Source organism: Aquarana catesbeiana, linkage group LG06 (genome assembly GCF_042186555.1).
Source record: "Aquarana catesbeiana isolate 2022-GZ linkage group LG06, ASM4218655v1, whole genome shotgun sequence".
In the NCBI taxonomy this organism is placed as follows: Eukaryota; Metazoa; Chordata; class Amphibia; order Anura; family Ranidae; genus Aquarana; species Aquarana catesbeiana.
In genome coordinates, this window is record NC_133329.1 from 105,056,720 (window position 1) to 105,116,336 (window position 59,617).

Genomic DNA, 59,617 nt, shown 5'->3' on the forward strand with positions numbered 1-59,617 from the left:
CACACTATTTGGAGTGAGTTTAGGTGGGGGGGGGGTGGGGGGGTTGTGAAATCTAGATAATTGCTCATTAGCAGCACACTATTTGGAGTGAGTTTAGGTGGGGGGGGGGGGTTGTGAAATCTAGATAATTGCTCATTAGCAGCACACTATTTGGAGTGAGTTTAGGTGGGGGGGGGGTGGGGGGGTTGTGAAATCTAGATAATTGCTCATTAGCAGCACACTATTTGGAGTGAGTTTAGGTGGGGGGGGGGTGGGGGGGTTGTGAAATCTAGATAATTGCTCATTAGCAGCACACTATTTGGAGTGAGTTTAGGTGGGGGGGGTGGGGGGGTTGTGAAATCTAGATAATTGCTCATTAGCAGCACACTATTTGGAGTGAGTTTAGGTGGGGGGGGGTGGGGGGGTTGTGAAATCTAGATAATTGCTCATTAGCAGCACACTATTTGGAGTGAGTTTAGGTGGGGGGGGTGGGGGGGTTGTGAAATCTAGATAATTGCTCATTAGCAACACACTATTTGGAGTGAGTTTAGGTGGGGGGGGGGTGGGGGGGTTGTGAAATCTAGATAATTGCTCATTAGCAGCACACTATTTGGAGTGAGTTTAGGTGGGGGGGGGTGGGGGGGTTGTGAAATCTAGATAATTGCTCATTAGCAGCACACTATTTGGAGTGAGTTTAGGTGGGGGGGGTGGGGGGGTTGTGAAATCTAGATAATTGCTCATTAGCAGCACACTATTTGGAGTGAGTTTAGGTGGGGGGGGTGGGGGGGTTGTGAAATCTAGATAATTGCTCATTAGCAGCACACTAAATACACTCAAACAAAATACATTCCAAATGAGTAGACTAGGTGGATATGTTCCCATCACTTCATGCTGGGAAGGTTATTGAAGGAAAATATACATGCATGACAAAAAATAACAGGAAAAAATTCCAGCATGTGTGAGGATAAAAAGGGGACATTCACACTATATTGCAATGATGGTAAGTAGTGTTTGAAGCAAGAAATACATCACATTATCAAAGATTACATAAAAGAACATGTGATGCTAATAAAAGAAAAATATCTTACCTTAATATAGTCCTTCTGCAGGACCTGTATGATGGCAGAACAGGTCTCTGGGATAATGATCCCCAGAGCCTGGGGGGAGATGCCTGTCGAGAACTTAAGGTCCTGCAGGCTTCTCCCTGTGGCCAAATACCGCAAGGTAGCGACCAGCCTCTGCTCCGGAGTGATGGCTTGCCTCATGCAGGTATCCTGCCTGCTGATATAGGGGGTCAGCAAAGCCAACAAACGGTCAAAAACGGGGTCCGTCATCCGGAGAAAGTTCCTGAAATCCTCAGGATTATTCTCACGGATCTCACGGAGCAAAGGCATGTGACAGAACTGGTCACGCTGAAGCAACCAATTCTTGGTCCATGAACTCCTCCTCGCCCTGTTCATGGACTGGTCTTGGGCTGAAGAATAAACTACAGCACCAAGCACATACAATGCACGAGCTCTACGACGAGTACGTACAGGTAACATGGCTTCAAAACGGTCGGCTGGTCAGAACGCACTAAACAGAACGCACTGAAGAACAGCAAGGCCTGTGAAGAACGACCTGAAAATCAGGAACGAGCGGCCAATAAAACAAAGATTTCTCAATGCCAACTGACCAAACGCACTGAAAAGCAGATACAAACCTCACAGGCACAGACTGAACAACAGTTAAAACGAACTGAAAAATACGAGTCTCACAAGCGCGAATCGTCTCTCACCAAACTTCTACTAACACGAGATAAACACGAGATTAGCAGAAGGAGCCCAAAGGGTGTCGTACGGGCTATTGAACTTCCGTTTTATAGTCTCGTCGGACTTGGTGTACGTCACCGCGTACTAGGCTGTCGTACTTTTGTGTGGTCGTGTGTGTGTAAGTCCGTTCGTAAGAAAGTCTGCCGCAAGTCCGCCGAAGGTACGTCGGAAGTATGTCGGACAGGCTGTCGGACTTTTGTAGACGAAAAGTCCGACCGTGTGTACGCGGCATTAAAGTTCTCGTTCCCATCATTGCAGCCAGAAGCAATGATCAAGTAGAAAATATCTTTAGGATCACAGTGTTACATTCCAGTGGCATTTATGTGGGCTGTAGGTGTTATTAATAGTGAGTAGATGTCATTAAGGGTGCAAGTTGTATTTTGAACCAGGATCTAGAGTATTGCCATGTCCAAAAAGCTGCATTCACATAGAAGTGTTGCGTGAACCTGTTTTTTTTTTTTTTGTGCACACTTTGGCACTACACCCATAGGGCAGCCCATAACTTTGAATAAGTAGCCATACATGCAGGGCCAGTGCCAGCACAAGGCACCCTAGGCAGCCACCTTAGGGTGCCAGGATGGGAGATGCAGTAAAATACGAATTCCCAGCTACTTGCTGGGGATTCAGATTTTTAAAATACCTGTCTTGGGAGGGTTGCATTGTGGAGGGGAGGAAGTGGTGGGAGGAGGAGGACGAGGAGTGGAGCCGGTGCTCCTGCTGCCCGGAGATGGTGCTCCTGCTGCCCGGAGATGGTGCTCCTGCTGCCCAGAGCTGAGCCTGGAGCTGAATGCCATCTTCCTGGAGGCCGGATAACTGGAGGAGGAAGACATGGACAGATTACCTGTTCCCAGCTGGAGGAGGACCCAGTCCAGCACCTCGGGGCCTTGCTATGGTATTGGCACTGAGCAGGGCCAGAGGAGGTCTGCTGGTTCTACAAAGAGGACTGGAAGACCTGCAAACCATTCATAGGCTATGACTTCCTACCGACAAAATGTACCTTCACCTGTTTAGACAAAAATCCTTGTACCGGCCCTGCCTAGATGCTACAAACGCATGTACCTTTTTGGGCGTTAAGCTTCTCGTGTTTTTTACTGAGCGTTTTGACATGCGCAAAATTGCGTGTCTGCTGGCCATTACCAATGAATGGCACCGCAAGCACGATGCTAGGTTTAAACGAGGCCTAAACTTTCCAAGAATGAATATTGAAATATCATTGTTAATACATTCTTTGCCCAGATCCACCCCCTCCAGGGTAAAGTGCCTCGCCATTGGCCCATTGCTGCTTAAGGTGTCTTTACCAACCAATAGCAAGGTGTGGGAGGTGTAAAGGGGATCATTCATAACCTATGACCATAGACTATGGTCTCTATTTGCACATCCCCAAATGTTAAAGTGACACTAAATAATATACTTATTCTCCAAAAATAATCCCTACACATCCACTACGTAATGGCCCAGTAATCTATTTTTCATAAAATTGTTTATTACTATGTTTTTCTGCTTCCTTGTAATGTCCCCTGTAAGCTCCCAAATCTCTTATTTTCCCCCTCACTTCTGTTTTTTTGGAACCAGCAGTGCACGTAGTTGTGGTCACACTACAAATTCCATAGTCATTAGTCCATTTCGGACGTAATTCTACATACAGAGGGACCATGAAGAACAAACTTTGCCACCCTCTAACAGAAAGTCAGATCACACCAACAATAAAAATTAATAGTGAGATTTGGAAAAGGCTGGGAGCAATATAAGGTACCTTTTTGAATTAAGAAGACCTACTTGAATCACTTTTTTTACCCAGAGTTTAGTGTCTCTCTATAGCTTTTGAATGGTATGCCTATGCAGTACAGGTAGCCGTTTACTATTTTTGATGCCTGAAAGATTGCTTTAATTTGCTTTGTTGTCAAATAAATATAAATATATATATTTTTTTGTTGAAAATAATTTATTGAGTTTTCGTGTTAAAAAAAGGGTTACATAATAAAGCTTCTAGGCATACCCCGGCTTAAACAACATACATTGTAACAGTCCTTTAAGTTCTAATATATTCTATTGAAACAACTACAACCTTAAACTACTCGTGTCATCAAATTGGAGGGACACGGGGAAGGATAATGGATCTTATACTTCTGGTGACCACTGCAAGGGGAGAAGCTGAGGTTGAGGATAATGCATCTAGAGGTACCTTCATATAACAGCAAAATTAGGTCTTCACAGCTACAAGACATTTAGTTAAAGTAAACAAACAAAGGGATCCGGATCCTATTGTGTTGCGTTCATGATGTCTGACTCTAGAGGCGGGGGGTGTTGTGATTATGGATTACAGCGACTATAGGGATGGCATGCTTTTCATGTTGGCTGACTCTACCAGCTATATGACATTGAAGAGGGACCCTTCACTGGGCACCAAAGACGGTCTGTCGGACCTAATCGGCATGGGGCAGTTGAATGGGTGGTTGACCGATGAAGTTGCCAATTTTCTACGCAATGACTATCCGCGTATGCCAGTCATCTATGGGCTACCAAAAATCCATAAAGGCACTACACCACTCAAGTTCTGGTACAGGAGCCATCACTAAACCAATGGCTCAGTATATTGATTTCCACTTACAACCTCTTGTGAAGAACTTATCTGCCTACATTTGTGACACAAGTGACTTTCTAGAGAAACTGGGGCCCTTCTCGATATTTCAAGATGAGTGGAAACTTGCTACAATGGACATTTCTTCTCTATACACTTGTATACCAAATGCTGCCGGCTTACAGGCCGTTGAACATTTTCTTGCCAAACAGGACTCTCCTGGGTTACCGAGTGGCTATATACTTGAATGTCTTGGGTTTATTCTTACTAACAACCATTTTATGTTCGAGGGGAGTGCATACACACAGATTCGGGGTACAGCCATGGGGAGCTCAGCAGCACCCTCATTCGCTAACTTGTTTGTTGGTTACCTTGAAGAGCACCATGTCTACCCATCCCTTCTATTCACCATGCATGTAAAGAAATAGATGAGGTATATTGATGATATTTTTCTCATTTGGTCAGGTAGTGAGAACAACTTCACTGCATTCGTTGACTTCCTGAATAGTATTTTCCCAGGAATAGTGTTCAATTCTGAGTTTTCGCACAATCAGAGTTCATTTCTTGACGCCACTGACAGAAACACATTGCTTAATTTCCATAGTGCATATCCTGCACATCTACATAAGAACTTGCCCATTTCTCAATTTGTAAGGGTTTTACGCATCTGTTCAGATGAAAATGACAAAAGGAAGCAACTTGAGATAATGTATCACATGTTTTTGGAACATGGGTACCCCACTTTGGTACTTGATCAGGTCCTTGACAAAGCTTTGTCTGGGCGCACCAGGACCCCTACCCCTGTTGCTTGTCCATTGTTCATTCACACATACAATCAGGAATCAGATGCGATTAAATGAGCAGCAGAAAGTAACCCATGATAGCGTATTAACGTGGAAGGACACCGTGTGACCATTTGGTACAGGCAGATCCCAGGCATAAATATGCCAAAATTCCACATAAGACAAATAAGTGAAGTGCAATTTACTTATTTGCGGCAAGCATTTTTCACATCCACATAGGGGTAACCAGTATCTGATACAGGAGTATTTTAATTGCAACACAAATTTTTGTGTGTACATTCTGAAATGCCCCTGCACATTGACATATGTGGGAAAAACTGTTGGCCCATTTAAAAAACGATTTCAGAAGCACAGAAGCGACATTAGGATAGCCTTAGCCAAAATTGACAAGGGCTACCCTAACAAACCTGTAGCAATGCACTTTGTGACATCTAAGCACCAAATCCATGAGCTATGTGGGATGGTGATCAAACATGTCAAGCTACCAAATGGGGGGGTGATCGAAACCGATTACTCCTCCACCGCGAGGCTTACTGGGTACACACATTAGGCACGGTGCAGCCTGGTGGTCTCAACACTAATCTATCTCTCACATGTTTAATTGACGACAGATAATAATCTCTTCTTCATTTTGATTTTTTTTTATTCCTTGGTATATTTGACCATGATATACACGATGATGTGACATCTGTATAATTCCGATTGATGTCTAGTCTGGGCAGTGCTGTATCGGGTATGGTTCATACCTATTCTTTTTTATTTTCTTGTTCGTACTCTTTTTCTTTTCTGTTTCATACACCCTATGCTCACCTGTGATATTCGCTTAGGGGAGCCGATAGATTAAGAATATCTACGTTTTTTTCTGATATATTCTGATATCCCATATAAGAGCTGAATGTGACAATTTGTCTACCATTGGCTTGCAAATTAAATCATTTTGAATTTAATACAACCTTAAGCTTACGCCATGGTATGAGCGTAGAGTGCTTCACATAGGAGCTAGTCGCTTGGGTTTACTTTTTTCGGCCGTATGTTTATTTATTTTTATTTTTATATTTATACTTATTTTTAGTTTTTTTTTTTAATATTTATTCATTTTTATTTTTATTTTTGTTATATTTATTTATTTTTATTTTTGTTTTTATTATTTCTATTTATATGTGTTTATTTTCATGTTTATTTTCATTTATATTCATTTATTTTTTATTTTTATATTTATTTATATTTATTTTTTATATATATTTTTTTAATTTTTATTTATTTTATATTATAATTATTTTTGTTTATTTCCATTTAATTTCATATTTACTTTCATTTCTTTCTATTCATTTTCTTTATTTTTCTTGGTTTTTCTTGTCATTTTTTCCGGCCCCACCTTTATCTTGTTTCTGTTGTCCTTTTCTCCTCTTCTTATCTTTCCCTTTTTTTTTTCCTTACTCCTTTTTTGCTGTTTTTTTCCCCCTTTCTTTCCTTATACCGTTTGTCCTTCTTTCCCTTTTTTCTAAATTTCCTTCTTCTTTTTTTCCCACTATTTCTGTCTGTTGTGCTTTATTTCTTTTCTTTTTTCCCTTGGTGCTTTTTTTCTTTCTTTTTTCTCCTTTAGTTTTCTCCCCCTTTTCCCTTCCTTTTCCCTTCCTTTTCCCATTTTTCTGTTCATCATTTCTTCTATTTTTGTTTTACTTATCTCCTCTTTATCTCATGCCCTCCTATCTTTGCCCTGCTCTTGTATCACTCTTCCCTTACTTTGCGCGCTCTTCCCTAGCCTCGCTCCTACTCACTTGCACTTTCTCTTCACACTGTGGTATACCTAATGCGGTGCCGGCCGTACATCACAGGTTTCCGTGATGACGGTGGCTCCGCAGTTAGGCATCCTCCCGTCATCCTGTTGCCATGGGTGCCATGCGCATGCGCGGCATGCGTGACACCCCGTGATTGGCAGCCGGGACTCCTTAATAGTAGCGTGACCGCTGGATCCTAGTGGCTGCTTGCTTTGATCGGGCACATCTGGCTGGTGTGCTCAATCTAGTGCATATACACTGATGGCAGACATGCGGGCTGTATTCCGCAATATTAAAGTTTTATTGCCCCTGCCTGCTTTAAGTCACTTTGATGCCTGTTAGTTTTTAACGCTTTCTGGCTGGGAAGGGGTTAACATCTGGGGCAATGAAAGGATTAAATGGGTGCTTACCTATGTTTACAGTGTGTGCAGTGTGGTGCTACCAAGGGATGTGCTGGTTTTTATTCCCTACTTTGCAGGAAAACAAAAAACTGGCACATCGCTGCTGTCAGAAGAGAGCTTTGTGTTACACACACAAAGCTCTCACCTATCACTCGCTCCGATAATCGGCGGTTCCCGGACATAAATCATTGGCCCAAAACCGGTGATCAGCATGTGCTAGAGCCAGTGACAGCACAGCCAGGCACGAGCGCCTCTTACCCGGAAATGCAGAATCAAGTATATATATGGGCGTGCTTGTCAGAGAGTAGGGGAGCGTGAGATACACGCCCCCACCCTCTGCCAAGCACGCCAATACACAGCGGCGCCGCTACAGAAAGCCAGCCGCCGTGGGCTGCAAGAGTGCGGGAGGCGGCAGCGGGAGCTGGGAATCAGACAGACGGGTGGGGGGGCTTTCTCTCATGCGGGGGGGCGGCCTATTTTGCCACCCCCCGCAAAGTGCCACCCTAGGCCTAGGCCGACAAAACACAGCCCTGGTACCACCTGAATAATCATTGGTATCACATGAAAAGTAGTTAGTCACAGATGACATTCAAATTTAAAAAATAGTTATGTAAATTTTGAGAGTAAGTAAGCAAGAATGCTATCACCTAACTATCTATCTAATATATACAGTCATAGCAGTTGTAGTACATAGTTGCCAACATTGTAAAAAAAAAATGTGGGACACTTTTGTGGCTGTAGGCGGAGCTGTCCAATAATTAGGGGGCGGGGCATTCGTCAGCAGGCGTGGCCTGGGAAAAACAGACAAGTGCGGCGCGCGAAGCGCGCCGCGCCGACAAATGGGCGTGGTTTACGTGAAATTGTGGGCGTGGCTTAAATGGGCGTGGCTCTAGAGGGTGTGGTTAGAGTCTGAAATGAATGAGGGATGGAGAGGGGGAGAGAGGGATGGAGAGGGGGAGAGAGGGGGAGAGAGAGGGAAATGACGGGACAGCAGCCCCAGATCCTACATAATAGAAATATGTGTATTCTAGAAAGTTTAACAATCAGCAGATAAAGATACTCCAAACACCTGGTGTTAATGCTTCAATCATCCCGGCACCATGGTTGTTATGGTGTCAGGATGATTGAAGCGCATTATTTCTATTATTATATTGTAATATAAAATGAAATCATTCAACTCACCATAATGCAGAATCAGTGGGATCCCTGAGCGTGTCACCAGCCACGTCGCCTGCCACCAGCCGTCCGTCCTTGCTTCAGATGTCCGAGCAGAGTCCGTCCTTGCATCAGGTGCCCCCAGCGGAGCCCCCCTCACATCAGGAGTCCCCGGCGGAGCCCCCCCTCACATCAGGTGCCCCCAGCGGAGCCCCCCTCACATCAGGAGTCCCCGGCGGAGCCCCCCCTCACATCAGGTGTCCCCGGCGGAGCCCCCCCTCACACCAGGAGTCCCCGGCGGAGCCCCCCCTCACATCAGGTGCTCCCAGCGGAGCCCCCCCTCACATCAGGAGTCCCCGGCGGAGCTCCCCCTCACATCAGGTGTCCCTGGCGGAGCTCCCCCTCACATCAGGAGTCCCCAAGGGAGCCCCCCTCACACCAGGAGTCCCCGGCGGAGCCCCCCCTCACATCAGGTGTCCCCGGCGGAGCCCCCCCTCACACCAGGAGTCCCCAAGGGAGCCCCCCTCACACCAGGAGTCCCCGGCGGAGCTCCCCCTCACATCAGGTGTCCCCGGCGGAGCCCCCCCTCACACCAGGAGTCCCCAAGGGAGCCCCCCTCACACCAGGAGTCCCCGGCGGAGCTCCCCCTCACATCAGGTGTCCCTGGCGGAGCCCCCCCTCACATCAGGTGTCCCCGGCGGAGCCCCCCCTCACATCAGGAGTCCCCAAGGGAGCCCCCCTCACACCAGGAGTCCCCGGCGGAGCTCCCCCTCACATCAGGTGTCCCCGGCGGAGCCCCCCCTCACATCAGGAGTCCCCAAGGGAGCCCCCCTCACACCAGGAGTCCCCGGCGGAGCCCCCCCTCACATCAGGTGTCCCCAGTGCCCCCCCTTCACATCAGGTGTCCCCAGTGTCCCCCCCACTCACATCAGGTGTCCCCAGTGCCCCCCCCACTCACATCAGGTGTCCCCAGTGCCCCCCCCACTCACATCAGGTGTCCCCAGTGCCCCCCCACTCACATCAGGTGTCCCCAGTGCCCCCCCACTCACATCAGGTGTCCCCAGTGCCCCCCCCACTCACATCAGGTGTCCCCAGTGCCCCCCCACTCACATCAGGTGTCCCCAGTGCCCCCCCCACTCACATCAGGTGTCCCCAGTGCCCCCCCCTCACATCAGGTGTCCCCAGTGCCCCCCCCACTCACATCAGGTGTCCCCAGTGCCCCCCCACACTCACATCAGGTGTCCCCAGTGCCCCCCCCACACTCACATCAGGTGTCCCCAGTGCCCCCCCACACTCACATCAGGTGTCCCACAGCGGTGCGCGCGCTCACCCCCCACCTAGAACCCCCGCCCCTTTCCATATCAGACTGGCAGCGGGGCGGAGGGTAGGCGGGCCGAGGCGGAGCGGGGCGAGGCGGAGCGGAAGCTTCGTCTAGCCTCCCCCCAGCCGTCTTCCTGAACTTCAACAAAATGGCGGCCGGCGGAGACAATGTCTCCGCCGGCCGCCGACCTCTAGCGGCGGCGGCGGCGGCGGCGGCGGCGGCGGTTTCAAAAACCGGAACCGAATTTTTCGGGACATTTCCCGGGACACCACAAATCCGGGAATGAAGTCCACGTCCCGGGAATGTCCCGGGAAATTCGGGACAGTTGGCAGCTATGGTAGTAGTGTTGTTATCCGGCTAGATCCCTGTCTCTTTTCAGCCAAGGAAGATGCACTGACCCAACAACACCTGAAAGAGAGAAATCAAACAATGCAAAAGCATCCTACCCTATAAGAATATAGTGCAATATGTACACAGTGATTTGAACTGATCCTCAGCCGAGGGCAGCATGAAAATGTAAAAACATCCTATACATGTCTACTTTATTTACATCTTGAAAGCAGGCCCCATTCTCATTGAGAATTCACCCCCCTTTCTGATGAGCGTGGAACTATAAACTTCAGCAACGCTTTAACCACTTCAGCCCCAGAAGAATTGACCCCCTTCCTGCCCAGGACATTTTTTTGCGATATACTGCACTGTGCCGCTTTAACTGACAAGTGTGCAGTCGTGGGACGTTGTACCCAAACAAAATTGACGTCCTTTTTTTCCCACAAATAGAGCTTTCTTTTGGTGGTATTTAAATAACCTCTGGTGGTTTTTATTTTCTGCGCTATAAACAAAAAAAGAGCAACAATTTGGGAGCGGGGCGTTTTGGGAACCGCCCCAAAGATGCTCCCTGCAGGACTTTTCCGAACGTCCCGCAAGCGCAAAGCCCCAGTGTGAAAAGTCACGCTGAAATGAATGGGAGGCGGTTTTCAGATGCTATTTAGAGGCTAGAAAAGAAAAAACTGCACTAGAAACCTATATAATAAAGCAGCAGCTATCAGTGGGGTAAACACTAAAAACAAATACAAAATAGAAATGCCGCGCTTAAAATATGATAAATAAATAGATTCTGTGAGAGAAATAAACTCTTGGTGATGTGAAACTAATTAAAGTCCAAAAAAAGAAGAAAAAGAAAAATTCAGCACAATTCAACTGTCCAATTAATAACACTCTGTGATTGGATCAAGCAAAAGGTATTCCCAACTGATGAATGGCATGCTTACCGGATAGCAAGCCAAATCGAGCAGGTGGCTTAAACCCAGCCTAGGCCTTTTAGAACTGGTCACAGTGGGGTATAGCAATTTTCACTCACGTTGAATTAGCGTTGAATCCACGGAAAATTAACCCAAATAATAAAGTGACAACATAGCGTAATACTGACATATAAATGAGTGGATAAAAATAAAAAGCGTGACACTCACATAGTGAGAGAAATATAAATTTCATGTATTAAACACCCAGTTTAGAGGCTATTTCTAGCGCTAAAACGTCTGAAAACCGCCTCTGTGTGAAAGGGGTCTTAAGGCCCGTACACACGATACGAAAATCAGATGGAAAAATTCGTACAACGAGCTGTCTGTGGATTTTTGGATTGTTAGTACGGTGCTTTCGACAGACGATTTCACTTTTTTGTCAGACAAAAGCTGAATGTGCAGACTATAAAATTTTTGTTGGATGTGAACTCAACGTCTGATTTTCGTTTAAAAAAATTGCAAGAGCAAGACTACGCATGCTTAGAAACGAAAGAATATATACAAAACTATTCAACACATTACGTCACTTCTGACGTTGTATTCTGTCGTACGAAAATTTTCGTGTTGTGAGTAACCTCTTCACTTTCGACATGAGACTAGCATAGCTCCCAACTGTCCCTGATTTGGTGCAATGGCCTTCTGTCCCTCATTCCTCCTCATATGTCCCTCATTTTGGTCTGATCCATATAGCTGTATTTAAAATGCAATTTTTATCTTTTAAAAAGTGTTTCCCAGTGCTAAACTTTTCATCCAAATTCTAAATTGCTGCATTAGTAGTAGTAAAAAAAGCCCTTGTGGATTTAATTACATTTTTTGGGGGTTAATTCTCCTTTAAGGGGGTGTGGCAGGGGGGCGTGTCCCATGCCTACATACATTTGCTGGTAGGTGTCCCTCATTCCCATCTCAAAATGTCGGGGGGGCATGCCACAAAAATCGGACGTTCGGTCATCCGAAAATCAAAGCGTGTGTACGAAGGTTTTAGAGTAGATGGGGGAATTGATTGGATTTCTCTAGTCCAACCTGTGAGCTGAAAAAGAAAACTGAGCTGACAATGTCAGCTTTATTTATGTGAATAAAGGAGGAGTTATCACTAGACTAAGGTCTGCTAGTGAACATTTTATTTTAATCAGTGCAAAAAAAAAAAAAAAATAGTAGACAGATTTCCTAATCCAACATTAGAGCCTCATGTACTTCGGTTGCAGCATCATTGGATGAAAACCTGAAAAGTGTCCGGACAGCAGAGTACCATTGCCCCGCTTTGCGTATAAATAAAGTTTTTCAATTTTCCGAGTGATAAAAAATAAAGTCACCGTCGATTGGCGGAACCACATCGAGGCTTGGTTAGACGCCCCGCCTCCTCAGGCTACGGTGGCCAGGTGGGGATGAATTGGGCCTCGTTGTAATTGGTGTGCTTCCCCTGAGTGGGAACATTCGCGGCAGAAGGGAGCGAGGCCGGGGACACAAGGTGACGGGTTGGTGAGGGAGGAATAATGATAATGGCGGGCAGTAGATGGTCAGGGCAGCTCGGGGTAACTCTTTCCTGTTCGGCATGCAGCAGCTCTTAGTCCTTTCATTGATCATATTCACTTCCTGTACAGACTCTAATGTGACCCCATTCTGGTTTTCTTTCCAGCTAATGTGGATCCAAAAGCAAACTTTTTTTATTTATATATAGAGTAGGGAATGTATAAAACCCCTGCCAGTGTATTTGTGTCTCCTTGGAGAGATTTCCCTTCACTTCCTGTCTTGTTGAAACAACAGGAAGTTAGAGGGAAATCTTTCCACTGGTCTTTTAGATAGTTGTCACCCCCCACAGGTGTCTGCATTGGAGGATTTTACTTCTGTTTATGTTACAGGGACGATGGTGGCCAGGAGAGGGTGAATCTTCCCAGCGGGGACACAGGCAGCAGTAAGAACCTGACCGATGTCCCACCATTCATGGCTGTGGAGACCCTCTAAAGCCCAACTCTGTCCTCCCTCCTTCTTTCCCCTTCTTCCATCCCCACTTTTTTTTTTTTTTTCAGGTTTGGATGGAGCAGGGGATGTTAGAATCTTAATCACTTCAGCTCTGGAAGATTTACCCCCCTTCATGACCAGGCCATATTTTGCAATACAGCACTGCGTCACTTTAATGTGTATAATAATATATATATATATATATATATATATATATATATATATATATATATATATATATATATATATATATATATATAATTATTATTATTATTATTATTATTATTATTATTTTATAACATAATTTTTTTTTACTTTCTGCTATAAAATGAAAAAAATCACATTTCTTCATCACTTTAGGCCAATATGTATTCTGCTACATATTTTTAGTAAAAAAAAATCCCAATAAGCGCATGTTGATTGGTTTGCGCAAAAGTTATAGCGTCTTCAATCTATGGCATATTATTATTTATTTTTATTTTTTTTATTAGTAATGGTGGAGATCGGCGACTTATCTGCGACATTGCAGTGGACAGTCAAACACGAACTGGCACTTTTTGGGAACCAGTGACACTATTAGGCCTCATGCACACTGGATGTTTTTTGACGTTTTTACAGCAGCTGTTTTTGGCTGTAGACGTGTGTGTGTTTTTTTTTTTTCTACAGTCATTAACCACTTAAGCCCCGGACCATTTGGCTGGCCAGAGACCGGGGCACTTTTTGCAATTTGGCACTGCGTCGCTTTAACTGACAATTGCGCGGTCGTGTGACATGGCTCCCAAACAAAATTGACGTCCTTTTTTCCCCACAGATAGAGCTTTCTTTTGGTGGTATTTGATCACCTCTGCGGTTTTTATTTCTTGCGCTATAAACAAAAAAATAGCGACAATTTTGAAAAAAAAACGCATTATTTTTTGCTATAATAAATATCCCCAAAATATATAAATAAACATTTTTTTTTCCCTCAGTTTAGGCCGATAAGTATTTTCTACATATTTTTGGTAAAAAAAAATTTCAATAAGCGTTTATTGATTGGTTTGCGCAAAAGTTGTAGCGTTTACAAAATAGGGGATAGTTTTATGGCATTTTTATTAATATTTTTTTTTTTTTATTAGTAATGGCGATGATCAGCGATTTTTATCGTGACTGCGACATTATGGTGGACAGATCGGACACTTTTGGCGTGATTTTTGGGACCATTCACTTTTATACAGCGATCAGTGCAATTAAAAATGCATTGATTACTGTGTAAATGTGACTGGCAGTGAAGGGGTTAACCGCTAGGTGGCACTGTAGGGGTTAAGTGTGTCCTAGGGAGTGATTCTAACTGTGGGGGGGCTGTGTGTGACACAACACTGATCACCGCTCCCTATTACAGGGAGCAGTGATCTCTGTCCTGTCACTAGGCAGAACAGGGAAATGCTTGTTTACATTAGCATTTCCCCATTCTTCCTCTCCGTGAGACGATCGCGGGTATCCCCGCGGACATCGAGTCCACGGGACCCGCGGTCGCGTGTGCCCGCAAGCCGCCTCTTAAAGGGCAACGTACAGGTACGTGATTCTGCCTGTACGTGCCCTTCTGCCCTGGTATATCTGCGTGGGGAAGCGGTTAAACTCTCCATCATGTTATCCTATGTGTCCATGCGCACACAGGCTGTTATTTGAACAGTAAAAAAAAAAAAAAAAAAAAACTAAGCGGGTTCTGAGAGATGTTTTTCAGCTGTAAAAATGCTCTATCGCTGATAAACGTGGATAGATGCTAAAAAACGTCACTCACCAGTGTGTTTTAACGTTTTTGATCCATTGAAAAAAAAATGTTTTTCTTCAAAAAAAAAAAAAAAAAACGCTAATAAACGCTATTGCAAAAATGTTGAAAAAAGTTGAAGAACTCCCTGCAAAGCTACTGCCGTTTGTATAAGGTTATTTTAACGTCCAGTGTACATGAGGCCTTACAGTGATCATTGCTAAAAAATATGCACTGTCACCGTATTAATGGCACTGGCTGGGAAGAGGTTAACATCAGGGGCGATCAAAGGGTTACCTATGTGCCTAGCCTGTGCTTGTGTAGTGTGTGAAAGTTGCTTTTACTAGGGGAAGGCATTTATCCATATGCCTGCTTTACAGGAACACAGTATCTATGCCTTCCCTACTGACAGAACGGTGATCTGCCTTGTTTACATAGTGATCTGGCTCTCTGCCTAATGATCAGCCGGTGCCAGTGGACATCAAGTCCACAGTACCCAGAGATCAGTTCCCGCTGCGCCCCAGAACTGGAAGAACTGGAAGTGTCGATTTACGTACAGCACATAGAGCAGTCACCCTGCTGCAGTATATGGGCGGTCCGCAAGTGGTTAACCACTTCCATACCGGGCCTACTCTGGCACTCCTCTCCTACGTGTAAAAATCATCATTTTTATTTTTATTTTTTGCTAGAAAATTACTCAGAACCCCCAAACATTATATATGTTTTTTTTTAGCAGAGACCCTAGTGGTCGTTGCAACAAAACACTAAATTTAGCCCGATTTTATTTATTTATTTCTATTTTTTGTATAAATGATGATGTTATGCAGAGTAAATAGATACCTAGCATGTCACGCTTTAAAATTACATGCACTCGTGGAATGGCGCCAAACTTCGGTACTTAAAGGGGTTGTGAAAAAACCCTTCTGTAGTGCAGCTGCTCCCCCCCCCAGAGCCCCCCCCTAGCAGCTTCATCAACTGTCTCTAGGGTCCTCATTGGATAGATTGATAGCAGCAGCAGCCATTGGCCAGTGACACGGGAGCCGGGGGCAGGGCAGAGTACTGCTGTCTGTGTCAATGGACGCAGCAGCAGGATTCGGGAAAACGCCCGCACGGGTGCCCCCTTGGAATGTGGATCTCCGAGGGGGCACGTGATATGAGGAGGAGCCAGGAGCGCTGCTGGGGGCCCCCAGAAGAGGAGGATTGGGGCCACTCTGTGCAAAACCCTTGCACAAAGGAGGTAAGTATAACATGTTTGGTATTTAAAAAGAAAACAAAAAACTAACCTTTACAACCCCTTTAAAAAAATCTCCATAGGTGACGATTTAAAAATTTCTTTTACCTGTTTGGAGTTACAGAGGAGGTCTTGGGCTAGAATTATTGCTCTCGCTATAATGTTCGCGTCAAAACCTCACATGTGTGGTTTGAACGCCGTTTACATATGTGGGCATGAGTTACGTATGCGTTCGCTTCTGCGTGCTTTAAATTTTTTTTTTTTTTTCTTTTGTTTTCCCTCTATTTTTTTTTTATTTTGACACTTTCCCTTTTAAAATTTTTTTTTTTGATCACTTTTTATTCCTATTACAAGGAATGTAAATATCCCTTGTAATAGGGCATGACAGGTCCTCTTTGCAGAGAGATGTGAGGTCTATAAGACCCCACATCTCTCCTCTAGGCTGGAAAACCTGAGATCAAAAAACAAAACAAACAAAAATAAAAAAAAAGATCTTGGCTTCCCAGCTGAGGAAATGGCAGTGTTTACATCTGCCGAGGCCAGACATGACGGGAGATAATGTCATGCCTGGCCTCCGAAGGTCATAGAGACGGCCGGGGACCATCTGGTCTGCAGTATTCTCTATGATAAACGGCCGCCGCTGGTCGATTCGTTCTCCGGCTCGTCGTTCGCACAGGCGAGTCGGAAGAAGCACTAGAGGGCAGCGGGGGAATGACGACTTCATAGTAGTTCATGCACTACTTTGGTCCGAAGCAGCGGGAGGGGAAGGAGGGGGACTTCATGCACTACTTTGGTCTGACTTTCATGCAACTGGGAGGCCACAGACTTCAATGTTAACCCTCAAAAGTTGCATTAAAGTTGTAACTGAATGTTATACAATGTAACAGTTGTCCATTATCACTGGTCAAAGCCAAAGTCGTATCCAAGTTGGACCCATCCAAAGTTTCATCCAAAGTTGGGGCAACTTTGGTGTCCTCCAAGTGTGAATGGAGCCTTATGGGGGGCACAGACAGCAATAAAAACTGACAGGTGTTCTAATCCTTCTCCACTCTATCCAAAACTAAAAAAAAAATTTGCCCTTAAAGCCACATTTAGCATGTCATCTTTTTTTTGGGGGGGGGGGGGGAACCCTGTTTTTAGAGGGTTCCAGCTCCCACTTCCTTCCCGTTGCACCGCGGCGCAGGAAGTAAGTTCAACTCTCCCCCTCCCTCTCGGCAATCATCTGGGACACGTCACAGGTCCCAGATGATTGCTCGGTGTGTCAAAGCGCACAGCGCGGCTCGCCACAGAAGCCACAGCCGGGCGCCCACAGTGACAATGCCGGTGCTGCAGAGAGGAGGGAGAGACAAGCGGGCTTCGTTCCCCCACATCGCTGGACCCTGGGACAGGTAAGTGTCCGATTTATTAAAAGTCAGCAGCTGCAGTATTTGTAGCTGCTGACTTCAAATTTTTTTTCTTTTTTAGTCGGAGCTCCGCTTTAATTCTACTTTAAGGCTTTGCGCATTTTGTGTGCCATGCAGGGATGTACTCAAAATTGTACCAAGTTCCCACAACATATAAAAATGTGAAATCTTTTTGCAGGTGCCCAGCACGCCCATGAATTCTTAACGGCACCTTGCCAACATGCCTGTCAAAATCCATAGAAATAAAGTACCATGTGTTGTGGTTCAGCAAAAAAAAAAAATTAAGATGTTTGCACTTTGGTGCAATTTTGACTCGTAGGGCGGGCCAATAAAATGAATGGGCTGTCCTAAATGCACCATGCAAAAATGTGATCGCACCATCATACCCGCCTAGGGGTGAACAGATCCAGTGGCTAGCCCCACCTTTACACTAGGATCACACCTTTGTGTGGCGGGAATGCATGCAAAGTTCTCTACGCCGGTTTAGACTGCACGTTTTTTTTTCTTTTGTCACGAGCAGAAGCCACCAGACTTTCTAAATTAATAAAGTTATTCAAACACTAAAAAAATTCCCAACATGCTCAAAATGGTGCTGCCCTTTAGCAAATGCGTGGTGGTGCCATTCATTGTTGATGGCACCACCACACATCTGCTAATGTGCACGCGCCAAATGGCACCGACCATATTTCAAAAAGGATCAGGGGCTCCTTTTCTGTGTTTCTCACGCATAGGGCAGCCAATTAAAATGAATGAGCTGCCCTACACATGACGTGCAGAAACGTGTGCTTTGGTCGCACCTGTACACATGAACCTAGCTTTAAGACTATGTTACACCCATATTTAGGGTGAATTCACACAGGAACAGAAAGCTGCCAGAGCACTCTACCACTCTGGCAGCTGTCTGTTTCGGGCTGCAGTAGGGGGCATTGTGGTGTGTAATTGTGTTTTTTTTTTTTTTTTTTTTTTTTTTGTACAAACTTTATGTAAAGTGTTCAAAATGTACACTTTGTTCAAAATGCGATTTGCGCACAGTCCGTTGCTCTAAAATGCAGCATGTCAGTACTAGACTGTGTTACAGTATGAATAGGACACATAGGAACAATTGTTTCCTGTGTATCCTAGCGGTAACAGATGTTTTACAAATCAGTAAAACATCTGTCACTGCACATAGTGCTGTGATTATAAACAGCGGGAGCCAATCGGTGGATCCAGCAGACCCGATGTTCGCCGGCACCCCACGATTGTTCCCAAGAGAGGCAGAATGGCGGTCTACCTATGTAAACAAGGCAGATCGCCGTTCTGCGAGAGGGGAAGACGGAGATCTTGTGTCTCTGCTAAGCAGGAACACAGATCTGTCTTCCCCCGGTCAAGGCACCCCCCACAGTTAGAAAGCACTCCCAGGGAACACATTTAACCATTTGATCGCCCCTGATGTTAACACCTTTTCTGCCAGTGTCATTAGTACAGTGACAGTGCATTTTTGTAGCACTGATAATGGTATTAGTGTCACTAGTACCCAAAAAGTGTCAGGTGTCTGATTTGTCGGCCGCAATGTCGCAGTCCCTCTAAAAATCACTGATCACTGCCATTACTAGTAAAAAAAAATTTAAATTCCATAAATCTTTCCCATAGTTTGTAGACGTGGTAACTTTTGCGCAAACCAATTAATATACGCTTATTGGGTTGTGTTTTTTTTTTACCAAAAATATGTAGCAGAATACGTATTGGCCTAAATTGATGAAGACATTTGATTTTATACATTTATTTTTTTTTTTTATTGGGTATGTTCATAGCATAAAGTAAAAAATATTGTTTTTTTTTTTTCAAAAATGTCACTCTTTTTTAGTTTATAGCGCAAAAAATAAAAACTGCAGAGGTGATCAAATACCACTAAAAGAAAGCTCTATTTGTGGGAAAAAAGGACATTAGATGTATTTGGGTACAGCGTCTTATGACCGTGCAATTGTCAGTTAAAATAGCGCAGTGCCGTATCGCAAAAAATGGCCTGGTCCTGAAGGGAGTAAAACCTTCCGGGGGTGAAGAGGTTGCATTTTTGAAAGAGAAACAAAAATCCATACTTGCCTCCATGTTGCAGCATCTGTCCCACTTAGACTCTAATGCCGCGTACGCACGAGCGGAATTTCGGCCCGCAAAAGACTGATGAGATTTTTTCGTCGGAAAATGCGACCGTGTGTATGCTCCATCGGACTTTTGCTGGCCGAATTCCAGCTAGCAAAAAATTGAGAGCCTGTTCTTAATTTTTCGGTCGGAAAAAGTTCCTATCCGAAAATGCGATCGTCTGTTGCAATTCCGACACGCAAAATTCCTACGCATGCTCGGAAACAATTCGAAGCATGCTCGGAAGCCCTGAACGTCATTTTCAATGCGGTCGTAAATTACGGTCGTAATTTCAGCGAACTTTTGCGTGGCCGTGTGTATGCAAGGCTAACTTGAGCGGAATCCCGTTGGAAAAGCCGTCATATCTTTTTCCAACGAGAAAAACGATCGTGTGTACGCGGCATTAGACTCTGAATTGAGCGGTCACATGACCGCTGATCACTAACTTCTCAGTTCACTCTAAGCGGAAACTGTTACTCACTGTTCTCTGCTCTGCGCCTCCGCTAATGAGCGTCAGCTGGGGAGGGGGTGGGTGCAGCTGGCTCTGCTTTAGCCATACGCTGAAAGGCAGAGCTAGCTGACAACCGGGCAGCCAGGTGGATCCTGACAATATTGTCAGGATCCCTACCAAGTCTGGCGCTGATAGCTGAAAACCAGCTGTTGCGCACTAACTCTGGGTCACAGGAGAACAATAGCATATGCACTGTTATGGCAAACAAGAAATGTGGTCAAAGAAGCGTTGGACATACTACTTTTAAAACCAAGGTCCCCAATGCTGCAAGGTAGAAGTGTGAGCCACTGTGCTGCATGTACCAATGTGCAAAGTGTAGAACAATCCAGTTTCAAATGCGGCAGTTATTATAGGTAATGATGAAATGTTCACCATAAGAATTCCTAACACAGTATACATATAGATGTAACATACCAGCTTGTTTTTTTGTTAGATGCAAATAACACTTGTGCTCTGCAAGTTTCAACAAAACGTTGCTGTAGATACAAATTTCAGGCAAACCTGCCCCCAGCCATACACAGGCTGTCTGCAGAGTGTCTCATTGTCCATCCATATTCTGTAAATTATTACTGAACAAGGCCAGTAGTGTCCTCTACTTGCTGGCATATATGGAAGCTGTCTTTTAAAACAAGGATGTTTGCTTTACTTTCCAGGGGAACGATGAGCGAAATTCGCCATTCTCTCCTGCGGCGTGACGCTCTTAGTGCAGCAAAGGAAGTATTGTACCACCTGGATATCTATTTCAGCAGTCAGCTCCAGAATGCTCCTGTGCCACTGGTCGAGAAAGGTCCTATCGAACTACTTGAAGAGTTTATCTTCCAAATACCCAAAGACCGCAGTTCTCATGGCAAGGTATGTCTGGCATCTGACACACAGTCATAGTAGTCTGTAGTATGCGGAATCGTTTATGATTGTATTTGCTTATTGTTAAAGTGGTAGTAAATGTTAACTATAATCCTATCCTATCTATGCAGCATAGCCTGTATAAAAAAAAGATCACTGTAAATACCTTCCTCCTTTCTTCTTCCTTTTTTTTAATCCACTCCAGTACAGTCACATGATCCAGCAGCTCTGGTTCCTGTGTAAGGGAACGCTCGAGGAAGTCTCTCCTGGGACCTCACCTGCAGGCTCCCATTGCCCCTTCATTATCCACACTATTTCCTGCAGCAGCCGATCTCTGACACAGGGGGTGTTGTAGCTGCTTGATCACATGACCACACCAAAGTGGATTGGTATGTAGAGGGAGTGAGGGAGAAGCGGCATATTTAAGAATACTAATGGTTAGCCTTATCTTCCACTTCAGTGTGCCGTAGACCCAAGAAAAAAAAAAAAAAAAAAAAAAAAATCAGTCCTGCATTTAACACCAAAACGGTTTTGATCCCCATTGGAAACATGTTGACCATTTTGTTTCCAGAGATGCGCAAATTAAATGTTTCCTCAAAGCAGACACATACACGTGCATTTAGGTCTTGTTCACACCTGTAGACATCTTCTAGACGTTCTCCTATGATCGTGCTTCCCGCGCCCCCTGCGGCGGTGCACTTCGGCGTGGATCTGCGATCGCTGTGTCCTTAGGCCCCAACTGATCAGATTGGGGTAAAGAGCCAATCTCAGCGGCTCTTTACCATGTACCCAGCTGTGTCTGAACACAGCTTATCACAGTGTAAACAGGATTTGCCGGTTATCAGCAGTCCTCCCCTCACGCTGACAGCGTGTGAGGAGAGCCGATAACCAGCAAATACACACAGGGGACATCTACACTTATAATTGGGGCACTGATCATCAGTGAAGGAGAAAAATTACTTTTCTTTAAAATTGTAACCGTTACTAAGAAAAAACTTTCTTTTTTTTTTTTTTAGCAAAAAATCCAGTGCTGATTAAATACAACCAAAAGAAAGCTCTATCTGTTTCAAAAAATGATAAAAATCTATATTGGGTACAGTGTTGCATGACCACGCAGTTGTCATTTAAATGTAACAGGTCTAAAATCTGAAAATCCGGCCTGGGCAGGAAGGGGGTGAAAGTGCCCAGTAGGCAAGTGGTTAAGTGGGGGCGTAGAATCGTTGTTCCTGCTTCTCCTGCTCCCTGGCAGTCCATGTGAACACGCCTCAACACCTTTTGAGGTTGGTTGGTGACCAGTACCACCTTTTTCAGTAACATCATAACTGACACATGAAGCAGAGGAAGGAACATGTCTGTTTCATGAAAAGCTGGATATTAAAGAAAAAAAAAAAAAGTGCTGTTTAAATCACTAACTAACCAAATACTGTAGCTTCTCCTCCTAAGGCTGGGTTCACACAATTGCGAATTGGATGAGGGTTTCTCCACATCCAATTCGCATGTAAGGAGATTGTGACCGGCTCTCTTTGGAGCTGGTTCACACATCTCCGGAGTGGCTCCGGTGCAAATTGCACAGGTGTCCTGTGCGTTTTCAGGTCTGAATTCAGGCAAAAATTAAAGATGACATCGGACCTGAAACGGTGAACAGGGACGCTCGGACCCCTGCTGTGAGCCATTCCGTGCTGCAGTGTGAACCCAGCCTTATTACCTGTCCAGGGATCCCATGATGTCGGCACCCCAGCGCTAAGTGAAAGAAGGAGGGGGGGCCGAAGTCGCCACTGCGTAGTCTCCCGGAAGTGGATGATGGTACCTGTCAAACCAGGTACCCGCTCCCCTCTCCCTGTCGAAAGGTGCCAAATGTGGCATCAGAACCGGGGGGGAGGAGACAGATAAGAGGATCTTGCACTTTTGGGTGGAACTTTGCTTTAACCTACTCCCCATGTAATGGGTTATCAGTTAATTTAGGCTGGGTTCACACAGGTCCCTGTAAAAATTTGTGTCCGTCTCCAGCCTTTCCATTTGAATATGCTAATTGGAAGCTCAGGTTACATAAACCAAACAAAAACTGATTTCTTAATGGCATCCTTGTAGCTGAGGTTTTCCAGATTGATCCAAAAAGGACGTGTGACAATCGCAGGTTCCTAAATGAATGAATTGAAAACACAAATAGCTAATCATAGGGCACCCAATATGTCGGTTTTCATACCTCCCACACCAGCTTTCCACTGATCACCTCAGAGCAAGAGGGCTGACACAGGGTATCATCTGTGGTACACTTGACAGATATGAGGAAGGCACACTGAATAATTTTTATTGGCTGCACTGCATTTCTAATGTAAGAGATGCTAATTTATGCTTACAGAAGTTGGATTTGCCAGATAGCAAAACAAAAATGCAACAAGCAAAAGTTTTACAGACCGACATCACTAAAACTCCTAGCAGGTTTTTGTACTTCTCAAAATACCGAAGCAGTGTTTTTTGTTTATTTTTTTTTCTTATGCATTTTCTGCATTTCCATTGATGGGCACTGATTGGCATCACTGATGGGGCAGCACTGATCAGGGCACTGATGATCAGTGCCCTGATTATCTGTGCAGATCTCCCCTGTGAGGAAATGCCACTGATTGGCTCTCCTCATGCTTAGAACTGGCATTTCCTTGTTTACATGTGATCAGCTTTGATTGGACACAGCTGATCACATGGGTGAAGAGTCTCGTCATCGGCTCTTTACCAGGATCAGTGATGCGCTGTGTTCCGGGGACAGAGTGCACCACCAATGGGCGCGCAAGCGTGGCGAGAGTGGGAAGACATCGTATGATGTCGTCCCAGAATAAGTGCTCCCGCCTGCCTGTCCATCATTGGACAATACTGTGGGCGGGAAGCAGTTAAGTAGTACATTGCCATTTCTTTGCGTTCCATTTTCAATTGGACTTTGTATATTTACTGCCAGTTTTACCAAATTTTGCTTTTCTTCTGTTTCTTTCCAGCGACTTGGCGCCATTCAAGAGCTGCAGCTTTTGGAGATACTGTGCAATTACTTCCACGAACAAACCAAGGAGCCAGTCCGGCAAGTCATCTTTAACTCCCTGTTCAGCCCACAGGGAAATAAAGCAGATGAGCCGCGCATGGCTCTGCTAGGAAAATTGACCTCTATGGCAGTTGCGGTATGCCGGCTACCTGTGCTGGAGAGTGCCGCTTCCTGGCTGCAGGTAATCCTTTATAGAAGATGTGAAAATTTGAATGAATCTCCTTTCTTCCATATTATTATTTTATTTATTTATTTTACGTTTTAGAGCAATGGGAAAGGAATATATACTAATGGCAAGATTTTTATTTGAAATTCCTAAATTATTCACTTTTACTTATTCTATTCCACATTAGTAAAAAAGTGATTTTATTGCTGTTTTTGTTTTCTCTTTAGAGAGGTTTTCCTTTTGGTTTCTGTTCAATAATATATCAGGCAATGAAGGGAAGTGTTCCCAACAGGGGCATAACAGCAGTAAAATTTAGACGCAGTATCTATTTTTTTTTTTCTCACTCTATTCAAAACAAAAAGTGTTTGTTTTTTGTAGGAGATTTTGAGACGTGATTTAGTGGGAAATTGCTACACTACCTCAGGTCCTCCCAGTTTTTAGGCCTGAGGCTCCATGCTAGCTCTTGCAAGATAATACCTGTGTCACATGAGGTCTTTAGTTGTTTTGTCAAAGTAATGACGTTCCCACATTGGATTTTGATATGTAATAACTGAATTGCTTGGATGGTGACGTTTTCAATTCCAAATTGACTCAGTTTGGTCTTCTTTCTCCTCCCAATTGATCGGCAGCGCACTCCAGCTGTTTACTGTGTCCGCTTGGCCAAAGCACTGGTAGATGACTATTGTGGCCTGGTGCCAGGCTCCATCCAGACGCTGAAACAGATCTTCAATGTCAGCCCTCGCTTCTGCTGTCAGTTTATCACTGCTGTAGCTGCATACTATGACATGTCTACAGGTGAGAGTCCTTTAGCAATGTGGTATTGTTGATATGCTTCTCTGTTAGATATGTATAACCAAATTGGTGCAGGTAAGTGAAAATGCCAAACTGATGTGTATGATTCTGAACTGTGGCTTTGGGCAACCTGCTGCCGTCCAGCTGTTGAACTCAACAAGCTGTTGTGCAAGCCATTCAGTCCCAGATTCAAGCTATATTGTCCAGAAATATGAGAGTGCTGAAGCACTGTTTTTGCCAGTTTCTCTGCCCAGCTAACTCAGCAGAGTATGTGCACAGAGCCTGTGAAAGTTATTGTGATGTTTTGTTTTAATGTACACCATTTTAAGAACCTCATGATATTAAATCCTGTGTACCTTCTGTCCCTGTGTGTGTGACCACTCATCTATACCTTCTTCCCACTTGACTGTATAATGATCTGGCATAAACGCTTGCTTGTCAACGTGTTTTGGAGGTCTCCTTTACATTCACCCGCATCCACCAGATTCCAGTGGCAAGAATCAGAATGTTCCTGTGACTGGATGATGGGTATATGCGAATAGCGGCAGCTGCTCAGCCTGTACAAAGTAATGAAAGCAGCTGTTTGCATGTACTAGCACTACAAATGGTTATCTATAGTTAGGGATGTGTTTCTGAGCCTGGATGCAGTCAGATGCATCCAAAGTCAGACATCCGTCCCTGGCTACATGGGTACTTTTTACAGGATGAGCGGCCCCCACAATTCACATGCACCTGTCATTCCAGTCGCAGGAATACGCTGGTTCTTGCAGCTGGAATGTTTTTCCCCAGTAATTTTCTAGGACAGGATGAACTTTGGCTTCTCCCACCACATAGCAAATGCAAGCCCCTAAACACTGTAAAATTAGATCTCCTCATTGCTGCTTTAGTTTTGTTTCCTGTACATCAGCAGGCACTCTGCTCTCTTGGTATTTTTCTTATGGGTGGGTAATCGGGTGTGCCCCTTCCTCCTTGCTGATGGTCATGTAGGGGTGAGGGTAGCTCTGAGGCTGGTGGAAGGGGAGGAAACCCCATTTTTACAAAACATGGCTCCTTGATGTGTTAGGTCTATTGGCTACATCACTCCTGGGTCCAACCTATTAAAATGCATATATTGTAGTCAGATTTTAAAATTATTGTATATTGAGTTGAAGTAAGGAATACATATAAAAGTTTGAGTAGCAATTTCAGTTTCCTTGACATGTTTCCTTTCTTAATCTGTTGCAGAGGACCTCCTGCCCCCTCATGATCTTCTGGAAATGATCGTATCCTGGATTTTTGAAGATCCTCGCCTCATTCTGATCACCTTTCTCAATACCCCCATCACAGCTAACTTGCCAATTGGTTTCTTGGACTTCTCCCCACTAATGGGTCTGGTTCACTGGTGTATAATTGCGCCTCTAGCCTACAGACGCAAGCAGAAAGCAGCTGGCGGAGAGCCAATTAGAGATAATCAGAACCTTTACTCCAAGCTCCATCTGAGTGTGCTGCAAGGGCTCATGGTCCTTCAGACTCACCTTACAGAGAAAGGACTATATGGGCGACTGGCACTTGTGCTGTTTGAGCAGCTTGTACCATTAGTTGAAGAGTTAGGACAACTTTGTGAAGAGCTTAACCCACTTAATGCTGAGCAAGAGATGGAGTTGGCATTAGATCGTCTCGCCCAGGCGTTACAGGTGTCCATGGCAACAGGGGCATTGATTTGCACCCGTGGTAAGTTATGCATGAAAAGACACTAATTAGACTACCGATAACCACACAGATGAGGCCTCTGGCACACTTGGGCATTCAGCCCAGGTGCATGAGGCTACGTTGTTTAGTTGCAGGTTGATTGTACGGGCACACTGTCCAGACCCTTTGCCTAGAGCCTGTCCCTTTATGAGAAGCTGATAGCTGCTGGGGCTGGTTGGTGCACCAAGCAGTGCTTAAGTTTTAGTGCAGTATGTGACCAGGAATGGATGCTTGGAACATAAGCAGTCTGCACTCCAGGCATTTTTCCCTGGGTGCATACTGCACTAAACATCCATACTGCCCTGTGCACCGCCAAGCCACAGCAGCTGTCAGCCTCTCATAGAGTCTACCAGCCATCTGTGCCTAAATGCCATAGCCTCATGCATGAACAATTGCCCAGTGTGCATGAGGCCTAGGATTTTAGATAAAGTAGTAAAATACAGTAAAAACATGATTGAACGGGCTATATAAAAATAGTCAAAAACTCTCTTGATGGACAATACTTACTTCTCCCATTAGGGGGCAACCAAATCAGCAAAAATATTAAATACTGGTAAATAAACCAAAATAAAATAGAATAAAATATATATATACCATCCAATAACTCAAGTGTTCCTCAATCAGACTGTGTAAAACTGTGACCAACGGTGCTTTTAAACACCGACACAATAGATGAAAATAAACAGTTCCTCAAAGTGTGTCATAAATTGTGCATAATTTTCTCCAGCTTAATAAATAAAAATAATTTCCTACACCAAATAAATAATGCTGATGGATAGATGATATCAGAGCAGCTGTGATGCAATAATAAATATAAAAGTGCAACTCTATATCACATATATATATATATACAAAGTGATCAAGTGCAAAAAAGTGACATTAGTGCAGAGCCGTGCATATATACAGATCTGACTCTGAAATAGACTCCCAAAATCCAACTTCTCTATCCCCCTAAAATTATGAAGATACAAAAAAGAAAAAAAGAAAAAAACTGTGACAGTGAACTGTGATCAAGTCCAAAACTAATGCTTCATGCAATGTGATTCATAATGTCCATACAGATGGTTAATATTAACATGCCAGTAGCGTGACTTTGTGCTGGATTCATTCACTTGAACAGTAGGTGCAGCACACAGGTGTTTCCCCCAGCCTCTCACCTCTATCAGCGGCCCCCAATGGGCCAAGTCAGGCAGATAGTTAATATTCCTCTGTCAGGGATGATGCTCCAACAGCCGTCCCCCTCTTCCAAAGGGTATGCGTGGGTCAGACTCTCTAACTAGTCACCAGCGCTCCCACCGACCCCAGAATAACAATGAAGAAGGAGATGCTTCCATAGTGAAGTAATTCCAATACAAGTTTATTGATAAAAAGTAGTAACTTACATTAAAAACTGAAACTGTTAGCGAAATTGCAGCAGAAACAATCAGGCTTCCGGGTACGGCCGTCCCCGGAAGCCTGATTGTTTCTGCTGCAATTTCGCTAACAGTTTCAGTTTTTAATGTAAGTTACTACTTTTTATCAATAAACTTGTATTGGAATTACTTCACTATGGAAGCATCTCCTTCTTCATTGTTATTCTGGGGTCGGTGGGAGCGCTGGTGACTAGTTAGAGAGTCTGACCCACGCATACCCTTTGGAAGAGGGGGACGGCTGTTGGAGCATCATCCCTGACAGAGGAATATTAACTATCTGCCTGACTTGGCCCATTGGGGGCCGCTGATAGAGGTGAGAGGCTGGGGGAAACACCTGTGTGCTGCACCTACTGTTCAAGTGAATGAATCCAGCACAAAGTCACGCTACTGGCATGTTAATATTAACCATCTGTATGGACATTATGAATCACATTGCATGAAGCATTAGTTTTGGACTTGATCACAGTTCACTGTCACAGTTTTTTTCTTTTTTTCTTTTTTGTATCTTCATAATTTTAGGGGGATAGAGAAGTTGGATTTTGGGAGTCTATTTCAGAGTCAGATCTGTATATATGCACGGCTCTGCACTAATGTCACTTTTTTGCACTTGATCACTTTGTATATATATATATGTGATATAGAGTTGCACTTTTATATTTATTATTGCATCACAGCTGCTCTGATATCATCTATCCATCAGCATTATTTATTTGGTGTAGGAAATTATTTTTATTTATTAAGCTGGAGAAAATTATGCACAATTTATGACACACTTTGAGGAACTGTTTATTTTCATCTATTGTGTCGGTGTTTAAAAGCACCGTTGGTCACAGTTTTACACAGTCTGATTGAGGAACACTTGAGTTATTGGATGGTATATATATATTTTATTCTATTTTATTTTGGTTTATTTACCAGTATTTAATATTTTTGCTGATTTGGTTGCCCCCTAATGGGAGAAGTAAGTATTGTCCATCAAGAGAGTTTTTGAGTATTGAGCAGTAAGGAAGCATTGAGATTTCTTTAGTTTGAGATTTATATCAAGTGGTAAATTTTGATTAGCGCCACATAATTTTTACCTTTAATACATTACCTATTAGGGTGGGTGAGGCCACCTCTTATGTTGGCAGCTTCTCTAATCTTTGCTCTAGTACCCTTGATTTTGTGAGATTCTGGTTGTGCGCACTAGTTCTGTATCATTTTATATAAAAATAGTTATATTGTTCGTACGACCATACATGATGGATTTCTGCTTGGAGTAATCAAGTCCTAGCAAGAAGGGTTATGGTTAATGTGTCCAAAAAAGTCCAACTCCAGTCAAAAAATGTTTAGTTTTAGACATACTGTGGACAAGTTGGAATATCTGTAAAGGTTTAATTGCGCTCTGTGTACCCATTGGGCTGTTCTATTTTTTGTTCTCCCCCCCCCCACATGTCTTGGTGACACTAAGACAGTAAATAATGGGAAATCTCCCAAGCTGGGACACATTTGTCAGTAGGAACCTAACAAAGGCTCTAGGAAGCCTGTGACGATGGGTTTTTATTTGCGTCAAAGTAGTTTCTCTTTCCCAAGTCAATTAGAATGCAAAACGAGAAGGAAGGAAAGAGGTCAACTGTAGATTAAATGCACCTGTCTATGAACTGTAAATGATCTCAGAAGCTTATCAGAACAATTAAAATGCAAGCCCTGTGACTCAAGCCCAAAGTCCGTTCAACTCAGGCCTCAACTCTTCTCTACTTTCATTTTTCTTTGTTGACAGTGTTCCCGCTGGAGAGCTTTTCCTGGCTTTTTTTTTTTTTTTTTTTAACTTTGTCCCGGTGATTAGAGATGCAAAAAATGAGGCCATGCTCTGCAATGACACAGACAGCAGTGAAAAAGTGAGGGGTTTCAATGCATAATAAACAAATATGTGTATGACTGCGCTCAAAATATCAAGTGCTAACGCGGAACTTTACTCTCTCAATCAACTTGGATTATTTGTAATTATGCTGCTAGCATTAAAAAATAGATAGGAAAGTACGGTATATCATATTTACTGGTTTTAAACTTTCTTTTGCATTTCTTCGGTTATTTCCTGGTTTCCAGACCTAGGCAAATGTCATGCATCCCAGGAGTCTTCAGGAGGGAAGGTGGGGTTTGCTGAGCTAAGCACACTCTCTAGCGCCTAGCCTGTGCCCTGAGCTAAGGGCAGATGGATTCCAGGAAGTAACGGCTACATGAATCATCTGCCCTTACACAAGATAACCTCACCCAGTAATGCTAGGGAGGTGCTTTTCAAAGTCATTTTGCTTTTGAATAACAAAAATTTATTAAAGTGGTTGTAAAGGCACAAGTTTTTTTTTTTTTTTACCTTCATGCATTCTATGCATGAAGATAAAAAAACACCTGTGTGCAGCATCCCCCCCCCATACATACCTGAGCCTCCTCTTGATCCAGCGATGTCCACAAGAACCTTGGCTCCTCACGGACTCGTACTCCTGATTTTAGCTTTTGGCAGCAGCAGGGGCCACTGGTTCCCACTGCTGTCAATCACAGCCAGTGAACCAGAGGTTGGAGGGGTTGGGGCCGAGCCACGGCTCCGTGTGTAAATAGACACAAAGTCTTGGCTCAGGATCGTGCCTGCCCGGGTGCCCCCGCTGCTTGCTGTGGCGGTACCCGACAGGAGAGAGGGGCCAGGAGTGCCGGCGTAGGACCCGAAAAGAGGAGGATCCGGGCTGCTCTGTGCAAAACCACTGCACAGAGCAGGTAAGAATAACATGTTTGTTATTTTAATGTAAAACAAAGGTTTATTAACACTTTAACCACTAGCTGACCACCCTGTGTACGTTAATCTGCGGGGCAACTGCTCCCCTATGAAAAGTCGCGTACAGGTACGTGGTTTCGCTCTTCCGGGTCTGATTGGCTCCTGCTGTGTCCAGTCAGCGGGGCCTGCTTGATCATTCACGAGAGAGGTAGAACCGGAGTCTGCCTATGTAAACAAGGCAGATCACTGTTCTACTAGTAGGGGAGATGGGGATCTCTGTACACACACACACACACACACACACACACACACACACACTTAGAAAGCACTCCCTAAGGACACGTTTAACCCTTTGATCGCCCCTGATGTTAACACCTTGCCTGCCAGTGTCATTAGTACAGTGACAGTGCATATTTTTTTAGCACTGATCACTGTATTGGTGTCACTGGTCCCCAAAAATTGTCACTTGGTGTCAGATTTTCCCCCCGCAATGTCGAAGTGCCACTAAAAATTGCTGATCACCTCCATTACTAGTAAAATAAAAAATCCATAAATCTATCCCATAGTTTGTAGATGCAATAACTTTTGCGCAAACCAATATACGCTTATTGGGATTTCTTTTTACCAAAAACGTGTAGCAGAATACACATTGGCCTAAATTTTTTATAAAGAAATTTGATTTAAAAAAAATAAAAGTATATTTTATAGCAGAAAGTAAAAATGATATGTTTCTTTTTTTTAGTTCATAGTGCAAAAAATAAAAACTGCAGAGGTGATCAAATACCACCAAAAGAAAGTGCTATTTGTGGGTAAAAAAAGGATATCAATTTTATTTGGGTATGGCGCTGCACGTCCGTGCAATTGTCAGTTAAATTCACGCAATGCTGTATCGCAAAAAATGGCCTGGTCACGAAGGGGGGTAAACCTTCCGGAGCTGAAGTGATTAAATTGAGTTTTGGGTTTGTGATGCTCAGATACAGTGTAGTTCCGCTTTAAATTACCTAAAAAAAGACAAAGTGTTAAAATACTATATAAAATGTATCAACAAAATATTCACTTTCAAAATATTGTGCATTATTTTAACACTTTTTGTTGTTTTAGGTAGGTGAACACTTGATATTTTGAGTGCAGTCATACACATATTTTGTTTCTTTGCACACTCCACAGTGAGCTTAGTGACTGCAGCTGGATAATTATTTATTATATCTTTGGCACAGAGCTTTTCACATTTTTATATTTTTCATGCATAATAACCTCCTGTATGGCATCAGTTAATTGTATAGAGAGATTTTCTGAAATGTATGGCTTGGGCTTTACCAATAGGTGAGGCAGGCCATAGACCTGGAATTGACAGATGTAACAAGAGGGGAAGTACCGATTAACCTCTGTTAATTGTCATTGGAATTTCTTGTAGAACTCCTGTGATGGACCTTTCCCTACCACGTTTCTCATTACAATAATGGATCACTGTAAAAGTTATCTGTTGCTTGCAGAAATGCATAATAGGGATAGATAATGTAATTTGACTCAGAACAAAGTAAAATATTTATTATTGGTACTTGTATAGCGCCATCAATTTACACAGCACTTTACATATATACAGTACATTCACATCAGTCTCTGCCCTCAAGGAGCTTACAATCTAAGCTCCCTAACTCAAATGCATACACCTACTAGGGCCAATGTAGAAAGGATTCAATTAACCTACCAGCATGTCTTTGGAGCGTGGGAGGAAACCGGAGTACCCGGAGGAAACCCACTCAGGTACAGGGAGAACATGCAATCTCCATGCAGGTAGTGCAGTGGTTGGGATTCAAACTGATGATCCCAGTGCTGCTAGGCAGAAGTGCTAAGCCACTTAGCCACTGTGCTGCCCATAATAAAATCACCTTTTCATCCCTCATCTCTGCCAGATCTTTATAATGTTCAGCAGTATATTGCTCTTTTTTGTTTGGTAGTGGCATATATCAGATGCTTGTTGCATGAGTGTGCAGTGTCCTTTAAATATTTTACATTTGGTAAACTTATGGGTACGGTATTGTTGCTCCAGTTCAATTGTGGCTTGCTTAAGGCTGGCAATACTTGGAGCTAGTTTCTTTCCTGCAACCATGGGTTGCGGGAAAAAAAATTGACACAGACAGTGACACAGACAGTGTTGATGTGGGAATCCCTCCTGCGGTGCCATTGTCCTCTCCGGGCGGGGGAAACCGTCCCTGCCGGGAGAAGACCATGATTTTCGCTAGTGGCTATAGCAGCCGCTGGCTATAAAATCGCAAGAGGATCCTGCTGGCTGGCTGGTGGTACACAAGTGGATCATTTGATCAACTTGGTACATTCAGCATGCCTATTAATGGTTTGAATTTTGGGCAGGTCCTGCTAAACTGGCCAAGATTCGAACGGTGTATGGCCAGACTTACAAATGAGTCTTCGAAGGATTGCAGTGCTTGCTATATTGTTGCTACTGTTGGACAATAGAAACAAAAAAAATAGAATTGGGCTTTAGGCTGTGTAGAGGATAAAATATCTTTAAGCAAGCTGTTGCATATATATATATATCATATTCGTATGGAATACTTTTTTTTATTAACAAACTTTTTTTTTTTTTTTTTTTTTTTTTTTTTTTTTTTTTTTTTAGATGACCTGAGGACGCTCTGTTCTCGTCTCCCCCATAACAAGTGAGTGTTTTGAACAGTTCATTCTATTCATAAATCTCCTTTTGTCAAAAAAGTGAATGTAACAACAAAGACTGTACTTGTTTTGGCATGCCATTGCTGTCTCCATATCTAGTTGAACTGCTCTATGGTAGCAACTGTGGCGCTGCATCAAATGTTTGGAAGAAAGGGGGGGGGGGTGATGGGCAAAGCTCCAGAACAAAGCTGAGGCCTGGTTTGGCAACATACAAAAGTATACTTGTTTTTTGGGTGTTGTGCTTTGAATTGCTGACCTTAAACAGGCATACAGAACAGACTATAGTCTGACTTCACTTTCTGCATACTTGTTCCATATCAGTGATTCTTATATTCACCTTTTAATTAACCCCTTTACGCCGACCGGACGCAAATATGCGGCCCCACTGGACTGGACTGGGCTTTTTTTCCATGGGGCCGCATATTTGCGTATCTCCCTTTTGTGTATCACCCAGAGCTCTCCGGGTCCCATTCTAACCATCGGAACGCCTGATTCCATGTCAGTTGATCGCGCTGTGATAGCCTCTGAATATCTATCACCGTGATCAGTCACGGTGAAGCCTGCCCCTGTGTTTTCTGTCTTTGTGAATGGACGAGACAGATACATTGTATCTTTCTCTGTCCTTGCAGAGATAGGCCCCTTTTACATGGGCTTTCCAATCAGATCCGCCTGTCCGTTTTAAAGGCGGAACTGATCAGAGGCCTCCATTCACACCTATGGTTTGGCGGATGTCCGCTGACATCCACTGATATCCGACCCTGTCAGGGCCGTCTTTAATTTTGATTGGGCCCTGGGCAAACATTTTCTTGGGGCCCCCCCCCTCCATTCTGAGACATACAAAAAATAGCAGGTAGACTCAAAATCAGTTTACTGCAGCAGATCACGCAGCAATTGCAATTGTTTGCCAGAGGTTACAGCCTATCCTTACTGCTCACTGGCTGGTTTCTAGAGGTTACAACACATAATTTCTGCTTGCCGATTGGTTGCTAGAGGTTGATGTACATTATTAGCCCTCACTTGGTTGCTAGGGGTTACAGTACATCATTATCACTTACTGATTGGTTGCTAGAGATTAAAGCAGATCACTACTGTTCGCTGATTGGTTGCTAGAGGTTAATGCACATCATTACCTCTCACTGAGCAGTGGAGCAATCCCAAATAATTGAGCAAGTAAAGGCACATTAATACACATATTACAGGAGAGTGTCAGAGAGTGCAGACATACTGCAGGAGACAATCAGAGACTGTGGACATACTGCAGGAGACAATCAGAGACTGCGGACATACTGCAGGAGATTACCAGAGACTGCGGACTTACTGCAGGAGATTACCAGATACTGCGGACATACTGCAGGAGACAATCAGAGACTGCGGACATACTGCAGGAGATTACCAGAGACTGCGGACTTACTGCAGGAGATTACCAGAGACTGCGGACATACTGCAGGAGATTACCAGATACTGCGGACATACTGCAGGAGACAATCAGAGACTGTGGACATACTGCAGGAGATTACCAGATACTGCGGACATACTGCAGGAGACAATCAGAGACTGTGGACATACTGCAGGAGACAATCAGAGACTGCGGACTTACTGCAGGAGATTACCAGAGACTGCGGACATACTGCAGGAGATTACCAGAGACTGCGGACATACTGCAGGAGACAATTAAAGACTGCAGACATACTGCAGGAGACAATCAGAAACTGCGGACATACTGCAGGAGACAATCAGAAACTGCGGACATACTGCAGGAGACAATCAGAGACTGCGGACATACTGCAGGAGACAATCAGAGACTGCGGACATACTGCAGGAGATTACCAGAGACTGCGGACATACTGCAGGAGATTACCAGAGACTGCGGACATACTGCAGGAGACAATCAGAGACTGCGGACATAGTGCAGGAGACAATCAGAGACTGCGGACATAGTGCAGGAGACAATCAGAGACTGTGGACATACTGCAGGAGATTACCAGAGACTGCGGACATAGTGCAGGAGACAATCAGAGACTGCGGACATACTGCAGGAGATTACCAGAGACTGCGGACATACTGCAGGAGACAGAGACTGTGGACATACTGCAGGAGATTACCAGAGACTGCGGACATAGTGCAGGAGACAATCAGAGACTGTGGACATACTGCAGGAGATTACCAGAGACTGCGGACATACTGCAGGAGACAATCAGAGACTGCGGACATACTGCAGGAGATTACCAGAGACTGCGGACATACTGCAGGAGACAATCAGAGACTGTGGACATACTGCAGGAGATTACCAGAGACTGCGGACATACTGCAGGAGACAATCAGAGACTGTGGACATACTGCAGGAGACAATCAGAGACTGCGGACATACTGCAGGAGATTACCAGAGACTGCGGACATACTGCAGGAGATTACCAGAGACTGCGGACATACTGCAGGAGACAATCAGAGACTGTGGACATACTGCAGGAGACAATCAGAGACTGTGGACATACTGCAGGAGATTACCAGAGACTGCGGACATACTGCACGAGATTACCAGAGACTGCTGACATACTGCAGGAGACAATCAGAGACTGCAGACATTATACAGGAGATGGTCAAAGAACTTTCAGCAATGCACAGCTTTACAGTTGAATAACACAGCTCAGGGTTTCAGCAGTCAGGCATTCTATGGTTGTAAGGACATACCTGGCCAGCCAAACTCACTACATACATTCAGGTGTGTGGGCGGGGCTTCCACTCTCTGCTCTCACTACAACAGTTCCACTGATGCTTTGTGTTGGGGGCTGCATCACCTATGAATTGGGGCCCCGATGACAGCTTTGCAGAGCGCACAGAGGATACAGGAGGATGTATTCCCGCGCTAGTCAGCTGAGAGGGGCGGGGCTGGGAGCTCCACTGACGCTCTGACCCCGCCCACGTGCAGCCTGTGTACTCGGAATAGAGCGTCTGTAGTGAGAGCCAGTGATTGGAGTGGGAGTGTCATTGGAGCTCTCGGCCCCGCCCCCGGACCTCTGTATTCACCAGCCAGTATAGAGGAGGCGGGGCCGGGAGCTCCAATGACACTCCCACTCCGATCACTGGCTCTCACTACAAGCCGTCACGTAGGCGGGGTCAGAGCGTCAGTGGAGCTCCCGGCCCCACCCCCTCTCAGCTGGTTAGCACGGAATACATCCTCCCGTGTCCTCTGCGCACTCTGCAAAGCTGTCATCGGGGCCCCAATTCACGGCTAGCGCGGGCCCCCCAACAAAGATTGGGCCCAGGGCAAGTGCCCCGTTTGCCCTGCGCTAAAGACGGCCCTGGACCCTGTCTGTGAAATCCAGACTGATGGAGACCCTATTTTCCATCCGTTTGGCGGATGGGATTGGATGAAAACAGACAGGCGGTCAGTTTTCATCCAATCTCCACATAGAGGAGAGTGGGACTCTGACAGGTACGTCTCTGTACAGTGAGCGGAACCAGACCTGTCATCTGCCTGCACAGCGGGGATCAGCGGATCGATCCACCATTGAGCAAAGTGGGGTCTGCTGGGCAGACGGTCCATGTGAAAGGACCCATAGAGGAAAAAAAAAGTGTGTATAGAAAAATAAATAATAATAAAAATAAAAAAAAATACCTAGATCAAGGTTTGATCTAGGTCAGCCCCAGGGTTCGTGTATGGATCAAGGTGAGTATTTTTTGGACAGGATTTTTTTTTTTTTTTTTTTTTAGTGTCAGTGTGTTTTGGGTAGGATAAAAAAAAGCAAAATGCTGGGCTGTACTACGGGTACAAACAACTACTAACATACACATATGTGGTATCACTGCGATTGTCAGAAAGCAGGAGAATTTATTTTGGGTTCCTTGGTGGTAGGTTATGGTAGTAGCAAGAAATATACAGTTAAATTTAAATGTATGTAAATTTAAATTACAGCGTACATTCACTATGGCACCGCTGCGCGAAATCCTGTACCTGTGCGGGGGCGCGGTTTCGCCGCCAGGGGGTGCACCCACGTGCCCCCGCCGTGCTCGTGACCATCGGATTTGTTTCAGAACTGATAAATCTTTGGGTCCAGGCCAATGATTTATGGCCTGGACCTGCTGATCGATTCTGGTGAATGAAATCCTTCCCCTGCCTGTAAGTGTAAACACAGGCAGGGGAAGTGATGTCATGTCCCCTTGTGGAATCCTTTTCGCTCCAGAGAGAACATCTCACAGTAAGTTTAACTAACACCAGTACACGTAGGTACACTTGTCACCCCCGTTAACCCCTTCACTCCCTGTCAGTGTCACCCAGTGCAGTTGTCAGATTTTTCACTGGTCACTGTACTGGTGTCATTTGTAATACTAATCAGCGTTAGGACAGTTAGTTGTAGGCCCAAGTAGCTTTAGGGTACCCCCCTAATAAAGGTTTAACCCCTTGATAACCCCCCCTGTCACCAGTGATCACTGTATTAGTGTTACGGGTGACGCTGGTTAGTTAGTTATTTTTTTTATAGCATCAGGGTAACCGCTGTATATTACCTAAATAAGGGTAAAATCCTCTGATTACCCGGCAGGTGATATCAGTTAGGTTTTAGCGTCAGTGAGGGTCTGCAATGCCCCAGGCAGCGTCAGATTAGTGCCAGTAGCGCTAACACCCATGCACGCACCATACACCTCCCTTAGTAGTATAGTGTCTGAACGGATCAAGATCTGATCTCATCAGATCTATACTAGCGTCCCCAGTAGTTTAGGGTTCCCAAAAACGTAGTGTTAGCAGGATCAGTCCAGATACCTGCTAGCACCTGCGTTTAGCACCTCCGCTCTGCCCACCCAAGTGCAGTATCAATTGATCACTGTCACTTACAAAACACTAAATGCATAACTGTAGCCTGCGAATACTAACAACATTTTTGGTAGCGTTTGAAGCAGTCGCTGACAGTCAGGTGCTCCTTTTTTTTTTTTCCTGGGTGTCTCACCTAGTGTACCAGTAAATTTAGAGGCAACAATGCCAATCGAAGGTACACTAGTGAAAAGGCCTACACGTTTCTGAGCATGACAAATGAGAGTGAAGAGGAAGTCACTCATTTGTCAGATTCAGGCTCAGAATACTATCCTGTAGACCGCAACGGCACCCTGACAGTTAGCTCTGATGGAGTTATGGTCCCTGCCAAGGTCAGGCGTACCAGACCCCGATCTTCTGCTGCTGTTAAGGTGCAAGAACTGCAGGGCTCTTGTATGGAGCAGAGAGCCAGTACTAGTGCCGCTTATCCTTCTGGTGAACTGGAAAGCACCAGTGGCCTAGTACATCCTGGTCGCAGTCAAACCAGCACTGCAGTATCACGTGGTGACGTGGCGAGTCCCATAAGTGCAGTTCAAGGTGGCTAGCACAAGTAGTGTCCCGCTGCCACCAAGAAGACAAAGACAGGCCTGTCGAGCCCATAGGGCCCCTCTTGCTGCATTTGCCAATCCAAATTGGGAGCCCACCACTTCTGCAGCACCCGTACTTCCCCCATTCACTGGCCAACCCGGAATTCAGGTGGAAACAGTTGATTTTACGTCACTTGATTTTTATTCGCTGTTTTTCATGGAAGATCTCTATAGATCTATTGTGGACCAAAGCAATTTGTATGCTGGTCACATTGCCGCTAATCCCCAGTTGTTCTAATGTGTGGGTAAAATGCCAGGATAGGTCAACCCCCCCCCCCAAATGACCCCTTTTTGGAAAGTAGACACCCCAAGCTATTTGCTGACAAGCATGTTGAGTCCATGGAATATTTTATATTTTGCCACAAGTTTCGTGAAAATGACAATACATTTTTTTTTTTTTTTCACAAAGTTGTCACTAAATGATATATTGCTCAAACATGCCATGGGCATATGTGGAATTACACCCCAAAATACATTCTGCTGCTTCTCCTGAGTACGGGGATAACACATGTGTGAGACTTTTTAGGAGCCGGATTTCTAAGGGTGTAAAATTTTCTAAGAGGCATGGTGAGTATTTTGCAGCTCTCATTTGTTTTTTAAAATGAAGAAAGAAAAGGAAAATGTATGTATTTTATTTTTTTTATTCAATTTTCAAAACTTTACAACAAATGCGAGATCTGCAAAATACTCAATATACCTCTCGGCAAATATCTTGGGGTGTCTACTTTCCAAAATGGGGTCATTTGGGGGGGGGTTTGTGCTGTCTGGGCATTCCATGGCCTTCGAAACTGTGATAGGCAGTGAGGAGTGAAATCAAAAATTTATGCCCTTAGAAAGCCTGAATACGGTGATTGCTTTTCGGGGTCCTGTACGCGGCTAGACTGCCAAAAAGTCTCACATGTGGTTGGGGTGTAATTTCACATATGCCCATGGAATGTTTGAGCAATATATCATTTAGTTACAACTTTGCGAAAAAAAAAAAAATTTAATTTTCCCGAAACTTGTGATAAAATATTCCATGGACTCAAAATGCCTCTCAGCAAATAGCTTGGGGTGTCTACTTTCCAAAATGGGGTCATTTGGGGGAGTATTGTGCCATCTGGGCATTTCATGGCCTCCCAAACTGTGATAGGTAGTGAAGAGTAAAAATCTAAAATTTACACGCTTAGAAAGCCTGAAGGCGGTTATTGGTTTTTGGGCTCCCAAAAAGTCCCACACATGAGGTATCCCCGTACTCAGGAGAAGCAGCAGAATGTATTTTCGGGTGTCATTTCACATATGCCCATGGCCTGTGTGAGCAATATATCATTTCAGTGACAACTTTGTAAATCTTCTTTTTTTTTTTTTTTTGTAATTTTTCAATCGTTTATGACAAAAGAAAAAAATATTCCATGTGCTCAACATGCCTCTTGGGGTGTCTACTTTCCAAAATGGGGTCATGGGGGGGGGGGGTGTTTGTACTGTCCTGCCGTTTTAGCACCTCAACAAATGAGATAGGCAGTCATAAACTAAAAGCTATGTAAATTCCAGAAAATGTACCCTAGTTTGTAGACGCTATAACTTTTGCGCAAACCAATAAATATACGCTTATTGAATTTTTTTTTTTTTTTTTTTTGTACCCGAGACATGTGGCTGAATACATTTTGGCCTAAATCTATGACTAAAGTTTTTATTGTTTTTTTGTTTTTTTGTTTATTGTTATTTTCTGCTTTTTGTTATTAAAAAAAAAAAAAAAATCTTTTTTTTTTTTTTTTTAATTTTAAGTATTATTTCGTTTATAGCGCAAAAAATAAAAACCGCAGAGGTGATCAAATACCATCAAAAGAAAGCTCTATTTGTGGGAACAAAAGGACACAAGTTTAGTTTGGGTACAGCATTGCATGACCGCACAATTACCAGCTAAAGCAGCACAGTGCCAAATTGTAAAAAATGCTCTGTCAGGAAGGGGGTAAAACCTTAAAAAAAAAAAAAAAAAAAAATTGTGTGTTTTTGGTTTTTAATTTTTTTTTTTTTTTTTTTTTAACTATTTTGGACCAGTTTTGCTTAGATGATAATAAAAAAATTAGGAGATAGCCATTACCATTTACCAACAAATTAAAGCCCAATATTTGTCCTGAAAAAAATGCAGTATAATCCACCCTCCATTTCCAAAGCAGTTGTGATGACATGTTTGATTTTTACTAACACAGTTGCAATGTTGGGCTTAGGCATTAAGGTTTGTTTTACCCTTAGGGGTAAAGGGCTTAACATTGCCACTCCCAGAATTCCAGTGATTGTCCAGAGTTTGAACAAGCTTCAATTTTAATCACACAATGCTAAGTGGTCATCTTGAATCTGGATAATATAGTATAAATGGGAGACGTCTTCAATTTATTGTTCAGTTAAAGTGAAACGCCTTTTTTTTGCATTGCTTATATCCTTATGGTTTGTGAGGTGCAGTGTTTTTAATGGGCAAATACAAATTCTAGGAGCCATTTTCGTTTAGTATACAGAATCATTTAGGGGCTTCCCTGTGTACAGTAATGGCCGCCAAGTCCTCCAAAATGAATGGTATTGAGCAGATATGTTGCAAGTAAAAATATAAAAGGGAATCATTTGTGCTTTTAACAGTTTCTTTTTATTTTTTCCCTCAGCCTCATGCAGCTGGTGATCTCTGGCCCGGTTCAGCCTCAGCCTGCGCACCCCACTTTGACACCTGCATATTACCCCCATATTCACACCCCACCTCTAGGTTACCCTACTCTCCCAGCTCTCCCTGCTCACACTGCGTTATCTACGCACACAGCCCTTCCCGCTCACACGACGCTACCGGCTCATGCAGCACTACCAGCGCACACAGCACTCTCAGCTCACGCGACGCTGCCGGCACATGCAGCATTGCCTACTCACTCACCCTTATCAGGACATCCTGTGCAGACCTTCATGCCTGGCATGGCTTTCCCATTTCGGCCAATGCGCTGAGTTACCTGAACTTACCGAGACAAACTGTCATTGTCACAGAGGAAGTGAAAAGCTCAAAGACGAAGTACAGAACCTACAGGCTGTTGTCGTTCCAGTACATCAAGGATAAGGGCACAGTGCTGGTGGTCATTTGATGTAATAGTGCACCTGACATGGACATGCGTCTAGTAACACAGTGTTAGTACTACCAAATGAGTCAGACTCTTTTTTTTTTTTTTTTTTTTTTTTTTATAGGCCTGGTTCACACCTATGCATTTTCTTGATGCTTTTTGCAGAAACGCACAACAGTCAATTTTACATGGTTTCTTATGGGACATGTTCACATCTATGTTTTTTTTTTTTTTTTCCCCAGCCGCTGCGGTTTTGGAAAGGATCAGGGACTTTTTTAAACGCAAAATGGTGTGTTTTTGGTTCAGTAGACTTCAGTGGAGAAGCTGCAGAAAAGTATGTAGTGCGTTTTTGCTGCCCGTTGCATTTTTAATCTGCCCAACAACAAATTTGCAAAAGAAGGAAAAAAAAAAAAGCATAAAAACTGTGAAACTCGTGTGCAAAAAGTACTGCAGAAACGAATGAAAAGCAAAGTGGTGTGAACCAGGCCAAAGGGTATGTCCTTTTAAAACTGCCATCTCAGTAAATCACCCACTGCTGTCTTATACTTTTGGAGACTAGAGCTCTGCACCTCTTAACTTCCCCTACATGCTACAATTAGACCCCTTTCACACAGAGGTGCTTTTCAGGCACTTTTGTGCTAAAAAAAGAGAAAAAAAAAACACGCCTGAAAAGCTCACGAAAACCTATTTTCATGAAGATCAATGAATGCTTTCACTCTGGGGCGGTGTGCTGGCGGGGAGGTGAAAAAACTCCTGCAAACAGCATGGAGCATGTTTGGAGTGCTAAAAAAAAGTGCCTCAAAAGCGCCCCTCTCCATTGAAATTAATGGGAAGTTCTTCAAAAGCTCCTCAAAATAGTTCTTTCGAGTCACGTAACCTTCAAAAAAGCGCACCACTAACACCTCAAAAGCTCCCCGGTGTTTTCAAGTGCCTCAGTCTGAAAGGGGTCTTTACATAGCTGTTCTCACTCAGGTTGTCTCTATGGATTCCACATTATGGCAAACATCAGTTGGCTTCATAGAGGATGTGGCAGTGTGTAGATTTGGGTATGTGGAATCTTTCCTCTGGAGTTCCAAAGATATACATTGATAAACCAGCTGCTATCAGAAGGAAGTAAAATAGATCCGTTTTGAGTGGGCCTTTAGCTGTTCGGCACAAACATAAGTGCTGTGTTATAAATCACACAAGCAGAGTTATGCTATATGGCCCAAGGTTTGTACACAGCTGGCAATCACATCTACAGTAGCAAAAAAAGTATGTGAACCCCTTGCAATTAACTGGTTTTCTGCAGTAATTTACCATAAAATGTGATCTGATCCTCATCTAAGTCACAACAGTAGACAAACACAATGTGCTTAGGCTGATAGCACACAAACAATTTTAATTTATTGTCTTTATGGAACACACCCATTTAAACATTTACAGTGCTGAAGGAAAAATTAAGTAAACACTTGGCGATAATAGCTGGTCGAACCTCCTTTGGTAGCAATGACTTCAAGCAAGCGCTTGCGGTAGCTCTGGATTGGACCTGCATAACATTCAGGAGGAATTTTTGACCATAACTGCGAGACTGCGTGCCCATTCAGCCATTAGAGTATCTGTGAGGTTGGTTACTGATGTTGGACGAGAACCTGGCTTGCAATCAGTATTCTACGTTATCCTAAAGATGTTCAGTAGGGTTGAAGTCAGGACTCGGTACAGGCGACTTGAGTTCCTCCACATCAAACCATGTCTTTATGGAGCTGGCTTTATAGGTAGGGGCACAGTCCTTCAGAAAAGGGCCTTCCCCAAACAGTTGTCACAATGTTGGAAGCTTACAGTTGTCTGCATTTGTATGTTACCCTTCACTGAGGACATCTGATATTAAAGTAATTTTTCTTTTTAATAAAACAGATCCTAACTTGCATGCATTAGCTGTTTTGTTTTCTATAAATTTATTGTATTGAGCTTATTGCTCAGGCGCACTGATGCACTCCAGTTCTATTTGTTCCTCTCGTGATGTCAGGGCCTATTCATAGCCGTAGCAATCTCCTCTGTTTGGGCTTACGCTTTGAACCTATAGCTGTACGTTCAGCCTGTCAGAACACTGCACACACATGCAGCATGAGAGGGATGCCCAGAGCGAAAGCCATACCGCTCCCCCTCTTCCCCAGCAGTGACTGACAGCGGCGGCTCTGCATGTACCGAACAGCTGCACGTACAATTGTAGTTCAGATCATGAGTGCACACCTAGAAGAGTCTGCAAGGGGCACCATAGGGACACTAGTAGAATGTGTGTCAGTGCAGCCATTATAAAGTAAGCTTAGAGGAGGAAATTGAAGTGGTTCTAAAGCCTAAAAGTTTTTTTACCTTTTAATACATTCCTCGCAATAAAGTGGAGTTCCGCCAATATTTTTTAATTTTTTTTAAGTCAGCAGCTACAAATACTGCAGCTGCTGACTTTTAAAATAAGGACACTTACCTGTCCAGGACGCCTGCAATGTCGGCACCCGAAGCCAATCTGTCCCTCGGCTCTTGGGTGCTGCCGCCGCCATCTTCGTTAAGGGAATCTTGCGGCTTCACTTCCTGGTTCCCTACTGTGCATGCGCGACTCGCGCTACGAGATTCCACTGGTTCCTGCTGTCTCCTGGGACCTGTGTGTCTCCCAGAGGACAGCGGTGGGGATGGCGAAGGTGTCGGAAGTGGCATAGATACCTGCGGGTGGCTTGGGTATCTATGCCCAGAAGTGGGAGCAAAATACCTGTATTAGACAGGTATCTGCTCCTCCTCCCCCCTGCAAGGTGACACCGGAGGGGGGAAGGATTCGGAAAAGCAGAAGTTCCATTTATGGGTGGAACTCCCCCTTTAAGGTAAAAAAATGTTTAGCCATCAAATTGGCCCCCCTATACTTATCTGAGCCCTTCATTTGATCCAGAGCCATGCATGTCTGCAGCTGTTCTCTCCCCTCCCTCACTTCTGTGTCTCACTGTCTTTGCTGCGGCACCAGGAGCCATTGGCTCCAAAGTGACATCAATCAAGGCTAGTAAGCGAGGGGAGGGTTGGGGGGCGAGTCTGTGTCAATGGATGCAGTAGCGGGCTCGGGAGCGAGCACACACAAGTGCCCCCATGGGAAGCGGCTTCCCTTGGGGCACTAGATGAAGAGGAGGGGCCAGAAGCATCGGTGGTAAGTATAGAGATGTTTGTTGTTAAAAAAAAACAAAAAAAAACTTCCTATACAATCACTTTAATAAAAATAAACAGCTAATGCAGGTTGTATAATATTAGTATCTGTTTTATGGGGAAAAAATACTTTTATGGTCATATCATTTAGAGGGGTGCCCACTTACTGTTGGCCATACAGCAGTGTGATTGGTCAGGTTTTCATAAAATTATGGTCATACCGTATATCATAAACCATTAGGTAACTCAACTCTCCAACATCTGACAAAAAAAAAAAAACTGAAGTATCAGTGTGCAGAGACTGGCCCTTTAAACAGCCATAATCACAATGTTCCCAGTAGAAACATTTAACTTTGGTAGGTTGAAAATATTAAACTGTCTTCTGAACTAACCAACTTGTGGCAGTAATGTTCATGTACCTGATGTCTGCTCAGAACTTTTTTTTTAAATTGGCAATTATACATTGAGAGTACAGAATTTTATTCTTTTTTTTATGCTGTTGGTGAATTCCTTGTTTAGATTCTGATTTGTACTGTATCTTCAAAAATTCATTGCTGCTCGCTGACTTCACTATACGTGAATTCACTATGCAGCCACACGTGTCAAACACAAATTCATAGACATGGAAAAGAGACACACAGATGCCATTTTGAATTTAAAAATAGATTCTGATTGGATTTGAGTTGCTCCTTTTTAAGACTTTTTTTTTTTCAAGCACATCTGGAAAAAAATAAAATATATTGTGTTTTATGCATTAATGTGTTTTTTTTCTAAAAAAAATAAATAAATAATAAAAAAGGTTAACAATGATACACTCAGGACATTTTATTCATTCTATCAGCACTGAAGAAAGTGTGTACACTGCAAATATAAGGGTGATGGCAGATGGGCTCATTGATTGTTGTATCTGATCATAAAAGGGCAAAGGTAACCCTTGTGCCATGTGTGGACCTTCTGTAGCTGTGGTGCAAGCAAATGAATGGGAGCATTTTCTGCAGTGTAACTGTCAGAGCTTACAGTTAAAGCGGAGTTCCACCCAAAAGTGGAACTTCCGCTCATCGGATTCCTCCCCCCCTCCGGTGTCACATTTGGCACCTTTCAGGGGGGAGGGGGGTGCAGATACCTGTCTAAGACAGGTATCCGCACCCACTTCCGGGAATAGACTCCCATGGGAGTCACACCCCCTCCCGCATTCCCCCTCTGTCTCCTGGGAAAGACACAGGTCCCCGGAGATAGCGGGGACCATTGAGAAAGCGCATCGCGCATGCGAAGTAGCAACGCTTCACTTCCTGATTCCCTCACTGAGAATGGCGGCGGCAGCACCTGAGGATTCTCGGGTGCCGACATCGCTGGACCCCGGGACAGGTGAGTGACCTTATTTTAAAAGTCAGCAGCTGCTGCAGTATTTACAGCTGCTGACATCTAAAAAAAAGTTTTTTCGTGGGATTCCCACTTTAAATACTTCCTGCACAAACAGTTACCCATATATGCGATACCCTATATTGTCAAAAGTATTGGGACGCCTGCCTTTACATCAGGGGTCTCAAAGTGGCGGCCCTCTAGCTGTTGCCAAACTACAAGTCCCATCATGCCTCTGCCTGTGGGAGTCATACTTGTAACTGTCAGCCTTGCAATGCCTCATGGGACTTGTAGTTTTGCAACAGCTGGAGGGCCACCAGTTTGAGACCCCTGCTTTACATGCACAAGATCATTAATGGCGTCTTAGTCCGTAGGGTTCAATATTGAGTTGGCCCACCATTTGCAGCTACAGTGAATTGAAAAAGTATTCATACCCCTTGAAATGTCAAATATTTTGTCATGTTACAACCAAAAACGTAAATGTATTTTATGTGATAGACCAACATGAAGTGGAAGGAAAATGATAAATGGCTTTCACAATTTTTTACAAATAAATATGTGAAAAGTGTAGCGCGCATTTGTATTCAGCCCCCTTTACTCTGATACCCCCAACTAAAATCTAGTGGAACCAATTGCCTTCAGAAGTCACCTAATTAGTAAATCCACCTGTGTGTGATTTAATCTCTGTATAAATACAGCTGTTCTGTGAAGCCCTCACAGGTTTGTCAGAGAACCTGAGGCTCCATTCACACTAGCGCGTTTTTTGATGCATTTTGCATTTTGCAGAAATGCATGGGAATTTTTTAACATGGGTTCCTATGGAACATGTTCACATCAATGCTTTTTTGTATCTCTGCGTTTTTGGAAAGGGTCGGGGACTTTTTTCATGCAAAAAGCAGCGTTTTGCATGTAATGGATTTCAATGGACAAGCATCAAAAACGCAAGTGCACCGTTTTTGCAGCGTTTTTGGTGCGTTTTTGCCGTTTTTTTTTTTTTTTTAATTTTTTTTTAAGACTGAAAAAAAAAATGAAAAAAAAAAACGCAAATCGCGGCAAAAACGCTGCAAAAACGCTACAAAAACGCTGCTCAAAAACGTGGCAAGCATGAAAAAAAAAACCTCCAAAAACGCTGAAAAGCAACATGCATAGGTGTGAATCGAGCCTAAGTGAACGAACAGCATCTTAGAGACCAAGGAACACACCAGACAGGTCAGTGATAAAGTTGTGGAGAAGTTTAAAGCAGGGTTAGGTTCTAAAAAATATCTCAAGCTTTCAACATTTCACGGAGCACTGTTCAATCCATCATCCGAAAATGGAAAGAGTATGACACAACTGCAAACCTACCAAGACATGACCGTCCACCTAAACTGACAGGCCGGGCAAGGAGAGCATTAATCAGAGAAGCAGCCAAGAGGCCCATGGTAACTCTGGAGGAGCTGCAGAGATCCACAGCTCAGGTGGGAGAATCTGTCCACAGGACAACTAATAGTCGTGTACGCCACAAATCTGGCCTTTATGGAAGAGTGGCAAGAAGAAAGTAATTGTTGAAAGAAAGTCAAAGGAAGTCCAGTTTGCAAAAAGCCATGTGGGGGACAGCAAACGTGGAAGAAGGTGCTCTGGTCAGATGAGACCAAAATTGAGCTTTTTCACTCTCTAGATGTGCAAAGCTGGTAGAGACATCCCCAAAAAGACTTACAGCTGTAATTGCAGTGAAAGGTGGTTCTACAAAGTATTGACTCAGGGGGGCTGAATACAAATGCACCCCACACTTTTCACATATTTATTTCTAAAACATTTTGAAAACCATTTTCCTTCCACTTCACAATTATGTGTCACTTTGTGTTGGTCTATCACATAAAATCCCAATAAAATACATTTACATTTTTGGTTGTAACATGACAAAATGTGGAAAATTTCAAGGGGTACGAATACCTTTTCAAGGCACTGTGTATATATAACAGTTTCAACTCCTCTGGGAAGGATGTCCAATAGGTTTAGCAGTGTATCTATGGGAATGTTTGACCATTCTTCCAGAAGTGCATTTGTGAGGCCAGGCAGTGATGTTGGACGAGAAGGCCTGGCTTTCAGTCTCCACTCTGATTCATCCCAAAGGTGATCTATGGGGTTGAGGTCAGGACTCCGTGCAGGTCAGTCAAGTTCCTCCACCCCAAACTCGCTCATCCATGTCTTTATGAATCTTGCTTTGTGGTAGGGTTCCAAAGAAGGGAAATCTTAAGGCGTCAGCATACCAAGACATTTTGGACAATTTCATGCTCCCAACTTTGTGGGAACAGTTTGGGGATGTCCCCTTCCTGTTCCAACATGACTGTGCACCAGTGCACAAAGCAAGATCCATAAAGACGTGGATGAGCGTGTTTGGGGTAGAGGAACTTGACTGGCCTGCAAAGCCCTGACCTCAACCCGATAGAACACATTTGGGATGAATTAGAGCGGAGACTGTGAGTCAGGCCTTTTTTGTCAACATCAGCGCCTGACCTCACAAACGTGCTTCTGGAAGAATGGTCAAACATTCCCATAGACACACTCTTAACTTTGTGGACAGTCTTCCCAGAAGAGTTTAAAGTGAGTAAAGTCTTGTTTTTTTGTTTTTTTTCCCTATTAAACAAATAAACATGTTATACTTACCTGCTCTGTGCAGTGGTTTTGCACAGGGCAGCCCAGCTCCTCTTCTCGGGTCCCTGGCTGTAGCTCCTGGCCCCTCTCTCCTGTTGAGGGCCCCCACAGCAAGCCTATTCAGACACGGAGCTGCGGTTCGGCCCCGCCGCTTTGCTCTCCTGATTGACTAACTGAGTTTGATTGATAGCAGTGGAAGCCAATGGCGCCGCTGTGGTGTCTCAGCTAATCGGGAGGGAGAGTCCTGGACGGCTGAGGCACTCGTGAACATCGCTGGATAGAGATGGGGCTCAGATAAGTAAAAGGGGGGCTGAAGGTTTTTTACCTTAATGCATAGAATGCAATAAGATTTAAAAAAAAAAAAAAAAAAAACTTCTGATTTTACAACCATTAGAAGCTGTTCTAGCTGCAGAGGGTGGGCCAACTCAATATTGAACCCTACGGACTAAGACTGGGATGCCATTAAAGTTCATGTGTGTGTAAAGGCAGGCGCCTCAATACTTTTGACAATATAGTGTATATGCGATGTGGTCATAAAGGAGTTAAAGCTAAACTCCAGGCAGATGCACAAGACACACAATATTGCAGCTCTATAATCATTCATATTTAATTAAATGTATTTTTAAATGAGAGCAGTAGAAGTACTGGAATGTGACCAGCTATGAGCCTCTAGAAGAAAACCTGTTATGCCGCATACACACGAGCGGACTTTTCGACCGGACTGGTCCGACGGACCGAGTCCAGCGGACAATTCGATCGTGTGGGGGCTTCATCGGACCTGCAGTGGACTTTTTCGGTCGAAAATCTGACGGACTTTAGATTTGGAACATGCTTCAAATCTTTCCGACGGACTCGAGTCCGGTCGAAAAATCGTCTGTATGCTAGTCCGATGGACAAATACCGAAGCTAGGGCAGCTATTGGCTACTGGCTATCAACTTCCATATTTTAGTCCGGTCATACGTCATCACGTACGAATCCGTCAGACTTTGGTGTGATCGTGTGTAGGCAAGTCCGGTCGTTAGAAAGTCCGTCGGACAGGCCGTCGTACTTTTGTTGCTGAAAATCCTCAGCGTGTGTACACGGCATTAGAGTCTGCAAAAGACTTGAGACTGGGGCGGAGGTTCACCTTCCAGCAGGACAACAACCCTAAACATACAACCAGAGCTACAATGGAATGGTTTAGATCAAAGCATCTAAATCCAATTGAGAATCTGTGGCAAGACTTGAAAATTGCTGTTCACAGACACTCTCCATCCAATCTGACAGAGCTTGAGCTATTTTGCAAAGAATGGGCAAAAATGTCACTCTCTAGATGTGCAAAGCTGGTAGAGACATCCCCAAAAAGAATTGCAGCTGTAATTGCAGCGAAAGGTGGTTCTACAAAGTATTGACTCAGGGGCTGAATACAAATGCACGCCATACTTTTCACATATTTATTTAAAACATTTGAAAATCATTTATCATTTTCCTTCCACTTCACAATTATGTGCCACTTTGTGTTGGTTGATCACATAAAATCCCCAAAAAATACATTTATGTTTTTGGTTGTAACATGACAAAATGTGGAAAATGTCAAGGGGTATGAATACTTTTTCAAGGCACTGTATATCTACAGTGTGAGATCCCAGCCACTGTTGCCTCTGACTGATACTCTCGGGAGCATTGGAGAGAGATATGATAATGTCACTATGGTGCTGATCACTGTGGTTCTTGCTGGAAACTTTAGGAAAGCCCTTCCTCTCAATATCCCCCCATAGTCCAGAACAAGGCAGAGTAAGTCAATAATGGAGAAATGATCAGCTGCAGTCAGACCGAGGGCAATACTGGTATTGACTAGTCCTCTTTTTAATTTAACTTTAACCGCTTCCGGACCGCCCCACGTACATTTACTGCAGCAGGGCGGCCCTTCAGAGTGAAATCATGCACCTGTACAGGATTTAGTTTTGCACGTGCCGCCGGCGACCCAGCCCACTGCAATTGGACACAGCGGGTCCAGCGGACCCGATGTCCGCCAGCTCCTGCCGATCGTTCCCGAGGCAGACAGAATGGTGGTCTGCCTATGTAAACAAGGCAGATCATCCTGTCGGAGGGGAAGATGGAGATCTTGTGTTTCTGCTAAGCAGGAACACGGATCTCTGTCTTCCCCCAGTCAAAGCATCCCCCCCCCCACAGTTAGCAAGCACTCACTGGGAACATATTTAACCCTTTGATCGCCCCTAATGTTAACCCCTTCCCTAGTACAGTGACTGCACATTTTTTAGCACTGATCACTGTATTTGTGTCACTGGTCCCCAAAAAGTGTCACTTAATGTCAGATTTGTCCGCCGCAATGTCGCAGTCCCACTAAAAATCACTGATCGCCGCCATTACTAGTAAAAAAATAAAAATAATTCCATAAATATACCCCATAGTTTGTAGACTCTATAACTTTTGCGCAGATCAATCAATATAAGCTTATTGGGTTTTTCTTTTTACCAAAGACATGTAACAAAATACATATTGGCTTAAACTGATGAAGAAATTAGATTTTTACATTTTTTTTATTGGATGTGTTTTATAGCAGGAGGAAAAAAATATATATATATTTTTTTTTTTCAAAATTGTCGGTCTTTTTTTGTTTATAGCGCAAAAAATAAAAATCACAGAGATGATCAAATACCACCAAAAGATAGCTCTATTTGTGGGAAAAGAAGAACAATTTTATTTGGGTATGGCATTGCACAACCGCGCAATTGTCAGTTAAAGTAACGCAGTGCCGTATCGCAAAAAATGGCCTGTCATGAAGGTGATAAACCTTCCAGAGCTGAAGAGGCTAATATGACTTTTGCACAGCTTGTTCGGGTCAAGTTGGGCCGAACTAACTATTTTTGTTACATAACTACGCGAATACGGTGTTCTTTGTAATATGCTGTAGTAGCATTAGCTACATACAGTAAGTGGCGTTGTATTCCAGTGACAGTACGGGAGACTTCCTGTCTGCTGCCAGAACTAAATAGAGTCGGGCTGAATGCTTCTCTGCCATTCAGGAAAAGCTTTGAATTTTGATCAATGATGAATACAAGGTTTCCTCTGATTGGCCGAACTGGAAAATGGAACAGCATCCATCTACCTCTCTACCTTGGTACTACAGAACACTTTTTATACAGATAAAGAAATTAATTGATAAATTAATTGAAACCACGCTCGCTGTGTTGTATCAAGTAATTAGTGATTTTAATATACTAAACCATATAACCACCATTATCTCATACAATAAAGTGCATGATTATAAGCGCATATTCCAAAAAACATTTAACCAAGTGCATATATAAAGTGTCCATAGTAGTGATATAAACAAAAGCAGAAAAAATTGAGTAAAAAAAATGTCCAAATAACAATGTGTATATCAATCTTCTTAGTCCTGGTAAACGGTTAGGAGTGACTGTGTGTCTTCCACCACCAACACCTGCCATCCTACTCACCAGAACTCCATGACATCCATTACAGGTAATCAAAAGCGGGATGAGAGGGATCAGACCAGTGAAGGAGATTCTCCTGATCTCAAATCGTGCCGTCAAACCTCCAGACATCAGTGGGGTAATGAATGGAAGAGATAGACTCCCATAGTGAAGTTCGTCACGATTTTTTTGAGAATTTTAACATGCCTATATATCTATCGCAGAATGCAGTACAAACTTGTGCCCCTGTTGAAGACTGTGTAGTCGAAACGCGTAGGGCTAGCATTTTCAGCTTCCCACATTGCCATTTTTATTTGTTTGTGATCACTTTTATCCTGTATGGTTTTTATCCATTAAACCCTATTTTTTGACCTACACTATGTCGAGTTCCCTTTTTTCTTTTTCCATGGCTCCATTTTGAATTGTTTCCTCCTGATCATTCTGTTCCGGAACTGGAGAGCGTGTGTGACAGTGGTTCTACTTCTGTCTATGACAACTACTCCTTGCTGGTGACCGCGGCCTATAGGACACCATTCGGTTGGACATCACGGGAGACCATCCCCTCATGCCTATCAGACGCACTGCTATTTGGCATGTGCGTCCTACGGATCTGGTAAGGGTATCCAACTTTTTCCATTGAAGATTTGTGTGCCTTGGTATCTGTGGTCGCCTGTCCATTTGAGTGTCAACTTACCTCCTGGGGTTTATGGTACCCCCTTATTGGAGAAGACTTCCTTTTTACCCTACACCTTATGGACTTCCATCCCTTGCTGTCCCATATTTCACTATAGACAATTTGATTGAACCCAGCGGGTTACACTGCTGGCTTCCCACATTTGGTTTGCTGTTATATTTACATTTTCACAGGTGTATTTAATGATACAATTTTGTATACATACATCAAGCTTATGTTAGATATTCTCAGCGCTGCACTTTATTTATTTATACAGTGAAGGAGATTCTCCTGATCTCAAATCGTGCCGTCAACCCTCCAGACATCAGTGGGGTAATGAAAGGAAGAGATAGACTCCCATAGTGAAGTTCGTCACGATTTATTTGAGAATTTTAAAATGCCTATATATATATCTATCACAGCATGCAGTACAAACTTGATTTGGAGAATGCTGTGTGCGCTCACGCTGAGTTGCAAGGGGCGGAAGTGACGTATCACGTGACGTATGGAAGCACCATACACGTTTCGTCAGCACGCTCTGACGTCATCGATTCTCCTTACCCGGGTCACGTGAGTCACCAGGTATTGCTTGGCAGGCTAAGGTGCTTAGCAGGATTGTTGCATAGGGGCTTGGTGAGCCCTATTAAAGGGTCTCCCTTCTGAGGTGAGTTAATACACCCAGCTACTGCCTTTTTGTGGCTTGTAAATGTCTTCAAAAAAGAGGAGCAGGACTAACACTACAGGGAAGGGCACACCTATGTCGTCAGTAGCTCCTGATGAACCTAGTTGTGCCCCTAGTGTTGTATCCCCTGAAAGACCAGAGGCTTCCGGACAATCTAAGGCAATGCGCCTATCTGGTATTGTGCCTACAGTCAACGCTGCTGCTTCACCCTTTATCACCAAGGATGAACTGTCCTCGGCCCTAGCCGGGTTAAAGCACAAAATTGCCTGCATGATTGCCTCCATCCCGCAGGGTAGCAAGAAGCATGACAGATCCCCCTCCCCTGAGCCTCCTAGTCTGGAGCAGGAATGGGTTGAGGATGGGGAAGAGCTAAAAGCTCAGGATTCTGTGGAGGGCCAGGCAGATGAGTCTGGTTCTGGGCAATCTGGACAAGAAGATATCCAGTTGGTGTCTGCCTCTCAGTCGCAGAGGCTTTTGATCCAGACTCTTACCGAGATGATGCCTTTAAGTTGCCTCTTGCAGAGGTTATTGTGCCCCCCTGGTCCTCTTTGTTGGAACAGGTGGTGTATGCTGATTGGGAGCATCCTGACAGGATATTTGTTCCTCCTAAGAGGTTGTCCCTTTTGTATCCCATGGAGGAAAAGTCCATTAAGAAGTGGAGCATGCCAGCCGTAGATGCAGCAGTCTATTCCTTGAACAAGAACTTAACTTGTCCGGTGGATAATGCACAGGGCTTGAAAGACCCTGTTGACAAGAAACTGGAGTCATTATTAAAGGCTTCCTTTTCTTTGGCCAGTTCAGCTATTCGGCCAGCTGTTGCAGCAATTAGTATCTGCCAGTCAGTAAAGGATCAGGTCAGACGGCCTGACAGGCCTAACCGGGAGGATGATCTGCCTGAAAATAAGACAGATATTTCTCGAGCGCTGTGTTTTGCTGTTGATGCCTTAAAGAATTCAATACAGTAGGTTTCTCATTTGGCTCTCTTGTCTGTACATATGCGCAGACTTTTGTGGCTTAAGAACTGGTCAGCCGAGCTTCCTTGTAAGAAGTTATTGGCAGGTTTCCCGTTTCATGGGGAACGTTTGTTTGGTGATGATTTGGACAAATATATCCAAAAGATTTCCGCAGGGAAGAGTTCTCTACTTCTGGTGAAGAGAAGCACCAGGCGTCCCCCATTTAAAACCTCAGGGACTGCTTTTCTCTAGGTGTCTCAGCATCAAGTATAGGTTTAAACAGAAAAGATATTCTTCTGCACTAGTGTGGGGGGGCCTTAGTAAAAGGTGGTAGTATTTCCTGATGATATAAATATAGAGTGATCATGCATGCCCTGCTGCCTAGGTTGACTAGGGGAAGTCCAAGAAGCTATGTACAAAGAAAAAAGGAAGGCGCGTGGCCTGATGCATACCCTATTAGATTGTAAGCTCTTCTGAGCAGGGCCCTCTTAATCCTATTGTATTGTATTATAACTGTATTGTCTCCCTTTTATATTGTAAAGCGCTGAGAAAACTGTTGGCGCTATATAAATCCTGAATAATAATAATAATAATAATAATGAATCGAGATAAAAAAGTTTATTCTAAACAAATTAGTATATACAAAGAAAAATACTACGTATTCATGAATAAATAAATACGTGTTCTCATTTGATAAAATAATAGAAATTGATGCCTGTACAAAGGATAAAATGAATGAATTCGAATGCGTTTCGAGGGGTTTCCTCTTCATCAGAGCCTTGAACTGCCAAAACTGGTCTGTATGTTGTGATATGTCTATATAGAGAGAGACGACTGGATGGGAGGTATATCGCACGATGGGTAGTACATTCTTATAGGCGGATTTTCCTTTACTGTAGTAGTAATTCCTTCCACATCGCAGAGCTCTCAGTACCATAGGATAATATATATCCACGGATGTTGTTGTCTATTGATAGTTAATGTTGGTCTTCAAGACCCAGTGGCTGGTTTATATGTTGCAGCCTGTGGTTACTTACTGTTCCTTGGCTACTATTACTTGGCTGTTCCTGCGGTCCACCTGTCGTGATGCTGTATGGTGTCCTATGCTGGATTGCAGCCATGTCTCAGTGACAAGGGGGTTCCGCCCCCAAAAGGGCGCTAGAGCCAGGGGCAAACCCAAAGGCAAAGGCCAGAAAAAGCCCAGAGTCCAAAGCTCTTCTAAACCCGACACCAAGCCCTCCTTTTGAGAGGATGCCCCCACTCTATCAGGTGGGGGGGTTGCTGCACTTTGCGGACATTTGGAGAGCAGTGGTTCAGGACGAGTGGGTCACCTTGACTATATCCCGCGGTTACGAAATAGAGTTATGGGGGTTCCCCCTCAGAGGTTTCTAAGATCCAGCGTTCCCTCGGATCCTCCAAAAAGAAACTCACTGTTTCAGGCACTACATCATTTAGTGCATCAAGGAGTGATTGTACAGGTTCCTCTATCCGAAAGGGGCACAGGGTTTTATTTGTACTTGTTTACGGTTCAAAAACCAAACGGGGACACAAGGCCCATTTTGGATCTAAGATCCCTGAACCAGTATCTACTAATCCAGTCCTTTCGGATGGAGTCTGTCCGGTCAGTTGTAGCCTTGCTCCAGATGAGAGACTTTCTAGCCTTCATCGATATAAAGGACACGTATTTACACGTACCTATCTTTTAGCCTCATCAGAGGTTCCTGCGATTTTCAGTAGAGGAACTTCATTTTCAGTTTGTGGCTCTACCCTTCGGGCTTGCCACAGCTCCCCGGGTGTTCACAAAGGTCCTAGCACCAGTACTGGGTCTTTTAAAGGCCCAAGGGATCTGGGTGCTTGGGTATCTGGACAACCTCCTGCTCAGAGATCACTCACTACAGGCTATAGAACAGAGCATAACCTGCTCAGTATGGTATTTGGAAAGCTTAGGCTGGATCATAAATACCGAAAAGTCAGCCTGGAGGCCAGCTCAAAGTCTGAAGTATTTAGGTCTGATCCTAGATACGGTCCAAGCAAGGGTATTTTTGCGAACCGTAAGGATCTGTGCCATGAAGGATCAGGTGCGTCAGATAAGGGGCACCAGACAACCCTCCATTCGGCTCTGTATGAGTCTTCTAGGAAGGATGGTGTCCTCCTTCGAGGCAGTGCCCTATGCCCAGTTCCATTCCAGGCCTATACAACAAAACATCTTGTCGGCTTGGAACAGGAGAAGACAAGCCTTGGATTATCCAATGTTCTTATCTCCTCAGGCATGCTTAAGCCTAAACTGGTGGTTGCAGGATCAGAAATTGCGAAAGGGAAGATCCTTCCTCCCTGACCAAAGATGCCAGTCTCTCATTCTGGGGAGCAACACTAGAGGGGCTTGCAGCTGAGGGGAAATGGTCAAGGACAGAACACATCCTGCCCATCAACGTCCTGGAGTTACGGGCAGTACGTCTGGCCCTACAGTCCTGATCGATGGAGCTTCAGGACTGCCCTATCAGGGTTTATTCCGACAATGCCATTGCAGTGGCCTATATAAACCACCAAGGCGGTACCAGGAGTCGTTCAGCTCTGAAGGAGGTGAACCACATACTAGCCTGGGCAGAGAGACATGTGCCGATTCCATCGGCAGTCCATATCCCGGGAGTAGAGAACTGGAGTGCAGATTATCTCAGCCGCCAGCAGGTCTGCCTGGGGGAAAGGGTCCCTACACCCAGTGGTGTTCCAGGAAATTTGCCAGCGTTGGGGATTGCCAGAGGTCTACCTATTGGCATCCAGGTTCAACAAAAAGCTCCAGCAGTTTGTGTCCCGAACAAGGGATCCTCTGGCAATCGGAGCAGATGCTCTGGTAGTTCCATGGAGCCAGTAGTCCCTGGTTTATGTTTTCCCCCCGATTCTTCTCCTTCCAAATTTGTTGCGCAGGATTCGGAGAGAGGGGGTTCCAGTCATTCTGGTGGCACCAGTCTGGCCCAGAAGGCCTTGGTTTCTGGAGACTGTGAGACTGACAATAGACAAGTCATGGACGATTCTACTCGTCCCGATCTACTGTCTCAAGGTCCTATATTCCACCCCAATTTACAGTCTCTAAATTTGACGGCATGGCTATTGAAGCCAGGGTGTTGAAGGACTGTGGCATCTCGGGACCAGTGGTGTCTAACCCAGTAAATGCTAGAAAAGCTGTCACTAGGAAGATCTCTCATAAGGTCTGGAAGACTTATATTGCTTGGTGTGAAGCCAGAAAATGGCATCCTCGGAAATACATGATTAGGAGAATTCTCTCTTTTCTACAGTCAGCTGTGGAAATCAGATTGGCTTTGAGTACAATCAGAGGTCAGATTTTGGCTCTGTCAGTATTCTTCCAATGGCCTTTCTTTAGCCTCCCATTTGCTGTTCCGAACCGTTATGCAGGGGGCAACTCGTTTGCTTCCCCCCATTAGGTCACCTATGTGTCCTTGGGACTTGAACTTGGTGCTGTCTGTGTTACAGAAACAATCATTTGAGTCTATCAAGGAAATTCCATTAGACTTGCTGTCAAGCAAGCTAGCCTTCCTGATGGCCATCACCTCTGCTAGAAGGGTGTCGGAGTTGGCGGCCCTTTCGTGCAGGGAACCATACTTGATCCTTCACCACGACAGGGTTGTGTTACGACCTATTCCATCCTTTTTGCCAAAAGTGGTGTCAGCCTGTCATTTAAATCTGGACATTATTTTGCCTTCTTTTGTTCTCTCAGCCTCGTTTGGCGGAAGAGAGAAGACTGCATTCCTTGGACATTGTCCAGGCAGTCAAGGTTTATTTGTCTAGATCTGCGGAGATCTGAGGATCGGAGTCCTTTTGTTTTACCAAAAGGACCCAAGAAAGGGGCAGGCAGTTTCCAAAGCTTCCATTGCCAATTGGGTCCATCAATTGGTCATTCAGGCCTATGGTCTGAAACGTAAAGCTCCTCCCTTTAGGTTGAGAGCTCATTCTACCAGGGGTGTAGGAACCTCCTGCGCTTTTTGCCATCAGGTATCTGTGGATTAGAGTTGTAAGGCTGCTACCTGGTCTTCAGTGCATATGTTCACAAAATTTTATCAAGTGAATGTTCGAGCAGCCGAGGATTCGGCTTTCAGCCGAAGTGAACTGTAGGTCTGATGGCTATTGTTTGGCAGGATGTCTCCCTCCCCTCAAGGCAATTGCTCTGGGGTGTCCCAGTAGGTAATGAATATTAGCCTAATTCTGTGTCCCATGATGTATGAAAAAGAAAATAGGATTTTTTCGTCATACCTGTAAAATCCTTTCCTTTGGGTACATCATGGGACACAGAGATCCCTCCTCTATTTTTTGAGAATTCGGTGCTTGCTACAAAACCGATGTACTTCCTGTATGGGAGGGAGGCCCAATATATAACTGAAGCCCTGAGGATCAGCAAGACTGACGCTTATTATTAGAAGCAAAAAAAGTTTTCCCCCCATTGAAAACTGTGGCTTTATAGGCAAATAGTACAACGAAAATATGTGTAGTAAAATATATCAATTTATTTCAACATATTAAAATTGTTTTAAAACAAAGATGAAACAAGAACACAGATATATACATAACAAAAATGGCTATTTTATACAGACATCTCAAGGTATTGCGAAACATGTAGGACGGTGCGTTGTGCTGAGGCAATCACACCACATGTAACCTGACACAGGTGTGTTTTTTATTTTTTGTTTTAGCTAGCCGGCTTTTATACATTCATGTACTTCTTATGCATTACTTCTGTATATGTTGTCTTACAAGCTCCAG

The 59,617-nt window shown here is 44.1% G+C and overlaps 1 protein-coding gene across 1 annotated transcript; it reads left to right on the forward strand.

The window, feature by feature from the left end:
- The first annotated feature begins 12,440 nt into the window (after nt 1–12,440).
- INTS15 (integrator complex subunit 15) lies at nt 12,441–45,739 on the forward strand. Its single transcript, XM_073636598.1, has 7 exons — nt 12,441–12,592; nt 20,744–20,942; nt 23,918–24,139; nt 24,754–24,919; nt 26,141–26,626; nt 33,435–33,474; nt 41,512–45,739. Exons 2-7 carry the CDS (start codon nt 20,751–20,753, stop codon nt 41,837–41,839), a joined length of 1,434 nt encoding a protein of 477 aa, XP_073492699.1. The 5' UTR covers nt 12,441–12,592; nt 20,744–20,750; the 3' UTR covers nt 41,840–45,739.
- The last annotated feature ends 13,878 nt before the right edge of the window (nt 45,740–59,617 follow it).

Excerpts from the sequence above, each read along its gene's own strand:
- INTS15 (XM_073636598.1), top strand. The coding sequence starts at position 20,751 with ATGAGCGAAATTCGCCATTCTCTCCTGCGGCGTGACGCTCTTAGTGCA. Across the intron at positions 26,627-33,434 it reads GGCATTGATTTGCACCCGTG|ATGACCTGAGGACGCTCTGT; the intron begins GTAAGTTATGCA and ends TTTTTTTTTTAG. Across the intron at positions 33,475-41,511 it reads TCTCGTCTCCCCCATAACAA|CCTCATGCAGCTGGTGATCT; the intron begins GTGAGTGTTTTG and ends TTTTTCCCTCAG.